General features: G+C 44.2%; 3 protein-coding genes across 9 annotated transcripts in view; 2 read left to right on the top strand and 1 right to left on the bottom strand.

Moving 5' to 3' along the window:
* Positions 1-392: 392 nt before the first annotated feature.
* Positions 393-4,828, bottom strand: ATP5MC1 (ATP synthase membrane subunit c locus 1). 2 transcript variants are annotated; one of them, XM_044999615.1, is made up of 5 exons: positions 4,674-4,828; positions 3,557-3,605; positions 2,548-2,625; positions 1,955-2,130; positions 393-621 (listed from the first exon to the last, which is right to left on the bottom strand). In XM_044999615.1, the coding sequence occupies exons 1-5, from the start codon at positions 4,811-4,813 to the stop codon at positions 507-509; spliced, it is 558 nt and encodes a 185-aa protein (XP_044855550.1). In that variant the 5' UTR covers positions 4,814-4,828; the 3' UTR covers positions 393-506. The 2 variants fall into 2 exon arrangements, with proteins under 2 accessions (XP_044855550.1, XP_044855549.1); XM_044999614.1 differs by having other exon boundaries at positions 4,592-4,761.
* Positions 4,829-7,681: 2,853 nt separating this feature from the next.
* CALCOCO2 (calcium binding and coiled-coil domain 2) lies at positions 7,682-28,423 on the top strand. 3 transcript variants are annotated; one of them, XM_044999612.1, is made up of 14 exons: positions 7,682-7,782; positions 14,608-14,796; positions 15,477-15,579; positions 16,244-16,377; positions 19,010-19,135; positions 19,218-19,376; positions 20,378-20,505; positions 21,032-21,122; positions 22,310-22,432; positions 23,260-23,304; positions 24,556-24,651; positions 25,864-26,005; positions 26,694-26,722; positions 27,219-28,423. In XM_044999612.1, the coding sequence occupies exons 2-14, from the start codon at positions 14,617-14,619 to the stop codon at positions 27,387-27,389; spliced, it is 1,527 nt and encodes a 508-aa protein (XP_044855547.1). In that variant the 5' UTR covers positions 7,682-7,782; positions 14,608-14,616; the 3' UTR covers positions 27,390-28,423. The 3 variants fall into 3 exon arrangements, with proteins under 3 accessions (XP_044855547.1, XP_044855546.1, XP_044855548.1); XM_044999611.1 differs by having other exon boundaries at positions 23,260-23,346; XM_044999613.1 differs by lacking the exon at positions 23,260-23,304.
* A 9,124-nt stretch (positions 28,424-37,547) lies between these two features.
* The window catches only part of TTLL6 (tubulin tyrosine ligase like 6), a 24,960-nt gene continuing 1,559 nt past the window's right edge, over positions 37,548-60,948 (top strand). The window contains exons 1-16 of one of the 4 annotated variants that reach the window (XM_044999151.1): positions 37,548-37,654; positions 44,449-44,679; positions 45,670-45,707; positions 46,646-46,764; positions 46,880-47,010; positions 47,459-47,615; positions 49,383-49,526; positions 50,061-50,146; positions 51,462-51,687; positions 52,450-52,631; positions 53,890-54,078; positions 54,483-54,639; positions 55,403-55,705; positions 58,618-58,984; positions 59,300-59,513; positions 60,556-60,653. In XM_044999151.1, the coding sequence (XP_044855086.1) occupies positions 37,593-37,654; positions 44,449-44,679; positions 45,670-45,707; positions 46,646-46,764; positions 46,880-47,010; positions 47,459-47,615; positions 49,383-49,526; positions 50,061-50,146; positions 51,462-51,687; positions 52,450-52,631; positions 53,890-54,078; positions 54,483-54,639; positions 55,403-55,705; positions 58,618-58,984; positions 59,300-59,513; positions 60,556-60,580 (2,631 nt within the window). In that variant the 5' untranslated portion in view covers positions 37,548-37,592 and the 3' untranslated portion in view covers positions 60,581-60,653. Of the gene's footprint in view, positions 37,655-44,448; positions 44,680-45,666; positions 45,743-46,645; positions 46,765-46,879; positions 47,011-47,458; positions 47,616-49,382; positions 49,527-50,060; positions 50,147-51,461; positions 51,688-52,449; positions 52,632-53,889; positions 54,079-54,482; positions 54,640-55,402; positions 55,706-58,617; positions 58,985-59,299; positions 59,514-60,555; positions 60,654-60,948 lie in introns of those variants that run through there. The other 3 variants (XM_044999153.1, XM_044999154.1, XM_044999152.1) reach the window with 3 other exon arrangements.

The raw sequence follows: 60,948 nt of genomic DNA, 5'->3' as shown, positions 1-60,948 counted from the left end.
GAGAAAATGGTGCTGTCTCATATCAGCTTAAGCAGCTATCTGCTTTAATATGGCAACATCTGCTCTATCTTTTGAGATCTTCGCAGATTTGTGCAAGACCATTGTATTTGTGAATGTGATCAGCTCCAGTGGCCCTATTATTATGGTAGTATAAAGCTGCAGACTCAAGTCATTTAGTGGCAACCAGCCAACTTTACTCATCTTGCCACTTTATTTACAATAGCTACCTTCTCCCACAGCCTCCCATTCTTTCTCTTTTGAGTCATCTTTAAAAAAAATCTTACAAGGTTACTTTCTTTTATCAGTATACTATGGAAGATGAATCCTTAAGGACACCCCAGGCCTCAGCACTGGGCCATAATGAGTGTGAGAAAGGAGGAGTCTGAAACTAGTTTATTAGGAGAAAAGCTTGTTTAATTATAAATCTGGAACGCTCTGGTGAAGGAGGCAGACTCAACCCGGAGAGGACACAGAGTGATGGAAGCTATGGGTCGGCCCAGAGGCGATCACATAGCAAACAGGATGAGGAACGCCACCATCAAACAGAAGAGTCCCATGGCCTCGGATAGGGCAAAGCCCAGGATGGCGTAGGAGAAGAGCTGCTGCTTGAGAGAGGGATTCCTGTAAGGGACACATTAAAAAACAGATTCCTGTGTCAGAAAAGCCAACAACAAATCTATTCCACAAGCCACTGGATTCAGTGGTAAGGTTATGCCTCCTGAAGACAAGATCCCACAGAATAGTGGATACAGATGAATGTGGATATGGCACTGGGAGGCTCAGAACACACACATGCATTAAGTTGGAGCAAATACATTAGTGAGAGAAAGCCAAAGTAGTTCAAGGTATTTCCCTGGCTTCTTTAGCATGTCAGTGTGCAATCCACTGAGCCCCTGAAGGTTGGTCTCCAATGAATTATTTGATCAGGCAGCAATCCCTTACCAAGCATTAATGGGATTACACCCTCTGTGTGATGGTAGACAGCTGTGAAGTTCTATCGAGTTGTTGTAAGCATGTCGAAAGAGTGAGGAAGTGATTGACATTCTTTACATAGGCGCCAACTTTCCCCATCACTGGTGGGTGCTCGCGCCCTCCCACCCCTACCCTTTCCCCACCCCATTCCAACCCCAGCCCCTATTGGACCCTTTCCCCAAATCCCTGTCCTGGCCCCACCTCTTCCCCAGCTCGGGGAAGAGGTGCTGGGAGCTAGGGGGAAAAAGTGGGCACGCAGCACGTTCAGGGGAGAAGACAGAGGTGAGCTGGGTGGGGAGCTGCCAGTGGGTGTTGAGCACCCACCAATTTTTCCCTGTGGGTGCTCCAGGAGTTGGCGCCCAAGATTCTTTACATCTTGTCTTAAACTATGTAGTGTAGCTGTTTAGCAGTGTAAATAAATCACTTTCTACCCCAGAGGTGCCTTCATTTCACTGGTGGGCAAAGTGGTTCCTTAGCACGTATTAATTGGGAATTAAATTTGTAAAGCCTGTGGGATGTGTGTGGATAAAAGATGCTACAAAAATGCAAGATCCTCAAATGGTTCCTTGCGGTTTGGAACACTACAGTTCTAAATTCACCTTCTTACTCCCCTCCCACTTTTCTGTTTGCTATGGTCAGTTTCAATGTCCTTTTCCTATCAAATAAGTACAGGCGAGTCTAATCTTATGTGGGGGTGCCGTTCTGCGGTTAGCGCGTAAAGCAAAAACCGCATATAGTCAAAATTACATTGGAGTTAAATGGCGGGCAGAATCGCCCGCACTACAGAAACAGTATTTAAATTGTTATTTTTCTCTTTTTTTTTTGTTTGTTTTTGCCGACCGCGTAAAGCTGAAATCGTGCATGTTAAATGCGCATAAGATGTGACAGACCTGTAACATCTAAGACTGAGTGTTTACAAAAAGGGCCTACACAACTGACTGCTGGAACAGGGAAGTAAAGTTGAAGCCAGTGGCTTGCTTACCTGGCATAGCCGATGATCAAGCTGCCAAACACGGTTCCAATACCTGCTCCTGAACCAGCCACCCCAACTGTGGCAGCACCTGCACCAATGAACTTAGCAGCAGTATCAATATCCCTAGAGGTAGTGCTCGTTTGGAATTCCCGGTGAGCCAGCTGTAGATGGGAAACACCAGAGGGCTGTGGGGAGAAGAAGCCAAATAGTGACATGATTTTAATTGAATGCATTTATTAAGTGTCTATCTACATTTTATGCTCTATTCTAGGTACAGCATGGGCATCCAAACTTTGTCCAGCTGGAAGGCCACTCTAGCATCTTGGTAGGGCAATACTCCAACCCATAGTACAACCTCCAGCCATTCCTTAATGTACAGGACGGACGGACACACCTCGAATCTCTGTACAGCATCACCAGCAATTCAAGCTGGTAACCTGAACGAGGCACTGAAGACAAACAGTATCTTCATTGTCCAAACCCACATACATCTGGCTAGTGATGAATGACAGGGCTACCCATAACAAGGAGGCATTTCATCCCAAGATGTTAAAAATAGAGACCCAATTATAGCAGCGAGGGGCAATTTTCTTTAGCCTTACCTGTACAGTAAGAGTCTCAGGCCTGCTCAGTACAGATATGGAAACCGGCCTTGCCAGAGCCCTGGAACAGCAGCGGAACTGAAGTGAAAGAAAGACATTTGACCCACAATGGGACACCTCCACATTCCTTAGAGCTGAAGTCAGTTTACAGTCATCTGTCGGGGTCTTTGAACAGCTTTTGTCAGGAACAAGAAATTAAGAGTCACCCTCAACTCCACTGAAAATTTGAAAGTACATGTCTCAGGGACTCAAGCTAGTTGACTAACAATAACCTATAATCTAAGGACAAGACACTACTGAAGTATAATAAGTACCACTAAATTTGAGTTTTGAGCCAGTGTTGTACACTTTGAGGGATTTATAATGAGGAAGGAATCCTATCAAGAGTGGAGGTGCCAGTACCCTTAGCCACAATAGGTTAGCACAGGGGTTGGCAACCTTTCAGAAGTGGTGTGCTGAGTCTTCATTTAATCACTCTAATTTAAGGTTTCGCGTGCCAGTAATACATTTTAACCTTTTTAGAAGGTCTCTTTCTATATGTTTATAATGTATAACTAAACTACTGTTGTATGTAAAGTAAATAAGGTTTCAAAATGTTTAAGAAGCTTCATTTAAAATTAAATTAAAATGCAGAGCCCCCCGGACCAGTGGCCAGGACCTGGGCACTGTGAGTGCCACTGAAAATCAGCTCACGTGCCACTTTCAGCACACATGCCATAGGTTGCCTACCCCAGGTTAGCATATCTTCTCAGCCTCTGGATTTGCATAACAATACAACCCTATTGAGACTGAGAAGATATCCACCCTCCCTTCACCAACACCACAGATGACCTTGATTCCCCCAGTCAAGGAGTCTGGACTAAAAGTTATCCACCATAACACATCCCAAGTAGAATGGTGTCTGGGACAGCACTCTGACTACAGCTCTAAACAGAAATGCCTTCATTCTCCATGATAGCTGCATCCCCACCTCCTGGCATTACTCCTCCGCAAACAAATGACTGCTTACCAGAGCTGGAGAAGCAAGGAGAGCCACTGGAGTCTGCATTTTGACTGATCTAGTGAGAAGAAAGCAAAAGCACATTGAAAAGGAACACCACATACCCAAACCCACGTTACTCTTTATAGTAGAATGCTCATCAGATGCTCCCCAGAACTATACGCAAAATTTAGCTGTTGTGCACTATCCTTATCCTGCTTCCTTCCCCTGATTCTCCCTTCAATTACAACTCAGTCTCTCTCTTGGCCAAAGCTTGTTGTAGTTTTACTTGGGGTCCTTCAGACACAGAGTCACAAAAGGGTTTTGCCAATTTTCAATCAAACTAAACTAAAAGAAAAGGCTGGCTTTGAATAGATGCCGACAGAAGGATTAAGTCAGTCCCTCAGAAACAAGAGAGAACCACACAGATGGAGTAGCATGAGTGAGACAGTGACCTCCAATTGTGGAAAGTCACCACGAGGGCCAAGATGGGAAGAATAAACTAAGGGATTGCCTAGATTAGAATAAAGTTCTAAAGCTAGCATATTTAAAAGCTCTAGTGGGCACAGGACAAGTTGTTAGCAGGAAGAGGTGAATTCTGGTGGGGTGGAGCCTAAAACTGCACCTTTACCAGAGAACAAGTTACCGTATAGCTTTCCCTGGCAATGCCAGTTGTAAAACACACCGTTATTGTTAGTCACTACATTTTTTAAATACACTTATTGTCATAATCAGGACACACCCTAACAAGAGGGAGGGTGCAGCAAATCAGTAAAGGGCCCCTTCCTGCCTCCCCCTCCTCAACCACCCCCCTTCCTGCCTCCCCCTCCTCAACCGCCCCCCTCAACTGCCCCCAACTGCCCCCTTCCTGCCTCCCCTCAACTGCCCCACCCCCCTCCTCAACCGCCCCCCTCCCTGCCTCCCCCCCCTCAACTGCCCCATCCCCCCTCAACTCCCCCCAACTGCCCCCTTCCTGCCTCATCCCCCCTCCCCTCTCAACGGCCCAAGCCATGAAGGTCAGCAGAGAAGGCGGCCGCCCTAGCGAGCCAGGCTCGGGCACCTCACCTGCGGCCGGTAACCCCCGCAACTCGAGCTCCGGAGCTGCAGCCCTTTGAGAGAGGAGAGCAAGCCCCGCCCCGCCGCTCACCTTGCCATGTACCCCAGCGTCCTCCACTCCCATTGGCCGCCGCGACGCAACGTGCGCTGCCCTGTTGCCTCATGGGAACAGAACGTGCTCTCTCTATTGGCTCTCCTGGATGAGTCTCCGCCTACCAAAATCCGGGACATTCGGCCTGCGTGACACGGAGACGACGTGATCACATCTCCAGGTTCTGATTGGCTCCTTTGTGGCGTCTCTGGCTTCTGATTGGTTGGCTGCCTGATGGCCTTCCAAAGGACCATAGAGTTGGCCAAGGGGGAGGATAGAGAGTCCCTGTTACTTTGACTCTTTCCCCCTTCAGACCTGGAGATTATTGCAACGTGCGAACTGAAGCTACCTTGGCAGTCACGTGATGAGGCTGTAACTGCTGGGCTGACGGGTTCGAATCCAGACCTGGACAGCTCACGCACAGGGGATCCCAAGGAGTTGTCTGGGGCTGAATTCGAACCCAACCCCCACAGCCACTATCCTGGCCTGGATTTGAATCTGGGATCCTCATCCACCATGTTGGGCTGGATTGGAACCCTAAATCCCCCCTCAAGCTGTTTTGGGCTGGATTCGAGCCTGCCCCTTCACCTCCCAGCAGTTGCCTCATATTTGAACCCAGGGTCTCCAGTGGCCAGTATGGGCTGGATTCAACCCACAGGCTCATGAGCAGTCATTTATAGGAACAGTTTTCCTTTCACAACTCTCAGCCTGGTTTTAAACTTGAGGTCACGGGTTCAAGTTCAATCTGAGTTTGAACCTTTCACTCTTTTATGTTTAAAGGTGATCTGTCTTTTTATGCTTCTTCATGATGCAAAACAAAGGCTGGAAATGTTTAGAATTATTTTATTTTCTACTTTTTTCCCTTAGTAATGTTACGCTTCCCTTTTGTCAGAGGTCTCTGTGGATATATCTACACTGCAGTGTAAGCCCATGGTTAATAGAACTCAAATGAGCAGACCCTGGGTTCGTTAACCTACAACTAGAGCATCTACACTTGTTTGTACCATCAGGTTAGTAATTGTTGAACCCTGGATACTAACCCCGGACTCCAGTCCAGTATCTACACAGCATTATGTGGGCCCAAGACCAATCACTGATATCCAAGACTTTCTAGCACCTTCCCAAAATGTGTCCGCTCTAGATCTTGGTTTGTGGTAGTGCGGTAAAATTTGACTGTCCAAATGACAAAGAAATTCAGCCCATAAATTCTATGATACTTAGATACTTAATTCTATGAAAGTTAGATACTTTTGGCAGACTCCCAGAGCACAAGTCCAGTGGGACTGCATCTACATTGCAAAGTAATAGGCTATCCTGGGTCGCATCTTGACTCAGGGTCAGACCTTCCACCTCTGTCCAGGAAACCTAGGTCCAAGCCCTGGGTTAGTACAATTTGTAGACAGCAGGAGGGTTAGGTCTGAGCCTGAGTTCAACCCCTGGGTTTACACTGCAGCATAAATATACCCTGTGGGTCACTTGGAAATGTAGGCTTGGGGCTTTCTCAACCTTTAGTTAAAGGATGTATGTATGTGATCAGGCCTCAACAAAGAGGGTTTTTCTCCTGTGTGTTTGAGTTAAACAGGTGCTGACAAAATCAAATAAAAATTGAGGTTTAAAACACCAAATATTAATAAAATTATTCCCTTCTCACTTAGTTGGGTTTATTTTCCATGTTATCTGTGATGTCACTATTAATTTTTATTTGTTTGACCTAGGAGCCCTAATTATGGATCGGGATTCCATTGTGCTAGGTGCTGTACAAATACAGAGCAAAAAGACTGTCCCTGCCCCAGAAACCTCATAATCTAATTTATAAGACAAAAGACAACAGATAGATACAGACAGGCAGGTTCATAATTCTACTTGTTATCCAGTGCTTTAGAATGTTTTTAATTCATATTTTCTTTTTACCTCTGGAAGAAGCAAAAATGTCAGAAGCCCATTTTTTTTTCTTTTGTAGGTTGCTTCTAACTGTGTTTTGTTTTAATGGGCTGTTTAAAACACCTTAGTTTTTCTTTGTTTTGTTAACATTTGTAACTCAAACACCTGAGCAAACAGTAGGAAAAAATGCTGTTGTTTAATGCAGCACCCCAGGTCCTAGAATTAAGTCCTCAGCTATTTCTGCATCCTTCTAGGAAACCTACAGGGAAGATAAGCTCAACGTTCCAGATATTTCTGAGGTAAAAAATAGAAACAGAAGTTACATACAATATACAATTTTCAATTAAGTCAAAGTTATGTAATTCATGCATGTATTAAGACGTTAATGGCCTGATTTTTAAAGACCTCTCACATATGTCTAACATGTCTCAGTGACCTTGACCTTTCCCCACATCAGTACACACTGAAGGAGGGAAACAGGGCAGCCACAGAAGAAAAGTAAAATGAGGTGCTGCTCCACCATTCTGGCAGAGTAAAGACACACAGTGAGTTAGGCTTTGGGTTCATCCTAAGGGGAAAATTCAACCACTGAAGATTTTTTCTCGCTGTTCAATACTTTTTCTTGTATTGAGTTAAACAGGTGCTGATAAACAAAAAGCTTAGAGGTTTTAGCCACTGAATAATAATAATAATAATAAAAAAAACAAACCCCACGTCCTCTCTCCATCAGGTTTATTGTCCATTTTATCTGACAGCTGTCTGCCAATCCACAAACTAGCCAGCGGGTGGAGCCATCTGCCTGAGCAACAGGGTGTGTACCACCCTTTCCAGTGCCCAGTTAAATGGTTAAGAGGATTCTCATCTTGTCACTCTTTCCTCCTAACATGAAGGACCCACACAGTCTCCTTGCCATATCCCACTCCAAAGCCGTATCCCAGGGCAAGGAATGCCTCCATGATGTGTTGTTGCAGGAGTGCAGGGTGGGCGAGATCCTGGGCTTGGGAGCTGCACACTTTGGTGTCCCATCCTATCTCTCAGCGGTGGGAGGGTCCCCTCTGGCAGGACTACAAGTCCCAGCATCCTCTTCGAGGGGAGGTGCTCCGCGAAACCAATTCCGGCCGGGGCTGAGGGGCGGGAGCAGACGGTTCCGCCCTTTCCCGGTGGCTCCTCCTCCTCCGTCGCAGCAGGGCCCGAGAGACGGCGAGAGAGAGAGAGACGTGGTCCAGCGGTGAGCGAGTCCGCGGGGCGGCGGTTGCGGGGTGTGTGTGTGTAAGCCCCGCCTCCCCCCGGGGAGAGGATATTGGGGGGCACCGGGGAGCTGTTTGTTCTCTACCTGCGTAGCAGCTGCCCCCTGCTTTCACTTTCGTTTTCCTGCGCGCAGAGCAAGTGGGGCTGGGCTGGAGGGGAGGGCCCCACTCGGGGGCATCCCCCCCCCAGCCCTGGCTGATCTCTCCTCCACCATCAGCTGACTGGGGGGGGCAGTGCCCCACATGGCCTGGCACTGGGGATGACCCCCCCATCGTAGGATCGTCACAAAGTGTCACCTTGGGGCACAATGGTGCGGTTCCGCCCCCCCAATTCCCTCCCCCTTCCTCCCTCTGTACCCCTTGTCCCTACTTACTCCCATCCCCCAAGGCCTCTATGTACGTGGCCAGCAAGGGGAGGTGGGTGGCACAATCCCCTAGTCCTTCCCCCCTCCCTACTAAAAGTGGAAAGAGACAGGTCTTTATGCTTTCTATGGGTCAGATGTCTCTCCCTCCCCGAGAATCCTTTGGACCCTGGACTTTGGCTACAGCATCCTCCGTGGGCCAATAGCTCCAACCTTTTTGAATGGCCTGCCCCCACCCTGAGATTTTCTGGGGCTCTCCCCCCACTGCCCCGATAATCTCTCGAGGAGCCCCATTTGAAATGTTGCAACCTGTGCCACATGATGCGCTGGTGTTGCACGCCAACATGATAGTGCACGGCGGCAAAGGGATGATGTGTCAATAGTCACTGGGTCCACGTAGGGTTGTGATGCCTGAGTTGGTAAGGAGGCAACTCTGCATGTGCCCCACGTGACTGGACATGAGGTTTGGGTGGAAGGGAGCTATGTTATAGTATTGGGGAACAAGAGAGCATGAAAGGGATATATGAAATAAAGGGCTATATAGATAAGGTAACATGGGAGCAGTCTGTTACCTTTATTGGTGTTTCTAAACTATTAAGGAAATAAACTTTAACACTGATAAAGGGAAGTAAGGTTTTTTAACACACATATAATCGGCCTGTGGCACTCACTGCCACAATATACAATTGAGGTCAAGATCTCAGCAGGCTTCACAAGATGATTATCCATTTATATGAATAATGAGAACATCCACTGTAACGTTGGGTAGGAAAAAAAGTGTAAGGGATATAATCCCTTTGCCTTATTAGGGAGAAACTTCCCAAATGGCAGTTTATTTCATAACTGCCCTAAGCAGTGGTTCGTGATCGTGTGTGTGAAGCATCTGCTAAAGGCCATTGTCAGAAGCTAGATGGACCGTTGGTCTGCTCTGATATGGCAGTTTCTATGAGTGATGGAGAAGGAGGTCAGCATTGGAAACCTAGCAGAAAGAAGTGGGTCTTGGGAAGTTGCAGGGCACCCAGGATCAGGGAGCATGTTCCACTCATGTGGGTTGATGTGGAAAAGACATAGAGCTGCTTATGGGAAAAGGAGACTAGAGGTGTGTCAATGCATGTTGTGTTGGCAGAGTGGAGTGTTCACTGGGCCCAGTTACTCATTTCTGTACAGTCCCTCCCCCTTAATATACAGATGGCACATTGGGGCTGAGCTGGGCCAAACCTAGCCGTTCTCTGTTGCTGCAGTACCCATAAGGGCAATAGCTTCAGGGGGTGCCGCTGAATAGAGGAGACACATTCGGCCCCCCTCTGTCCTTGCATTGGCATATATTTGGCTGCATGAGCCAGGGAGTAGTGAAAGGTGTGGGGGTGAAATATACGTGGGATAGAACTATGAATAGCTTTCATGGTCAGAATGAGGGGGTTGAGCATGGTGCTGAAGGAAACCGCAAGCCAGAGGAGAGATTCAAGTGGAAGAAAAGGGGATGACATCGTAAAAACATCAGTCAAGGAAGTAAACATATGATACTCCAGACTTGCAAGGGGAGTCAGTTAGTTTTTTGTCAAGATCCAAATTTCTTTGCCAAGGTCCAGACTCCAGAGAAAATTATTTAAAAAAAAAAAAAAAGGAAAAATATTTTGGGTCCATTCAAAAGCACTCTGGATTTGGCCCAGGGTCTGCCTATTGACCATCCTGCTCCAGAGTGACAAGAGTTGCTGCTAGCTTTGCTGGCAGAGGGTTTATTGTGCTTGAGCTTACTGCTTCTCTCCAGCCAGTGATTCATCTAACTAGGCTCCTTTAGGACTACAGTAATCCTTGAAAATAAGTGGCGGATCATCCCTCAGAGAAGAGGGGAGGGAGAAAGGGGCTGATGTATCTGAATGATGGCGTTGGAGCAAGAGAACAGAGTTGGAGTTCCTGCTCACATGAAGGCCATCATGATTGTACTTACGCAGCTTCCTTCATTCAGAGATCTCAAAGGGCTTTGCAACGCATTTGATCATCAGAGGAGATAGGAGGGTTGTGTTGGATGCTGAATTCCTGGACTTGGATGATTCTTGCTGTTTTTTAACCTTTCTCCTGGATCTGGACTCCCTGATCGAGGCCCTGGCATATTTATTCATTGGTGACACAATGGACCAATTGGTTTAACTTGTTCAGCAATCACCCATGCTAGGTGTAGGGATTTCTTGAAGGGTTCAGTTCTGGGCCTTGTGGAAACAGTCTATCTGCCGCTGTCTAGATACTTGTGATCGCCCTTTATAAGTTTGGATTGATTTCTTCTTGCAGCAGGAAACTGAGCCATAGAGGGATTAAGTGACTTGCCCAAAGTCACACAAGAAGTCTATGCAGAATCAGGAATTGAATCCCAATCTCCTGAGTATCTTGTTTTAGCCACAAGACCAACCTGCTCCCTCTTTTTCTTGAATCCAGTTATTTATTATATAGCTGGTACCTGAGGGCTATATGAATACACCTCTACCCTGATATAAGGCTGCCCTTGGGAGCCAAAAAATCTTACCGCGTTATAGGTGAAACCATGTTATATCGAACTTACTTTGATCTGCCGGAGTGCGCAGCCCCCCCCCCCCCCCCCCGGAGTGCTGCTTTACCGCATTATATCCGAATTCATGTTATATCAGGTCACGTTATATCGGGGTAGAGGTGTATTTTGGAGAGACTCAAACTCTTCTCAAATAACTTTAGTTGCTTAACACCTGTGAGGTGCGAGTGCAGGTCTAACTTTTCTAATCATGGCAATTCAATGACCTCGTCTTGCCTGGTAAGAAGAATTCAGGGTTTCATATAGTTCTAGGAAACAGTGTTCATACACAAGCCTATCTTAGGATCTCTGGTGCTTATATGATAGAATTGAAAATGGCCTCTTCCTAAAGAAGAAAAAAAACAACAGTCCCTCAGAGATGGACTGTAAAAAAGGGAAATCTTTAATTGGTTATTTATTCCTCCCCTGCTGGGTGCATGGTATAATAATATCTTATTAGTTCATTGCACAGTCTGCGTTACAGCAAGCTACTCATTAGCATTCCATAAGATGTGGCTGTCACTGGCCCTTTCATAAGGAGCAGCCCCAGATTGCTCATTTTTTCTTCCCTCTTCTCCCTCTGCTGATGGTTTATGAACAGCTCAAGGAATAAGTGGCGGGATTTGATGTCATTACATTGTCACCTCATCCTTTTTTCCTTTCTTTCATGCTCTTATAATTTCCTCCCTCCCCATGTCTATTTTCCTCCTCTCCTTCTTTTTTATCCTTAATTCATTATTGTTCTATTGATTGAAATGAGTTGACAAACAGTCTTGCATCGGTGAAGCACTGGAACAACGCATGCAGACAGCTGGCAGGCTTAGAAGCTAGAACAGGGGGGAACTGGGATTCATCAGTCTTCCAAATTCTGTCACCGACTTTCTGTTTGATCTTGGGCAAGTCACTTAAACTCTCTGTGTCTCAGTTTTCCCCATCTGTAAAATGAGGATGATAATACTCTCGTAGAAGGGTTGTGAAGTTTGCATGGCACTTTGTTGGAAGATGCAAGAGAAAGGCAAAGTATTGCTAGTCATAAAATGAACGCAGAGCCCTGTATGTTCTTTGATTGCGGAATTTGCCAGAACCTCAGCTTTCATTTTTTTTAAAATTTAAGTTTGATCTGTAATGGCTATAACAACCTCTAAAACATGAAACAAATGTAAAGCAATGCCTGTCTGAGTCTGTAAAAAGTCTGAAATAATTGGGTTTGTGAGTGACCCAGCCATCTCACTCAGGGCCCTATGGCTTCTGCTATTGGGGCAGCTGCTGAATTTAGCATTTTTGCTGCTGAATTCTTTATTTGGCTGCAGCCAGACACTGGTCACATGTAACCTTTGCACCATCTTGGGCTCGGACCGAATTCTGACCTAGCACAGTGGCTGTTAAAAGTCCCATGGCATAGCCCAGAAAGAGCCAGGGTCCCTGCCCCTAGCCTGGCTAACTCCTCCCTGTCCCAAGGAAACATTTTCCAAGGGTCAAGTGGTTTTGAGCTAGTTCTGTGTGCAGAACAGTTGCTATGTTTGCCCACGTAGTCCTTGCTCTCTTAACATCTGAACCATCGCTTTGTAATGTGCCTTGAGGCATATTGAACATGAAAGATACCAGATACAAGAAGATCCCACTCTAAATGTAGTGCTTATTTGGGGGCTGGGGTGATGAATGTCATTTAAACATGGAGTCGGTAGCTGTCAGCCTTTGTACCTTGATTAGGAAGGCTGGGAAATAATGGAGATAAAGTAATTATCTACCCACAGCATTTTGTTGTATGCTGTGGATGTGATTGGGCAGAGGTGATAGCTGCACCACCTTTTGCTGAATAAGTTCTCAGCTGGAGTACTATTGAATTCACCCCTGTACTAGGAGACCTGTGAGAACCCATGGGCCTAGAACCAGGCCTGCAGGGTCCAAAGTAGGTACGGCTTCCTCACTGCCACCTGGTTAGGGTGTCACCAAAAGGAACTGAGAGGCTAAGCCCTGCAGGAAGTCCCACCCTAAGGGGCATGAGCGACAGCCCTCCATGGTTCCCTGATTGGCTGAAACTCCCCATATGAGCTAGGAAGCCATGGCTGGGAGTTGTCTGAGCAATGCAGACTCTGGTGTGCTTTTGCCCCAACTTTGCTTGCTGTGATCCCTGGTTCCCGACCCTGATTTACTGTCTCTGGCTTAAGACCATTCTTGACCCTAGTGAAAGACCCTGGCCTGGCCTGACTCCGATTCTCACCTCACGCTCTCGGTTTTGTAATGGACTTTGACCTTGCAGTTTTAACCTGACTTGTATTGATCTCTGACCTTTGGCCCTGATAGTGAGCAGCTCACTGTGCCCACAGGTGCCCAAGTCCCAACCCTGACAATACCCGAGTGACAATAAGGACCAATAGTGTCCCCCTTTCTCTCTATGGCTGGCTGAGATATTACAGCTTTTCTTTTCTGAATGCGGCCCCAAGAACAGCCGTCTTTACCCTTGCCACCTTCAGGCTATGCATCTGCCATCTGTTCCATCTAGAACTGCCCCACGAGGCCACCGGGAAGTATTGGCTGGCACAAAATGCAGCTGGCCACCTTCTAAGTGATCACAGAAAACCAGTGTTCTGATCTAAGGTCACTTCCACATGGAACTCCTGGTGCCGGTGTTGACACAGACTGTGATGACACAGTCCCAGACCTTCTGGGGATTTTATCTGAGGTCATCTCTTACCCTATATACTATAGCTGCAGTTAAGATCAGCTGGGAGGCTCCTGCTTTCTAATCCTGGAATTGGGTTTTCCGGGACTTGCAGCAGGATTTTCTTGGCAAGAAATCCCTCCCCTTGGCAATCTGCCAGACACAGAGGCTGGCTGCCTCTAGTGCGTGATGGTAATGCATATATTTAGTTTTCTGAGCGTTTCCTGACTCTGTTCTTGGTAGTTTGGATACTGTTTTATTAACAGTTGCGGGGTCAGTAGTTTTGTACTATCTCTTGCAGGTAACCTTGTGTAATTTATTTTTTGAACTTGTAACAGCACAATTAAAAGGTTCCTAAATAAAGAAACAGGTGAGAGTTCTTATACTATTGATTAATGCTGCTGCTATGCAACATATGTGTTTTAATACTGAGAACCATGTGGCAATTTTACTATAGTGGTTGCTAGTAGCAAATGCTATATCCTTAGGGTTCGGACCCTTAAGAGCGAACTACTGCCACTTAGGGAGCAAGGATCATGTTGCCTGGGATGAGTGCACAATGAATAGGCTTGGAACCATTAGATTTCTATTGGTAAATGTTGGCAAATGTCGATTTCACTGTACACAAGCACACAAACCCACCAAAAATATTTCCATCAATAATATTTGAAATTTACAAATAGGCGAGGCAGGAAAAATGTTTTTTGGGAACTTCTTGCAGTTTGATTTAAGGATATTTGTTTTGTATATTTTGATATGCGATGCTGACAATTTTGTTTAACAGTTATAAAGCTTTAACTTTTTGACTCTCGATGTTTCCTGCCCATAATTTCCTGCAACTGTGAAAATTTAGATCGCTGATAATAAAAAAGGCTTAAAAATAAACCGATATTCTCTGTTAAACTTATAAATAAATAAATAAATAAATAAATAAATAAAAATGGATTTCTGCCAAGCCTAACAATGAGGTATCAGTCTCCCTTTTGAGCCACAAAGCTGAGGATGACACAAAATGTGTTGGATTTTGATGCTAAAGCGTTACAGTAGAATTGCTAATGAAAAAAATAGGAAGGCTGTTGGATTTGCTTCTTATTGGCATGAGTGCGTGTCTTGCATTTCTCATGCTGACCGGCCTTGGGTGCTAAGAATGCTCTGGATGAGGTCCCAGGATTCTCTTGTGTCCCAGCACCACAGGCTGCAAGGTTTTGTCTTACCCTTCGCTTTTGTTCTTGTCCTCTCATAGAGCCCCATCATGGACGAGACCTTAGATGAACCTCCCACTTCTGCTGTCTTCTTGGACAACTGCCACTTCTCCCAGGTTATCTTTAATAACGTGGAGAAGTTTTATGTCCCCGGAGGAGACGTAACCTGCTATTATACCCTCACGCAGCACATCACTCCTCGCAGAAAGGACTGGGTGGGCATTTTCCGGGTAAGCGTGTGCTCCGAACCATTAGCCACCATGTATTGTAAGTGGCCGCTCACAAGAGGAATGGCTTGATGTGGACATTTCCAGTTATTTCACGCTTGATCTCTAAGCGGGAGTTTGAGACTTTGGAAGAACAGAGTAGCAGCTCTTTTTCGGTGGCTAACTTGTATATTGTTGTGTCTGTACTGCATGAAGAGATGTGGGACCTGAATCTTTGCTGCGCTTTCTTGCACTTGGGAGCAGGAATGGAGTAGGGGAGGTTAACGTAGCATTGAGCCACTGTTGCACTTCCTGTATTCTGGGATTGCACACGGGCTAGCCTGAAATTAGAGCTGTTTCAGGGCTAATCTGACTTGTGCCCTGTTTCCTAGGGCCAGTGAGGAATAGGCGTGGTATAGTGCATTGTGCCCCCATCTGCCCTCAACGGTCTTCCTTCTCCAGAGTGCCTCTCATTCCACACCTCTCCCTTCCCTCTTGCTCCAAGGAAGGAGTAAGCAGGCAAATAGTCCTGGTTATTCCTATTTGCATGGACCCAAGAGCTGGGTAGCTGGTATAGGAGTGTAAAGGGGGTTCTTACGGCAGTGCGGGCATACAGGCCAAGTTGCAATATCGGTGTCTGTGAACGGCCACAGGATAAACGTAAATAAGCTGTATGATACCGTATGATTGTCTCGCTGTTGCAGGTGGGATGGAAAACAACCCGGGAATATTACACCTTCATGTGGGCTCCTTTCCCGAGTGACCTCAGCGGTGATTCTGTCGTGCAGCAGCAAATTCAGTTTCGAGGTCAGTTGGGAAGGGATGGGCAGCTCACAGTGTGCACTCACATGCACCATCATGTACCAAATTGCTCTAAACGCCAGTAATAAGTGTTACCACCTGACGCTGTACAACTGTTGAATAGGAATATTGTCCCATACTTGGGTAAACGTCATTCAAGGAGCTGTGGCTATAAGGTCATCTCAAAATAATAGTCCCCAAGTTTTTCTTAAAGGGTCCTTCTCCCGAATGTACTATCAGTCAAGTTCAGCCTGGTGAGAGTGTCCCCTCCTGCTAACATGGAGACACGTCCATATGGCACATGCGGTCCTGCGGCCTCTTCTTCCGCTGCTATCAGTGTAGCAAAAGCCCCTGGTGAGAATCCCCCTTCCAGGTACTACGTTGAGCTGTGTTTTACCATCCGTGTTCTTCTGGTGATAAGGAGTCACTGACCTGCTCCTTGAGGAGTCATTTACATCAGTGCAAAGTGTCAGTGTTTTACACTCACTTTGCACTGCTATAGATGAAGGCACAAGGAGTGGGTCAGTGAGTACCTGGCCCCATAATGTGGATGCTGCTTTGTATTCTGTGGTCTTGGGTCTGTTAGATCTGGGCTTTCTCTGCTGTACAGTTGACAAGAGGCCTGAGTAATTAAAAACACCCTACGGTGGGGATTTTTGTTCCTTTTAAGCCTACTACCTGCCGAAAGATGACGAATATTACCAGTTCTGTTACGTTGACGAGGAGGGGGTGGTCCGTGGAGCCAGCGTACCTTTCCAGTTCCGGGCAGAGACCGAGGATGATATCCTGGTGGTTACTACACAGGTATGTTCCCTGTCTCTTCCTGCTTTCTCATGCCTTTATCTTCTGTTCAAACTCCCTTTACCTAACACAACATGGTCCAGTGACTGCGGCACTGAACTGGGACTCACATTTGTCAAGCGCACCAGTGTGCTGCGTGTTAACTTCCCCATGCGATCCTGGCTGGTGTGCACTAAATGTTCTGCAGTGCACTTTGATGTAGTCCGGTTCTCACCACTGCACGCGAGCAGGGTCTGCATGGGGAAGTCAGAGCACAACACATTGGTGTGCTCTGAACGTCACATCCCCATGGTGCAGACTCTGGGGTCAAAGTCGGAGGGCTGGATGAAATGGCCTGCGGAATGTACATTTAACAACCCGGGTCTAATCCAAGTTATTGGGCTCAGCACATGGGTGAATTTAATGGCCGGTGATATATGGGCGATCAGTAGATGATGTACAAATCCCTTCTGGCATTTGAGAAGTCTATTAAATGAAATCTATGAAATATTGTAACAATAATGTACACTCTATAACACCTCTTACTCAAGAATCTCACACACTTTGCAAATGTTCATTCATTAGCCCTTGCAGCCTCTTTCTGAGGTAAGCAAATATTATCCCCATTTTATAGACGGGTAAACTGAGCCACAAAGCAGTAAAGAAACTTATCTAAAGACTCAGAGCAACTCACTGACAGAGCTAGAAATAGAACCCCAAAGTCCTGGTTCCCAGTCTCTTGCTCAGAAGACCAGACCTCACTTCCTCCCTAGCTTAATGGAACTTAGGGTGGACAGCTTAGGACGAATCTTTTCTGCTTGCCAAGCAGGAGGTAGAAACTGGCATTTTATTTGTCTCCAGGAGCGGGGAATCTCCTTGTCAGTGTAACAGTTTGAGGACTGTTGTTGTTTTACAGACTGAGATCTGGAACTTAAACAGAAGAACAAGTTTTTCCCTCCCCTCCTGCTGTCAGGCTGAGCAAAATTATCCTGTTAAGGGCTCTTTGCAGAAATTGGCCATGGAGTCCGTTAAAAAGTTTGGTGTTGGGAGGAGGGTCAGACCGCCAACTTAGATTGTCAGCTCTTTGTGGCAGGGGCCGTTGCTTTGTTCTGTGTTTGTGCAGCACCTCGCACAGTGGGGTCGTGGCCGATAATTGGGGTTCCTCGGTGGTGTGAAAGAACTATTGTCAGATTCAGTTTTCCACTGGACTTAAGGAGACTTTTCTTAAAAGAGGCAATGTCGTATAGCTAGAGTAGAGGACTAGAAATCAAGACTGCTGGGTTATGTCCCCAGGTGTACCACAGACTGTGCTATTTGGACAAATTCCTTTATCGCTCTGTGCCTCAGTTTACCCCTTTGTAAATTGAGGACAGATACACTTTGTAAATCCCTTTGAGTAGGACAGATACACTTTGTAAATCCCTTTGAGTCCCTCGATGAAGGTGCTGTGTAAGTGGAAAGTGTTTTTTGTCTGGGCTACGTGGTGGGGTGTTGTACGTGGCCTGTAGCTATCTGTGGCTCCTTCAGCTGCTGCTCCCTGCAGCTCTGTCAGGGAGCCTTGAGCCTGGGTGTGTATCTGGTGCAGTTCACCACCTTCCCTGACACCTGCCCCTTCTGCAGTGAGAGGGAGACCCTGGCGCACATCTAGATCGAATGCGCCAGGTTGCAGTCCCCTTTCCGGCTCCTCCGGAACCTTCTCCTTAAGTTCTGGCTGCACTTTCCTGCATCTCTTGATCTTTGCACACCTCATCTGTGGCCCCGCAAAGTCGCAAGACCTCCTGGTCAACCTCCTCCTGGCACTGGCCAGGGTGACCGTCCACTATACCAGCAGGAGGAAGCTGGACAGGGAGGTGTTCTGTGACTGGGGGGCCTAATTTTGATCCTCCTCTAAGTCATGTCTCTGGGCAGAGTTCCTCTGGGCTGCGTCCACTGGCTCCCTGGACGCCTTCAAGGGGTAGTGGGCGCTATCCAGGGTTCTCTGCTCAGTGTCCCCCTCTGGAGCCCTGCTTTTGACCATGTGACCCTCACTCCTGTCTGGTTTTTCATTTGTTGTCTCACATAATCTCTTGACACCTGGGTTCAGTGGCTCCTTCCCTTAGGCTGGGGGAGGTGGAGGTTTAAAGGTCTCCCAGAGCCTCAATCTCCAAGAGCCTCAGTAGGTGCTGCTCCCTGCAACCCCAGAAGTAGAAATTGGACCATTCCTGTATTAACAGGGTGGGGGGTGGAAGCGCAGCTGTGGCAGCAGGTAATGCTGTGCCAGGAAATGATCCAGGGTGCGTTTGGGTAGCCAGCAGGTGCTTGTTTGAATCGAGGACTCAACTGGCCGCCTGAAGTTAATGGTTGTGCAGATCCGTCAGTTCATGGGCCTAATCCTACAAGAGGCAGAAGAACCTCTGCTCCCACTGATGTCACGGGGAATTGAGGGCATTGAGCACCTTAGAGGTTCAGGCCTAGTGTGTGCAGTATTTTGGAGCTTGATTTTGAGCTCTGGTTGGACAAGCTCTCGCAGCACCGGGAGAGGCTGAAAGGGAAGTCCAGTCTCCTTGGTGTCAGTGAAGAGGTAGGGAAGAATACACTGTGGTTTTCTGCAGGGCTCACGTTCCTTTCCTCATCACTGCACTGCATTCTTATTGAACAAGTCTGTGTTGTTTGCCAGGGAGAAGTGGAGGAGATTGAGCAACAAAACAAGGATTTACTTAAGGAAAACAAGGAACTGAAGGAAAGCTGCCTGTGTCTCCAGAAACAGAACCTGGGTCTGCAGGAGGAGCTCCGGCTGGCACAGGTACAGACAAGGGATAATACAGTAATTCAGAGGCCTTGTGGCTGACAGCTCAGGCTTATACATGCCCATTATGTGCTTCCAGGAGAAGATGAAGGAGCTAGAGGGAGAAGTCTGTTTCTTGCAGACTGGGAACTTGGAGCTGCGGAGAGCTCAGGAGCTACAGGCCGGAGAGATGAGCTCTGCCCAGATGAATTTGGCTTCAATTAGGGAACAGAACATAAAACTTGGAAAGGAAAATCAGGTAAAAGTCCAGATGAGCTGGAAACGGGTGACATGGAGGAAGGGAAAAGGGGGAGACCAAAGAAAGTGGAGAGGGGAGAATAAGATAGAGTCAAGGTCTTAGCCTCAGAGAAATGTGAGCAACTGTATCTCCCATTGTAACCAATGGGGGGTTGGTAAATGCTTCTCAGGGTTAGTCCCAAAGGGCAAAGAGAAGAGAAAATCTCCCCCCCACTTCTTTCCCTCCTCCCATCCCCTTTGAGCTCTGTGGAACAATCTTGCTGCAGCCCCAGCGCCTTGTGCTTGGGAATGGAACTGACGAGCTTCTTTCTGCAATTAGACAGGTTCTGAATGGAACGGGGCTCCTGGGCTCTGCAAAGTTGGAAACCCTGGACCTTCCCAATTCGGGGGGGACCCTCAGTGCAACAGAGAATCTCCACTTCCATTTAAAAAGCAAAACAAAAAGGGTTTCAAGGCCCTTTCCTGACAAAAAGCCTTGAAAATACAAACCAATTGCTTGGGTGGAAAGGACCGAGCAGCTGGGCTTCATTTCTGTAGCAGGAGCCTGGTGAGGGCCAAAGATTTGGATAGAGAGAGAGATCTGACGCGCATCTCGTGTGCAACAAGTCAGTTGTGCGTGTATCTCCAAAAAACAATCTCTCCAACCCTCTCCCAAATCCTGAGGCTGACCCAGTGCAGAGTAGAGTGGTAATGATGGACTCGAGTTGGTTATGTTTGGGGAAGGGGAAGTGCTCAAAAATGATTTCATAGGCCTGTCCCAAAACCCCAAAGACCAGCTCTGGATCTGATCTGCCTGCTACTGCTCCTTCCTTCTCCTCCTTTGGCCAAGGCCCCAGTTTAAGCAAAACTGGAGTTGAATACATGAGAGAAAAGAGAAAGGAGGGAGAAAATCTTGTTCCCTTCTGGAGGGTTGTCTGGCATTGTTGCATTCAAAGATACAATGGGGAGCAAAAATGATGGCCATTTCTGTGGTTTGACTCCCATTTACCTTCCTGCACTCAGGAGCTGCAGAAAGGACTGGAGTCTCTGAGGAGCAGCTGTGAGAAATTGGAGCTGGAAGGAAATTTCCTGAAAGAGGAGAACAAGCGGCTGACGGAGCAGAATGGCTGCAGAGAGAGAGAGCTGCAGCAGTGAGTGTTTACACGATACGTTTGCAAATGGGAGTTCCTGGAAGCGCAGCGGTTTGGGTTTCCTCTTCTGTTTCGTGCTGATGAAAGCCAGCGACTGTATGCACAGAATGAACCCTGCGAGTGAGAGTATAAGGAGCCCCTTGGGGTTTTGAGCTAGGTTTGGCATTCACAGGCCCTCAGGCAAACGTAAGTGTGAGGGTGACTGAGCAAAACTGACTCTTGGAATGAGTCCACAGATTATAGGCTCTCAGCCGTCTGCGTCAGCTGAGGGGAAAGCAACCCACAGGGCTGTGAAACAGATCCAGGATTCACAGGATCTCTGGTAACTTCATGCAAAAGTTTGAGCAAAGCAGCAGGGCTTTGGTATCTAGGGTTACTCCATTTGAACCTGAAGACCAGATAAGCTTTTGATTAGGTTGAGAAACGAAGGCCGCGGGTGTGGTTTACCAAGAGCTGGCGCTGAGGGGGAATTTGCGGGGGGCCCACATGCAGCTGAAAATGTTACAAATTGGTTTCCTCTGAGCAGATTCAAAGAACACAACCAAGAAGTGTCATCTGAAAAGGAACAGCTAGAAAGCAGATTGAAAACTACCCTGGATCACATGGACCAGCTGCAGGTAGGCAAGGCGCAGTCTGTCTCTGCTTCTGCAATCTGTGCAGTACTCTGTGTCTGTCTGGCTGGGAATGGAGCTGCCTGTACCAAATTAGGATGGTATCTGAGTTGTTCCTAGTGATTCCATGGGCTCCTTAGGAAAATGTGAACCTACAACATGACAACCTGAGCTCCAGGAAGTTCCTGACAAGTGCTGTATTTGGGAAGGAGGAAGCTTAAGTGAATCTTTGCAGATTTTTCATCTCATACCCCAAAATACCTACCCTGTGCACCCGTGTTAGGTTCATCATAAAGACTTTGTACTCCTCTATCTCCTCCTATCTGAGGATCTCAAAGGGATTTATGAATGTGGAAGGGTTTATTCTCACAAGAGCCCTATGAGGTAGGTAAGTGGTAAAGCTGGCCGGAAAACAACAACTCCATTTCATGAAACAGAGAGGTTTCAAAAAATGTGTTGTTCTGCATCAGAAGGAAAAGAAGAGACTGACTCTCTGTATCCTGGTAGTTAGGCTGGGGACCTGGGAGACCCAGGGCAGTGTCTGAACTACTGGATTATGGAGCCTCTACCCACCAGGCTACATAGCTTTCCCACCCTCCTGACCAGAAATGCCACCCTGGTCCCGATGAACCTTTCCAACAAAAATGTTACCAAATCGATATGATTCCTCTGAAACATCCCAATTTCACTTAAATGGCATTTGATGGAAAACCGTTGCATCAAAAAAAAATTGATCTGCTCTAAGATTACTAGCCCTATTTTACAAATGAGGAAACAAAGATGGAGAGACTTGACTAAGGCCATGCACAAAATCAGTGTCAGAGCCAGGAGTAGCACCTTGTTCTCTTGTCTCCCAGCCAAAGGATCATCGTTCTTGTCTCCAGATTGGTGCTTGTCCAAAAGTTTCATTGGGTTCCAAAAATGTTTCCCTGGAATTGGTTTCCAGACATCTGTTCCACAACTGAATCAGGTCAACATTTCAGGTTATTTATCACTAGTGTGTAGTTCTGCAAATCACCCCCAAAAGCCACATGAATGGGGCGGGGTTTGGAATTAGGATCTATGGCTTAGTAAAACTTTGCCAAGCTACTTTCATTCTGGACATTCCTGCTGCATTATCAATTGCCTGCGCTTCTTTCTGTCCTGTATAAACCGTTGGGCCATCGCTTTCATCCACTCTTGTTTCACCTCAGTCACAGGTGTTGAATCAAGAGAAGGAAATGGAAAACCTGGTTCGGATGGACCATGACAAGACTGAGCAGCTGGAGCATTTGAAGGAGGAGAATCGTCAGTTACGCGTTACTTTGACTGAACAGGTACAGCCTTCTCTAATAACGTTGAGGCTTGAGGGAGCTGGGTTGGAGGGATATAGAGCAGCCCATAGCGGGTGAGCAGATGGAGGTGATCTTATGGAAGCTCCAGGGGAATTAGGTGATGGCGGGGAAGGGATTGCCCCTGTTATAGCAGGTGGTGCTGTTACACATAGTTTTCTCTTCCAGGTGCTCTTTTTTAGCATGCAAACCAGTTTTTAGTCTTGGGGGGGAGACACTTCTATGGTTGGTTGTTGTGATTCAGTTCCTTTGGAAGAGCAGTTGCAAGCAGCAAGAGAATTTGATCCCTGCCTTAATCTCTAACTAGTGTCAATTCTTCGGTCAGATTTGCTCTGTGGGAGCCAGGGATTTGTGTTTGGCTGAGATTTCTGAAAGAGAGAGGATTGCCTGTGTTCTGTTAGTGACCACCCATGTCCCAGGACTGGTGTGTACATGTAAATAAAACAAGGTATACTAGGAATATACCCAGACTCTGCATCGCTGATTTCTGCTCCAGTGGGAAGCTGGTTTACAAAGCCCTGTACATCTGCTACTGCTTGATGGAGGGGTAACAATACCCTTAACTCTTCTCTATTGTTCCTTATTTATCTATAGTATCTTAGTTTAGCAAAGCCATTTAATAGGGTCTAAATTACAGAAGAAAGCCAGAAACAGTGGGAAGCATCCGTTTTCGGTGGGGGATGAGTTGATGGGCACTGGGCGCTTCCCATTTCCTTCTCCAACCTCCCTTCTCTTTTGGCGTTCCTTTTGTTATTTATATGCGGCTCCCGCTCACTGATGCGTATGGTGCTGAAATTTGTGGTCCTATGCAGAAAGAGCAGGAAGTGAAGCTGGAACAGTGTCTGGAGGATCTGAAGGTGACAGAGGCCAGCATGGCTCTTCATCTGCAACATAAGCAGGTGTCATGTCTTTCTTTGGGTGGATGTGGGGGATGGTCTCCAAAGAGCAGAGTGAAAAGTGAAGGGATGAAATCTGTGGTTGTACAGAGGACAGGGTGTTGCTGGGATTCAGGGAGGGCCACTGAAAGGAATGTAAAGTCAATGGGAATACAGCAGAATGGAACATTGCATCACTTTTTTATCATGAAGGGAATATAGCTGGCAGGTTAGAGAAGTCACATCAAAGAAACAGACCTTGCACTTGGTGAGGAAGGGGGCGAGGTTTGCGATGGTCTTTAGTCCTGGGGGAGTTTGCCGCACAAGCTCCAACTAGCCCCGAGAAAGCTCTTGTTCCTGCACACGCAAACTGTTACTCTTGTCGTTACCATTGTGCTTGAGGAGCAAACTTGTTGACCGTGATCTTGAGCTCGGAGCTTGAGCAATCTTTTAGATACCCATGGCTCAGGTCATTGAGCACCCTGAAGATGAGAACCAAGACCTCAGACTTGATTTGCTGTTCTATGGGAAGCCAGTGTAGGGAGCTGAGGGTAGGTTTCATGTATTCCCAGTAGGGTTGCCAGTTTTGGTTGGACGTACTCCTGGAGATTCCATCACATGACATAATCTTTAATTAAAGATTAATCTTTAATTCCTGGAGACTCCAGGACAATCCTGGAAGTTTGGCAATCTTAGTTCACAGTAGCCAGTGTTGCTGAGGAGATGTGCTGTGGTGTTCTCTACCAGCTGAAGTTTCCTAAGTGCTGAAGGCTTCATGCCCAGGTATGCTGCATTTAGATAATCCAGCCTGAGCGGTAACAAAGGCATGAATAGCCAAGGCCAGGTCACTGTTTGCCAAGATGATGGAGACTTCTAGACAACCAGAGAGGAGTCCTGGGTGCAGGCCAGCTGTGGAGTTTAATCGATAACCGAAACTGATAAGATTAACCGATAAGCATCAAACTTTTTTTTACATCCCTACTCACAGTATCACCATGTATGTAATGAGGGAAGTACAGACCATGAGTGGTTTATTTTGGAAGCGGTAGTGACTTAGGTTGGTTAGATATGACATGGTCAGACTCTCGTTGAAGGTCAAGGTTGATTTATTAAACACACACACACACGCGCACGCATAAGAAACAAATGATATCTGAGCAATTCCTGATACTCTCACAGCTTTTCGTTTGGTGATTCCCCATCACTGATGAATCTAATGCTTTTTCTTAACAGCATCAAAACCACAATCTAGCAAAGGAACTCGAGGAGAAGAACCATTTGTTTCAGATTCTTCAGCGGAAAAAAGATGAAATTGAGGAGAAAAATCTGGTGAGAAACTCACACCCGCACTACCAACCTCACAGCGCAGAGAGGTCTTCGTTAGTAGTGGTACTGAACGCAGTTCAGAGTTAGGCAACGTGGTCGGACGAAAAGCTGTAAGAGATTTTGCTGAGACTTATTAAGGAGCTCATAAAAATGAACCATTATTATGAAATAGAGACTCATGAGCAAATATTTAAAAAGGGCTGTCTGACAAGGAAATTGTGGAAGAAAGCTTTACTAAAATGCAATCAGACGACATGGTGGGTTTTTTCAGATGCTCTCAGCACTGGCCTAAGAATTCAGTGGCCCTACCCAGTATTTGCAAACAAACCACACAAAGTCTTTTCACTGAGTTATTAGCTAAAGAATAGTTCCCAGTTTCTGTTCAGAGCTTTGCCACTAACTGAATGACCTTAGGCTGGTCATAGATTTTAAGGGCAGAAGGGGTTATTTGGATCATCAGTGTCCAGTTCTGGGCACCTCACTTTAAGAAAGATGTGGACAAATTGGAGAGAGTCCAGAGGAGAGCAGAGGTTGAGAAAACCTGACCTATGAGGGAAAGGTTAAAAAAAACAAAAAACACCTGGTCATGTTTAGTCTTGAGAAAAGTCTATGGGGAGACCTGATAAGTCTTCAAATAGGTTAAGGACTGTTATAAAGTGGACCGTGATCAATTTTTCTCCAGGTCCACTGGCGGTAGGACAAGAAGTTAAGGGCTTAATCTGTAGCAGGGGAGATTTAGGTTAGATACTGGGGGGAAAACTTTCTCATTATAAGGCTAGTTAGGCTCTGAAATAGGCTTCCAAGCGAGGTTGTGGGATCCCCGTCATTGGAAGTTTTTAAGAACAGGTTGGACAGACACCAGTCAGGGATTGTCTAGGTTTACTTGGTCCTGCCACAGCTCAGGGGCCTGGACTTGAATACTTCTCAAGGTCGTTTCCAGCCCAAAATGTCTATGATTCGATGATCATCAGGTCTGACATCCTGTGTTACACAGGCCATCAAATAGGTATTTTCACCTCTCTTTGCCTGTTTTCCCCCCATCTGTAAAATGGGGATAAGCCTGACCTACTGAAAAGAATTTGTGAAGTGCTTTGAGATTCTCAGGTGAGAGGAACTATATCAGCGCAGATGGCCATGACTAACAATAAATGACTTCTCTTGGAAATGGCCCCCTGAGCTCCTGGAACTTCATTCTGCTCTTCTGTCCCTTTGCAGAGACTAAAGCAAGAGAACAACGAGCTGCTGATGCGCCTCTCTGAGAGCCCAGATTATTCTGCCCAGGTTGCAGTCCCATCGGCGCAAGTTCCGACTCGGTCTCCAGAAAGTGCAGACCTTTTGTTTGGGAACCCGTACTATCGTGAGTTACTTGGCATTCTGTGCAGAGGCTCCCAGGGACCACGTGGGATGGGTCCGATCTAATCACAATCCTGACAGCTCCCGAGCAGGAGAACCCTAATCAAGGAACTGGGCTAGAATCAGAGATGCATTAAGAATGAATAGAGTTAGGAGCTACCAAAATTCCAGCCCCCACCCCCTGAAGATCCTTTCTTCAGTCCTCCTACCTCTTCTTGGCCAGTGAGAGACAGAAGGTGAAACTCTACTTCCTTCCCATAGCTCCTGAGAAGATGGAATCTGTCCATTCAATCTTTGTTGGCAGGAGGGACATCCCCCTACACACGTGGTGGTTGGGGTCTCAGCAGGTTGTCATCCCTCTTGATTTGGAGGCATGTAGAAAAGAAGCTCTCAACAGCATGTTTGTACTGCCTCCCATGTTTTCAGAAGATGCCCTGGCAGCGCCAAAACTCTGTCAGGTCTGAGAGTTGACTTAAGTGATTAGCACTGTGCTTTCTTTCTGCCAAGAAAGAGAGCCAGTTTACCCAGTCGCAAGGCAGCCAGTTGAGCATTCCAGAGTCTTAAATACGGAGGTTCCTTCCAGATTCAGAGCTAGAGCTGGTGCTTCAAGAAGAATCAAGAATAACAGGTCAACACATCATCAGGTTTACTTTTGGCTATGGTTAAGACTTGCATTTTCTGTTCTTTTGCAGAATCCCTAGAAACATATGGTGTGAACGTGGTGAGTAAAGTGGCTGGTGGATTTTGCTTAGTGGTCTGAAGGCGGGAGTTTAATTGAGCTCTATGGCCAGTTTCCTCTATAAGCTTTTAGTTCTGGTCAAGGCAGTGGGTTCTACCTTCCCAGATAGCGGAATGGAGCCCTGGATATTTCAGAATAAGCTGGGGGAATTAATGATGATTGTGCTAAGCAGGAGCGAGGGAACTTTGCTAGAACTCAATTGCAGCCCTGGGCAACATCAGCATGGAAGCCAGAATGAGCAGAATTCAGCTGCCAGATGCTGTATTTCATAATGGAGAAATGGACACAAACTGGGTAGGATAGAAAGCAAAAGCAGTTCTGAGAAGCTCTTGGGCTCACAGAGTCAGTCACTGAGGCATGGGGACATTTATTAGAACCTAGAGCGGCCTGTCCTGTAACTGATTATTTCTAACCTCCCTTCCTCCTTTTATTGCTAGTGCAGATATCTATACATCATTGTTTTGTATTCACCTTTCAGCCCTCTGTGAAGAACTGTCCCCTGTGTCGTGAGGTCTTCTCTGATGACATTGGGCCACATCAGTACGAGGACCACGTGCGAAGCCACATTCTGGATTGCCCGTACTGTGACGAGACCTTTGAGGATAAGCAGGTGTATGATGATCATGTGTACTGCCACAGCCTGGAATAATTCTTCAGTCTGCTTTGTGCTGTCTAGCAGGTGTATAGCTCCTCTTTCAGGTGCGGTAGCACAGACTTGATCATAACCAATACTGTAAGAATATAGATCCTAGAAAAAATCACCCCAGCAAGGCTGGACTCAGCACCAGTACTGTAGTGCCGACCCAGCTGTTCCATGTGATGTGACCCATCATCAAGTTGGGTCAGATACCAACCAGTACTATTGAAATAATTCATCCTTGTCAGCTGTGTCCTTTGTCTTCAGTCAAGTATGGGCACTCTTCAACAGCTCAGTCCCTGTAACCAGTTGTTCAGACCGAATGCGATACCAGTACTTCAGAACAAAGGCTGTCACTATGATCTGTTGTTCCGATCTAGCCAAGTACTGATATTGTAGAACAGCTGTTCTCAATTGTCTGCGTTTTGCAGAAACATCTCTGTTACAATTGTTATATTCCGTAGAGCAGAGCTGAGACCACTAACCCTAAGGCCAAAAACAGTGTATACTGCCCTTGAGCTCAAAGTCCCAACTCTTATTCATGGTTACAGGACTGCAGATCTAACTTCATAATAAAATTGAGTCCTTCCTTCACCCTTTATCCCAAGCCAGTGAAAGCTTTACATATCTCAGGAATGAGTTTAACCAGCTATGTGCATCCTCTAAGGAAACTGATGCGGGGGAGCCTGGATTTGCTTGCCTGACGCTTCTTGATTCCAGGCCAAAAGGAGCCTCTTCGGAGTGCAGAATGCTGAGGTTCAAACCTATCAAGTTCCTGGGATGATTGCACTGCTTTTGCACAAGTTTTAAATTCTTTTTGTTGCAATTTACAGCAAACATTCTTTCCTCTATGCAAACCCAAGAGTAAAGTTTATTATACAACAGAGTTACACTGTGCATTAATTTAGTGATGAATATCTAAATCTATAGGTGTCAAGTATCAGAGGGGTAGCCGTGTTAGTCTGGATCTGTAAAAGCAGCAAAGAATCCTGTGGCACCTTATAGACTAACAGACGTTTTGCAGCATGAGCTTTCGTGGGTGAATACCCACTTCATTGGATGCAAGTACTTGCATCCGACGAAGTGGGTATTCACCCACGAAAGCTCATGCTGCAAAACGTCTGTTAGTCTATAAGGTGCCACAGGATTCTTTGCTGCTTTTATAAATCTGTAGGGAATCCTAATAGGTTTTCATAATAGCCTGGTTCAAATGAAATTAAGAATAATGGATATTTTAAAATGCTGCTTTAATATCTTCAGTGCTAAAGGCTTAAATAAACTTGTATCGATCAACCTTTGAAAACTTTGGACTTCTGTCTTCAATTATGTAATAAGGCTTTTATTTTATTTTTTTAACTATTAGCAGGCACTATACAAAACCGTGTAACAGAGAAATGGAAAAGGTGAATAAACAATAGCAAACAGAAACTACACCTGGAGAAAACGTCTGATTATTTTTGTAACAAATAAGACAGGTGGAGATTCTACCATCCCATCCCGAGTGACAGATGTCCTCGGGGAGTTGTCTTGCAGGTCCTTATTCCTCTCTAAGGCCCAAGTCCATTTATGCACATCCCTAACTTTTAGCACTCCACGCTGAAGTCAACTGCATTGCTTGCACTTACTGTAAAACAAGGGGCTTGTCCTCACACAGCCTAGCACCAAAATAACTAAATTGGTTGCAAATCACACTTTGTGCTATTTCAGTGCAAATCTCTGCACGGACACTCTCTTCTAGGACCCTTTTATTCCAAAGTAAGTGCCCCCCCCCACGGCCTTTTCCCAGCCTCTTCACTCTGCCCCCAGCATTGCTACTGAATCCCCTTGACTCTACAGCCCTTATCACCATCCAGAATCCTTATTATTTATTTTCCGGTAGCATCTAGGAGCCCTAGTTGTGGACCAGGGACCCACTCTGCAAGGTGCTGTACAAACACACAGCATTTTCCCTGACATGTCCAGTCACCTTCCGTGTTCCTCACACTCATCCCTTGCTGCCCAGTTTGCCTCCATGCTGGCATAAATAATCACCATCCCCAGAATTGGATAAATATTTCCTCATAAGAGGAACATGCATCGGTTTCATACCCAGGGCATTTAGTTAGTAAGATGGATCAGGACTGACACAATCATGTCACTTTGCACAATCACTTACACTCACTGCCTCAGTTTCCCCATCTGTAGCATGGGGATACTGACACTTTCGTACCTATCACCCAAGACTGTGTTGCATAGCCCTGAAGAGGGAGAGCATTGTATTTGTGCTCAGTATTATGATAAGGTTTGCAGGTTTGTTTTCTCTGTAGGTGAGACCATAGAGCTGTTTTCCTCACCTCAGCTTTGAGTTAATGAGTCACTGATGTTCAGAGGTTTGTTTGAAGTACAGGAGGAACAATTCAGTTTCATTGTCTATTCCCCCTCCTTTTATCATCATTGGGTTTAAGTTTGACTTGAAGGTTTTTGTGGTGGTGACATCATGCAATCCTCTGAGGACATTTGTCTATAATTAGGGCATTGGATGATTTGCTACATCATTACTGTTTTTCCTCCACTTGTTGCCTCTCCTCATACGTTTAGACTATAAATACTTTTAGGCAGGGATTGTCTTTTTTTTTAATTATGTGTGTCTGGTGTCTAGCACCCTGATTCCCTGATCCATTGACAGATGCCTGAGTTTCACTATCAAAGTTGGCCTTTATTTCATCCATGGGTTTCCATGAGTTCTCTCTTGGCCAGATCCTCAGCTCATGTAAATCAGTGTAGCTCCATTTACACCAGCTAAAGATCTGACCCTCTGTGTTTAACTTAAATGGCACAGAAAATCTTGGAAAAAGGAAAGATTCCTGTTGTTAGCTGACTCCTTAATATGGGCTCCAAACAAAGCAGATTGAAAAAAAGGAATTTTTATCCTGTGGGAAACAGTATTTTGACATTTTGTTTTCATCTCCAATTGGCACAAAAATTGCAATACTGAGACTCCTTGCACAATGAAAAGTTCTGAAATTTTTTATTTTGAAATGTCAATGTATTGCATTCTGACATGATCAAAATGAAATCTCAAGACTCCCCAAATGAAATGGTTCATTTCAATTGTCCCCTACAGAAAATGTCACCAAACTTGTTCTTTTCCCACAGAAGCCCCATTTTCCAGTGAGAAACCATTTTTTCCCACCAGCCCTAGTACCAAGTTATTTTTTGCTTCCCAGGAAACCCTCCGTTTTTACAGACACATGGCTATGATACAGACAGCTATAGATGTTATTAAAATCCTGATATCAACACGTGCTCCTGTTAGACACAATTACCACACCTCTTTCCCCACCTACACTTAGGGTGACCAGATGTCCCGAAATTATAGGGACAGTCCTGATTTTTGGGTCTTTTTCTTATATATGGTCCTATAACCCCACCTCCTGTCTTGATTTTTCACATTTGCTGTCTGGTCACCATACCTACACTGTGGTTAAAACCTGCTTTAGAATCCGAGTTCACAAACCCAAACCATGGTTATTTGAGGTTAGATCCATGGCAGGAGTCCGTCTTATGCCCTTTATGCTGTCAATGCCATGAACTGTGCTCCTAGTTCGCCGTTCCCTCCCTTTTACATTGGTTGCTGTCACCATCATCTTCTTGTGTGCTCCTGTCCTTTCTGCAGGTCTCATCACATAACAGCGCCTGCACCATTCCAATAGCATGCAGAGACAGTGCATGCCCAGCAGGGGGGGTTAGACAGCAGGAAGTCTCATGATGGAGCTAGTAGGAATTTTGCTGCAGTAGTGGCACAGGTTCAGCCCTGCCCCTGCACAGAGCACAGTAAGGTGCAGCATGCATCTTCTCTGTCCTGGGGTAATTTGGCCCCTGCACAGATTAGGGCATCCATTTGCTGACCTGTAATGTACAGCACCATTTATATCACCAGTGAATGGGGCCCAAGGAATCCTCTCTGATACACTGGTGTAAATTAAGGGTAACTCCACTGGCATATACAGTAACTCCTCACTTAACGTTGTCGTTATGTTCCTGAAAAATGCTACTGTAAGTGAAACGATGTTAAGCGAATCCAGTATGCCCATAAACATTCATGTAAATGGGGAGGTGTGGGGAGGGAGTACGTTCCAGGGAAATTTTTTTCACTGGACTAAAAATATATACAGCATCAGTTTTAAATAATTTTAAACAGTTTAACACTGTACTCACCAATGATGATTGTGAAGCTTGGTTGAGGCAGGGGCGTAGCGGGGTTGGGGCACAGGGGCTTTCCCCACTCCGCCAGCCCGGCGCTCCTTGTGGGGAGCGGGGTTGGGGCGCAGGGGCTTGCCCCCTTCCGCCCACCTGGTGCTCCTGCTGGGGAACGGGCTCGGGGGCTTGCCTGCTCCCCGGCTGGAATGCTGGGCAGGCAGAGCAGGGTGAGACAACAGCCTTATAACAGAACATTGCGCAACTTTAAACGAGTATGTTCTCTAATAGATCAGCAACCTAACAACAAAACAATGTTAACCGGGATGACTTTAAATGAGGAATTACTGTATGTACTTTCTAATTTTGGAGGTGCTCCCCTATTACATTGATAGGTGTTGAGTAAGAACCTACAGAGAGCAACCCCAAAAAGGCATAGGAGGAGTTTTCTGCCTGTGGCAAAGTTTCCATCCCAACACGGCCTCTTAGTTGGCTGTGGAAACTTTTGTCTCAGTTTCCTGCACCATCCTTAGGCCTGCTCCAGGCATAAGACTGTCCTAGCCCTCAGCCAGATTACTTTACAGAGTCCTTTACTAAAGTCCTAAAGGAATGTATACAAAAACCAAATCTTCGGTCCAGCTGGGTTTATCTAGTAGCCACCTCTCCACAGGTGCTGACATTACACTACCATAATAGTTTCTTCCCTGTACCTGTGCAGAGTTCAGCAGGGTACTTTTATGTCCAACTTTGGTTATATCCAAGAATGGAAAAGGTGTTTATTTGAAATTTGGCTAAAGGGGAGGACTTGGCATTTGCGGGTCAGATCCACAGTGGGTGTAATTCTGGGCAGCTCTATTCATCTCAATGAAGCTACGTCAATGTACTTCAGCTGAGGATTTGTGGGGCCACTGATCTGTTCAGGGTAGCAACTCCTGTAAGCCAAGCAAGCCACCCAAATGAATGCAGCAATCACCACAGGAACCTAGTGTCAGTATCCCCACCAGATCTCTCTTCTGCCCCCAAAACAATCTCTCTTTGCCCTATGAATGAAATAAAAGTATCCCTCTGTCAATTCACATGCTCCACAAATTGTGAAACCAACAAGAACAACAAAAAATGGTACATAAAATAAAATAAAACCAGCTTTTGGCACTTAAAACCTAAACACAGCCGCATCTGGAAAAATAAGACGACATCCTTTTGTCCACACTCCCAATGGGCTATGAAATCCTGGGCATTAGCAAACTGGCCAGGTTTCCACCCTGCCCTCTGTATTTGCTCTTTTAAAGTTGTTCCTCCTATCTGAATATACAAATCGATTCAGTTTTAACACATATTAAGGGGGCCTAGCTGCAACACTGATGAGTAATATGCTATACTGTGAGCTCACTGGAGCAGGGACCATTCCTTCCTGGATGTGTGGAAAGAACCTTGCGTGTTGTAGATGTGGCCATAAATTATTAAATAATTGTAACAAACATTGATTATTAATAATCAGGGGTCAAATCAGGGATGAGTGATTGAGCTCTGCTTATGTCCCACTGGTCACATCCCCTTCTCTATTGACTCCTCCCCTTTCACCTTCTTTTGTCTGTACGCCTCCACTTCCCCCTTTTCCCTCCCCTGGAGGGTGTGTCGCTCTCTGTCTTTTCTTCCGTCTTCCCATTCCCCAAATCACTGACCGTAGCTAGGAAGAAACAGTGACACTTCTTGGAGGAAGCAGTGATGCACACAGGGATGTGGGTGGTTTGTGAGAGTAAGGGAGTGAGGCAGGCGGGGAAAGTATGCCAAAACTTTTCTGCACAGCCCTATTCCAGTGCCTGCAGTTCCCTTCTGGGCATGTCTGTTCAGCCAGGGGAGGTCCCTGCTTCACTGGGAGTTTTCTCCGTCATTTGATTTCTTTTTGCCCTACTCTTTGACTTTCTCCTCTTTCCCAGGCCGTTCTCTCCTCTCCTCCCTTGGGCTCTTGTTGTCCTGTTCAGACACACCAGAAATGTATCTGTCGTATTTTCAGACAGCTCATTCCATGGTGGAACATTTCCCAACTTGCATACAAAAAGAAACTTTGCTCAAAAGTAAAGGGTGCATATGCAGTGATTGTTGTCACAAACACTCAGGAGCCAGGAAATAAAACAGTTAAGTCATTAAATGCTAAACTCCATCAACAGCAGCAACATGCTACCAACCCTAGCTGTGAACACAGAAAGTATCACACGCTCAGTGATCTCAATTCTTTCAAGAGGGGTCAGAGTTCTTCCTTTGTCAAGATACTCTTGGTGCAGGAGAGAGGGAAGGGACCATGAGACAGCTAGTTGCAGCTTTCCTGATTGTCAAACCCACCTTAGTCCTGATATAAGTTAGAGCAGCCTAAGGGCTGCTGTGATTTATGGCTGTGGTTAAGGTTCTCTAAGGGATCTTACCATATGCTAGCAGAGAATTGCTGTAGAGGAACAGAACCCTGCACCATCTGCTCCGCCACAACATACCACTATGTTTGAGTGGGGAGGAGAAAAAATTTAAGAGCCAATTGGGCTTTATGCAAATTGGGAATTCAAATCCGCTGGAAGAATTCTCAGATGGCCAGCTGCAGCCATATTACATCCCCTTTATGCTGCTTAAGCCATGTAGCGAGGATGGAAATGGGGCTGTGGAATCTGGCCCAAATTTCTTATTAAGCAATACACTATATTATCTGCATTAAAGGAGGGAAACCTGTTTTGTGATTATTCTACCTTGGTCACAAAGCAAACATGTTTCTCTAGAAGCACAATACATTTTTCATAATTTCTATTTCAACAATACTAGCAGACAGTATTAAAAAGAATCAAGGTAGCAGTTCAGGCCAATCTGGTAGATGGCGCAATTTGTATAGATATAACCTATGTTTGGTAAACTCATGTTAATGACTTATATGGAGTTGGTTTGCTTGTTGAGCATCTTATAAATATGTGCAATTCATAATTTATTTCCTGGCTTTTGAGGGTTTGTGTCAAAGGTAGTTGCATGTGGACATCCTACACGGTTGGGGAAACACACACACACCTGTATTCACCACTGACTTGCACTTTCAGTCATTAATTACTCCTATGCAAATTGGATGTTAAATACTACAAAATCAGAATGGTAGCATTTTATTACACTTGCTTCGCACAAGTGTAGGTTACGATGTAAAGTGTAGGAGAATGGAAATCAGACTCTCTCTGTCAAATTTTCAGAAAGGCCCAAGAGACCTAAGAGGGAAGCTGTATGAATAACTGATTTTTTGGTTTGCCGGGAGTTCCGGAAAGAAAGTAGTTTGGAGTCACCCCAAATCAATTTTTTTTCAGAATTTCTAGCAAATTGAAAAGTTTTTAAAAAAATGTTTTGGGTCAAAGAAAATATTTTTTTAAGCTCAAACCAAAATGTTTCATTTCAATTTTGAGCTCTTTTCATTTTTTTTAAATTTTAAAATCAAATGGAAGGAAATTTCAAAACAAACAGTTGTTTTGAATTAAAAAATCAAAATGTTTTCAGAATTTTTGTAGTTTTTTTTCCAACTGAAACAATTTGGCAAAATCAATATAATGTTTGGGTCGATCTGAATCTGCATTTTTTTAATTGAAAAACGTTTCAGAAAAAAATATTTCACCCAGCTCTATTTAGTAGCCCAAGAGCCATTTTCAAAAGTGACTTAGAGCCAGATTTCTGAAGTATTTAGGTGCCTAAAAATGCAGATAGACACCAAGTGAGATTTTCAAATACACCTAAACAGATTAGGTGCTGTTTTTGACAATCTTGCTAGGCACTCATCTACATATTTAGGCACCTAAATACCTTTGTAAATCTGCTCCTTAGGAGTCTACATCCTGTGACTTTGCCTCCTAAGTCACCTTTGAAAATTTTACCCTCTGTGTGCATAGTTATCTATTATTATTCTGCATATGGTGAAAAACATTAACATGTCACTTTTTAAACATAGAAATGCTCCTGCCACAAGAAATGTAAATAGACAAATGCAGGCAAACAATGGGGAGAAAGGAAAGCAACATATCAGGAAGTGATTGAGTGGTTATGCTAGCCATTCAGCTTGTCAGTTCCATTTTAAGACACAGCAAGAGAGATGGTAATTTCTTCACAGTTTTGTATAATATACATCCTCATGCTTAAAGCTACATGATCATCAGAATGTTTATTTCAGGGCTCATTTCTATTCTGTTTATGGTAGCTATGTTAGAGATGTACCCATATTTTACCTGCCATTTTTCACAATTTGGGCAAAATGTTGGGTATTGTTATTCCAAAAGCCACTGGGCATTGGACGTTAAAGGTTCAGAAACTGTTACAGAAATTAAATAAATCCTAATGTGCCTATGTAGAATTTGGAAAATAAATGAATAAATGCAGATTCTTACTGCTAATGCCTTTTTTTCCCATATTGTTTTCGAAGTACAGATCCCCTTTTTGTTGTACGTCTTTGCATCACGGTGGAGGTCCCAGCTGACACTGAGAACCCGCTCCAATTAAAGTCAACCAGATCCTGTTTCTCCGTTACCCCGCAGCTTATATTGTCATGTACATCAATGCAAAGTGGGCGTAAATGCCACCAGATCAGAATGGCAGCATTGTACACTCACTTTGCATTGGTATGAACGATGACATGAGGTGCAGGTATGGCAGAATCAGACCCTGAAAGTCTGGTCAATGGCAGCAGGAATGAGTCCCAAATGAAATCAGTTGTTTTCACCAACCAGTTGTTGGGCTCCTCCATTATACTAACAGAGCTGGTTTCTCATTTGTTCCAAACAGCATAATTGAAGCAGAATGGTGCCTAGGCCTGGGACATTAGGAGCACTGTTGGCCCTGTCATAAATCACAGGTTGTCAAGGATTTTAATGGAAGCCCTCTGAGTGCTGTAAATTTGTGCAGTTTTGCCTGCATTCCTTCCCTCATTTCCATCACAATATCACTCCAGTGGGACTGCAGCCCTGCAGCATGTGCCAGGCAGCCTAGATTGGTAGGGCACAGGGGAAGAAGGAGAAAAAAAAGAGAGAGAGAAGGGGCGGGGGATTCAGAACAGTTGGTATTGCAGAAGCATCTGCTGGGTGGCCAGTTATAGAGTCACCTGGTCCCATAGTGGGGGAAGGGCAATTCATCCAGGGGATTGGAGACCAGGGATAATGTAACCATGGAGGCTGCGGGAATAAAGACAGATGTGCTGCAGTTTACACTCCGCTCTCTCAGTCTGCAAAGCAGTAAATCTTAGGCAAACACAAGGCCTCCTCCTTAGCGATGGAGTTTCTGATCCGAGTTGGTTTGACAGAGTTACTGTATTTGTACTACACATCCTATCTCCTGCTGTTCATCAGAGGAGGCTTTTCTTTTCAAGTGGGATCCTTTTACCACGTTATCCCCCCATAGCCAACCCCAGCTATCGTCAGTGGAAATGTAGGGCTGTATCCTGGTCCCAGTGACAAAGTTACCCTTGGCTTCCACATGACCAGGATTTAGCCTTTTAGGGATCGTATTTTCACACAATTGCCACTCTGGTGTGGAGACTCCAAAACACAGTGAAATCCTTAGCAACGCAGACCCTAATCTGCAGAACCTGCTGTGAAACGCAGCTCATTCTTTGCCCTTTCCCTCTCAGGATCTCAAAACACATTACAAATATTGATGAATTAGGCCTCACAATTCTGCCTTTCCTCCCTCCTCCCCATGGACATAGAATATTATCCTCACTGAAGGACATAAATCCACACCCTGTAGAGGTCAAGCATAGGAGTTTATTACACACAGCGCTGGTGGAGTGTCACCTTGCTTATTAGGCTCAGAGACACTGTCAATCAATTGACCCTGGCTCCACGGAGCTCCTGGAAGTGGCAGCATGTCCTTGCGGCCCCTAAGCGCAGGGGTGGTCAAGGGGCTCCACATGCTGCCCCTGCGCTGAGCGCTGGCTCCACAGCTCCCATTGGCCGGGAACCGCAGCCAATGGGAGTTGCGGGGGTGGTGCCTGTAGGCACAGGCAGCGCACAGATCCTCCTGGCCTCTCCACCCAGGGACATGCTGGCCGCTTCCAGGAGCCACCTTAGCCCTGCTGTGCCGTGTACCAGGAGCTGCCTGATGTAAGCGCTGCCTGGCCAGAGCTCGCACCCCGAACCCCCTCCCGCACCCCAACCCTCTGCCCCAGCTCGGAACCCCCACACACACCCAAACTCCCTCCTGGAGCCCGCATCCCCTCTCTCCTCACCCCAGCCCTGAACCCCCTCCTGCACCCCAAATCCCTCATACCCAGGGCCGGCTCCAGCTTTTTTGCCAAGCGGCGGGAAAAAAAAAAAAAGATAAAGCCCCGCTCGGCGGCACTTCGGCGGCAGCTCAGCCGCGCCGCTTACTTCTTCAGCGGCAGGTCCTTCGCTCCGAGAAGGACTGAGGGACCCACCGCCGAAGACCTGGACGTGCCGCACCTTTCCATTGGCCGCCCCAAGCACCTGCTTCCTTTGCTGGTGCCTGGAGCCGGCCCTGCTCCTACCCGGCCCCACTCCAGAGCCCACACCCCCTCCCATACCCCAACCCCCTGCCCCAGCCGGGTGAAAGTGAGTGAGGGTGGGAGGAGCTGGGGGGGAGTAAGTGGAGGGTCGGGCCTCAGAAAGGGCAGGGGCGGGACAATGGTGTTCGGTTTTGTGCCATGAGAAAGTTGGCAACCCTATCGCAGTGACACACTTGGTGCACTGACGTGTTTAGGGCAGTGTTGTCATGTGATATGTTTGATGCAGTGATGTCACGGTGACACATTTAGCGCTGTGATGTGGCAGTGACATGTTTGGCCTGGTGATGTCACGGTGACACATTTAGTGCTGCTGATGTCATGGTGAAACGTTTAGTGCCGCGACGCCATGTCAGGCTAAGGCAGTGGTTTAGAAATGGGTGGTGGGAGGGATCCAGTCACGAGGGGTCTCGTTCCCTGTGTCTGGACCCCCTTCTCTCTAGGCAGAACCTCAGTTGCTGTCCCCCAAATCTCCTGAGAGGAGGAGGAGAGCGACTTATGTATATTCAAATCAACCACTGCCTTCACAGCTCTGATTGGCTGCAGTCTGGAGGTTCAAAGCGAGGCCCCTCCCCTGCCTCCACACCCGAGGTAGGGCGGTTGGTGGTGACAGTTTGTCTCGAGCTTTTTTTTTTTTTTTTTTTTTTTTGAGGGAGGGAGTGGGACAAGTGAGAGAAAGGGGAGTCGCCAAGAACCTCAACTGCGCATGGGCAGGACGGCACGCGCCCTCACACTCGGGAGCGCGAGGCCAGAGCGTCCTAACATTGCCGTGACAACCCTCTTCTCACCCAATCAGAAACCTGGCTGACGCTTGGACCAATGGGAGTGAAGTATGTAATGATCGAAAGGTCCGGGGGAGTGGAGAGGCGGGGCCGTCGGGATGTATTTCAACCAATAAGAAGGCGGGAGGCAGTAATCAGGGTAGGCGCGGGGAGGGTGCAGGTTGGTTGAGAGCGTTACGGGGTGAGGCGGAGAGCTGGGGAATAAAACGGGGAGTGAGGAGGAGAGGAAGGGAGCAGGGTCAGGTAAGAGCGGGGAGCCCCCCATTATCCTCCAGTGCCCACAGCCCCCCCACCTCAGCGTCCCTCCGGCCCTAGCCCCAGTACAGAGCCCCCCTAGTCTCTTCAGTGCACACAGCCCCCACCTCCGCAATCCTCTGCCCCATCCTTCCCAGGGCACAGCCCCCACCTCCAGTGCAGAGCTCCCTGCAGACCCCCCAGGGCAGGACTCCCCCCATTTCCCCCTGTGCAGAGTCCACCCCAGTGCACAGCCCCCACCTCAGCGTCCTTCCGGCCTTAGCCCCAGTGCACAGCAGCCCCCCACTATTCTCCCCGGTGCACACAGCCCCCCGGGCACAGCCCCCACCTCAGCGTCCCTCCATCCCTATTCCCATTGCAGAGCCCCCCCATTCTCCCCAGTGCACAGCCCCCACCTCAGCGTCCCTCCGGCCCTAGCCCCAGTGCAGGGCTCCCCCCACATTTTCCCCTGTGCAGATTCCTCTATATTTCCCCCTGTGCAGAGCCTACACTGATGCAGAGCTCTCCCATTGCCCCCCCGCCAGTACTGGAGCAGGGTTGGAGGGACCCCACAGGCCCATCCTGCTGCAAGAGTGAGGAGTGACAGGAAGCAATCCCTTACTTTTTCTTCTTTTCCCCTCTTTTGGGAATAGTACGTCATTGCTTTCCCTTGGCTGCCAGATTTGAATTGTCCCCTTACCAATTCCTCTGACTGGTGACCTCTGGTGGACCGTGTTGTCAGGACAGGGGTGGAGGAAGGAGAGCAAAGGTTGTAATATGGTGGGCACTGCAGACAGTAGGGACATTATAAATATTCTACTAAACCTCCTTGTCTCCCCTAGAAAGGGTGGCGGTGTATGCAGCACAGTATCTGACTATGTCTGGCCTTTGCTCTATCCATTTGTTGTCTGGGACTGCTTGCTGAGGGCCACATAAGTGTTCAGAAATGGCGAAGGCCGATGTGTCTTTGTTCGTGAACGTCTTACTGGGTGTCACTTTTCTTTCCTTGAGCCCAGTGCCTGTTGTTTATACTCAGTCACTCACTCACGCTCTCTGTCTCTAGTCCCACCTTCTTTACCCAACAATATTTCCCCTTCCCATTCTTCACACTCCTCTCCTGGGGAGATGTGCATATAGATATCAGACAGAGGGTAAACAAGGACATATATTGTACAATAATTTATCCATGTTGGGCAGTGACTGATAGTGAAATCTGTGTAGATAATACAAGATTACCTAGGGTGTTGGTGAAACACCCCCACTGTCTGATTACTCAGAAGTGAACTAAAGGCCATTTATAAATTACATTACTCATAATTAAATTTCTAAAAGTAAGTTTGCAAGTTGCTGCTTGAAGAATCTGTAGCTGCAGTTTAATCTACTCTCCACCAAGCAGGTGGCTCTTCTGCATGAGCAATGCAGAATTAAAAAATTGGGATACCAGGAGAAAATATGTAAATATGTGCCAATAATAATCATCCTGAATTATGTGTATATGTTCAGATACTGCAGAGATGAGTGTGGCATGTGGACTCTGTCAAAAGCCCACTGAAAGAAATAGAAGGGCTCCAATTGACTACAGTAGTCTTTGGATTGGAGTAAAAAAGGCTTGAATATAAAATGTTTGTAAAATAGTTTGATTCAATCAGTTATACTATATATACATAAGACAAAAAGACTATATGTTACAAATACAATAACATTTTCTGACACATTTTAAATTCAGTGGCCCTGCATCCCTACTCCTTTTCACTTTGTGTCATCATTTGCACCTATGCAAAAGGTGTGAAATGAATGTATAATTCTAGCAAATCATTCACTCACTGGTGGTAGCATCTTTCATCCACTTTGCGCAGATGTGAATGACTACACAAGATTCAAAGCAGTGGAGAATCACGCTCAGTCTCTTCAATTATCTTCAATTATCTTCCAAGAGTTCAATGTTGTGTATTTGTCCTGCAAACATTGATGTCCTGCAAACATTGATGTCATCACGAGCCCTCAAAACAGAGTATGATTAGTAATGGTTTTAGAAATCTTTCCTTTACAACTTAAGCTGGAGGACCGAATTCAACCCTGTTGTAATACCAGGGACTTCAAGGCTGTCCTGCACTAGGGGTTTTGCCAGAATTTGCCAATTGTTAGTACTGGTTTAACTGCACCAGTGGTAGCTGTAGTAAAAGTGCTAGAGTTAGACATGACTTCTATGGCTATGTCTTATGACCCTGTTCGAGTCTTAAATACATGACATAAAAATACCAGTGGCCCCTGGTCTGCACTAATACTGCCATTTGTTATGCAATGGTGCTCAACCAGATGTAGTACCAGTGAGAATTTTTTGACAGAAAAGTGTGATGAAGACAAGGCTCAAGGGAATTACAGCAGGGATGAATTTGTCCCTGTAACACACACAGCTAATGTCAACTGAAAAGAATTTACCATATATCAAATTTAATAATGCTTTTAATCTAAGGTGTTGCCAGTAACACAGGAATTATATATAAATTCCTCACCTGTGTTACTGGCAACACTTTAGATTATAAAAATTAAAAGAATATTTACATCTAATTTATTCTTCACTGTTTGTTTACTTTTTGCATTTATTTTGCAGTCAATTTCATTTTTTGGTTTATTTGTTCAGTAGCATATTGCTGCAATATCTGCAAACTTTGCAGAGGAATATTTGTTTATTTTTTTGTTATGTTGTTTATATTAAAAGCCTGTTTCCATTGGAATTTTTGGGGGAATGATTGAATCTTAGTTTCTCTTTTGTGAAAGATTGCTAATTATTGAATTGTGGCTTTGCTTATGGGTCAGATCATGTGGTTAATCTTCCAGGATTGGGGCTTATAATATGCTTTGTTTTGCCAAAAAAGCTACTGCATTTATATGACCCCCCCAAAAAATAAAATAAAAATAAAAAATTCAAAAGGACTGTACTGATCTAGGATCAATAAGATACATTTTACACTTTAATTTGAAAAGCTCTATTTTTTTTAAATATGAGACAATACAAAAAAAGTATTCAGGGTTCTCTAACTTGACAGAAGCCATAATGATCTATAGTGGAAAGCCAGATCTAGCCAGTTATACTGAAACACACAAATGTATTGAAAATAATGGGCCTAATTCTGATCTCACTTACATGGGGCTGCCCATAAATAACACAGCATATTAGTGGGTTGGTGGTCCTTAATTTTGCATGACAGAGTGTTTGTTGCAGTGTTACAAGGGGATGGGTGGGTTTTGGAAATCACCAAAATATGTATTACATAATTTATGGACAGCCCCCATCAGTTTATTCCAATGTAGCTCCATTGAATTCAGTGGAGTAACTCCTGATGTACATCAATGTGAGTTTAGAATCAGGCCCTCCATGTATATGTGAGGCATTGGCATATTTCATTCTTTCATCAATTGGGATTTGTGTTTGTTATTTTGTCTGTCTGTGACTTCCTTACCCCAGAAACAACTACTAGATAAAAACTGTAACATGCTATTTCTTCTCCATGCTGTGGCCAGAGCTGGGGAAAACCCAATGTTCATTCTGGGCACAGGAGCTAGAAATCCAGGTCAAATTTTGTAAAGAGATTAAGGTTAACATTTAAAGAGATGCTATCAAATTAAAAGTGAAACATGTTTTTTTAACTATAGATTTGGTTGTGCTACTAATAGTATTTAGATGATTAAATCTGAGCACTTTAAATATACATATAAATGTAATCATTCATCTGCTGTCTGCACTTAATCCCTGTATTATAGGCAGGCTGGTAGTACAACATATTATTAAGGTTGCTCAACATTTCCCATTATAAGACTCTGTTCTCAGTTGCTTATAACTTTGCCAAACTTTAACCATTTGGGCTGAAATTTTCCATCCTGGGTATCTGCCTCAGGCTGAATTTAAAAAAAAAATTCAGCCAATACTGTACAGGCATTTCCAAGAATGAGGCTAATTAAAAAAATGTTGTTTTGCCCATGTTAAAAAATCCTGGCAATCTTTTCAAACATATCTGAAACCCACTGGCAACGTGTTCCATTTCCCTTTAGCATTGGTTCACATAGAGGATGACAGTTTTTTGTTAGCTCGAATGGCAAATATCCGTGTGGTGATAATCCATATGGATGTCAATATGCTGCTACATGATGGAAATTGTTTTTTCAGTTTGTTTTTGTAAAAACCTCAAAAATTACATTAAAGGAACATTATTAAAGTTGCAAAGTCAAGTGCTCAAAGTTAGGCTATGTCCTAATTCACCTCCCTTGTGTGTATGCATTACAATAAAGTCTTTAATTACATGATCATATTCTATTTTTTCCACAGGTCCCCTGCTTCATTCAGTTCTTTGTATGTAATAATGGAAATAGCTTGGTCAATTTAGCTTTTTCTTTCTGATTGGTTTCACTTTCTGGTTCTCAAAAGTTAGCACAGTATTTACTACTCAGGTGGTAAATACTGCAAGGAAATTTTTAAGTGCAAACAAAAATTATGTTTTAAATAAAAAGAGTGAGAACATTTTTGTGACTATGAAGTTTTATAGAGTTTGTTTTCTGAAGTACTTGCTATTTATACTTTAAGAGAAAGGAATCCTTACCTCCTGGAGCATTCTATAAATTCAACCCCGTGCTGGAAGGGCAGGGTACAATCCGTAGATATATGAGAAAGATTAACAATCTTGATATAGAAGTTAATCTCCCTTTACTTTGCCAAAGATTTCCGTTTGCAGCAGAACCTGATCTGTTAGACTAGGGTTTCACCTGTAGATTTGATAGATGCTGATTCATCTCATTGCTCTGATCATGTGTTAGCACTGAGCTGGCATTGAATTCTCAAGTCTAAGCAGGACTGAACCTTTAGGAAGAGAGAAAGAACAAGATGTTAAGGGAGCACTAACTCTAATGAGACAAAAGCTATTAATCCTTCCGTTGTAGTTTCTTGCAGTAACACTAAGGACCCGCACCAAGACAGCTTCCTGATGTTCTATTAGCATAATACCACAGATAGCAGGAGTTTAGAAATATTCATCAGCATCAAAAAAAGCTATTTCCCTGTGCAGAGATGTCATTCAGATGGGACTCACTATTGATAAAAGCAGATACATATATAGGTACATACATATAGGTACAAATATTCTTTCTGATCCTGTACGAATGGGGAGAAAGGCATGGAGGGTGGACTCGTGAGGAGGGGATGAACATCTCTCTTCCTAACTTGGGAATATGTGGGGAGTTATACATTACTCTGTTTTATCAGCTGTATCTGAGGAAGCAGCTGGATTCACAAAAAGGTTGATGGAACTGTTGCTCATTCCTGTACTCCGTTCATTTTTCTTCTGGTCTGTTGTGGATGTTTCCACAGGATGAAGGCATCAGCTATGCTGCAAAAATATGGATCCTTTGAAGAAGTGGAGCAGGAGACAGAAGAGTCAGATGAGAAAGATATAACTGAACTAAACTTTTTACCAAGAGAACTAGAAAGAGAAGATAATGCCTTGGACACCATAGACCAGGATACAGTGGGGTGTGAAGAGAAGAAAAGAAGAATTCAAGATCCTAACATATCCATGAAAAAGAAAAGAAAGAGAAAGAGGTTAGAAATAACTATTGATAGGGCTGTAAAAGTCCTGAAGAGGACAGAATATGTTCCTAGTAGAGCTACTGAAAATAGAGGAGGATAATGGGGGGAAGAGATGTTGGAGAACAGGGTGTTCAGACTGATGCTATGCAGAAGGGGAGGAACACAGGATTTTTGTAGTGAGAGGGATAGGTAAGTGTTGTGTTGGAGTGGAGGGGAAATGAAGGTGTTCTGGTGTTCAGAAAAAGTGATGATTTTAAGTTCTGTAGGCTGTCAGCTACTTAATGTAGGGACGGCCTTTTCTTGAATGTTTAGAAAGAACCTAAGAGGTAATAGTTACTACCATAATAAATAATAGTAGTAATAGTTATACACTAGTGTTCATGGAAAGAACATAGTTCAGTAGAACTCTCATTCTGATGTGAAATGGGATATGCTAGTAAGTGTTGCAGTGCAGAATAGCCCAGGAGAAGAAGAACGTGTACAATCTGTGAGCATAAATATTTTCTGTTAATCCCCATTCACCTTTTGATCACTTGGCCTTTGGCTCATGACTTTGGGGAATCCCATTCATAGGCTGATTCCTAAATAATGAATCTTGTTGAGTAACTGCCATATCTTTTTCTCACACTGTAACAGAGAGAGTGCTCTTCCTATAAACTTAGTCACATTGGTTCCATAACTACTGGTTTTCTGGTATTTTGGTATTCTAATATTATTTTATATTTTATCTTTACAGGCATTTCTGTAGTGCTCATCACTGAATTCTCTTTCTAGATGCTTAGTTATTTGGTTTGTCTCCAGCAAATAATTTTCTAAGTGACCACTGAGCAAAAAAACAGTGATCAGTCCTGGTGAATAGCCTATTAGATGAACATTTAGATAGTGCTTTACATACATTTATCAAAATACAACTGTAAAGTTCCCAGGGCTTCCCGGTAAAGCGTAAACTGGTCCTTGTCTGTATGCCTCTGTCTTTCTGCTTTTTTAATTTTTTTCCAGATGACCTGTAATAAGTCTGACCAACTGCAAGTATGAGAGTGGTGAGTATTTTTCTCATCGTTCCCAAATGTACAAGGTAAGCCAAAGAATTGTGATCCAGTTGATTTATGTAAAGAGGGGTACATTTTAATTTGCTCTTAAGAAAAAGAGCTCAGTTTAGAATGAAATTTATTTTGTCATGTGACTTGTTAACTGAATTTTAGTGCTTATGAACATGCCCAAATGAAAGCCTCATTTAGAAACCTCATGCAGTCTGGGCAAGCATTGTTCAAGATTCCCCTACTAGTGAAACTAATTCCTGACCCGCATTCCTGTTATTCCACACATTTGGCACCACATAGCTCTCCCAGGGTATCTCATTACTGACCCACAGTATCCCCTGGTATTTTATTACTTACCTTTCCCAAGCATAGTCAGCTAATGATGCTCAATCGTCTAAAGGGACTAGTTTGTGATCATCAAATATGTTTCCCTCATCATGACTGAAGTTAGGCAAGAATTCATATCCATGAACGTTTGCCAGTGCAAGATTTGAATTCTTGTCATGGATTTGGAACACGGGGAACCAGTTCAAATGGCTCCATTCCACATAAAATGAATCATTTAATTTTTTTATTTCAAGAAGTTCTGCTTTACACCATTAGAAAGACCAATGCAAAAACAATGCAAGCTTACTCCATCTCGCAATTTTTGCTAGCTAGTGTGAAGTTTCTAGCAGCATACTGGAGAGGTCAACTTATTCAATAGTCACCAGTGACTGTCCAATTTGTCAGACAAAATGGATGATTTTTGGGCAGCATATCCATAGAGATTAGAGGACTGGAAGTTGCCACTCAAAGTGGAATAGGAGTCTATAAAGATGGCTGAGTTGAGTAGTATAACTGAACCATGATTCTATATCTCCTTCTGAGTCCAAACAGAATTTTCTAAAGTCTAAATTTCTAGTATGATTGAAACTGTTTCTTTTCTTACGATGCAGTGCGTCGGGCTGCTCAGCAGTATGGCTTACGGGAAGCAGGGGAGAATGATGAGTGGAACCTCTATTGGACAGACTATTCAGTCTCACTGGATCGGGTAATGGAAATGAAAAGTTACCAGGTACTCATCTCTGTGAGGTGGAGAGGATATTAAATTATTACTTTTTTCCCCAGCAAATGACCTAGAGACCAGGAAGATGCTTATTATTATGCCTTTTCTCTGGACTTCTTTCCAGAAAATCAACCACTTCCCTGGGATGAGTGAAATCTGTAGGAAGGATTTGCTGGCCAGGAACATGAGCAGGATGCTAAAGCTCTTTCCAAAAGAATTTAACTTCTTTCCCAGGACCTGGTGTCTTCCTGCTGAGTGAGTCTTCCTTAGAACGTTCATCGGCGATGCAAACCCCTTGGCAGTGAATGGAATAAAATTCCTTTTATTTTTCTGGATGAAGTCCATTGCTGTATTACTCAATGGGATGAGGTATCTTCCCTTGTTGGAAGAGGAGATGATTTCTACATCATATTAAAAGTCTCTCTTCTCTAAAAATCAAAAAAGGGATCATTCCCATAAGACTGTGTGATTCACTCCAAATTTGCATTTACTGGAAATAAAGATTTACTGAGAGCTAGAGCACAGGTTGTATTCCAGGCCTTGGAGGGACAGATTTTTTATTTTGTGATCACTGGTTCTGTAGACATTTGCATTTGTCTGCCAAAACATTTCTAGCATTGGTAAGCTGTGAGACATCAAACCTCAGAATCATGTAATTCTGATCTATCTTTCTTTCTTTCCTTCCTTCTTTCTTTCCCTATAGCTACGGAGATTTGCAGACCTATAGCAGATCAAGGAAACATAAGACATACATCTGTAAGCCCGACTCCGGCTGTCAAGGGAGAGGCATCTTCATCACCAGATCTGTGAAAGACATAAAACCTGGAGAGGATATGATCTGCCAGCTCTACATCTCAAGGGTAATCTCCCTATTCCACATACCAAGATTACTTTTCTGTCATTAAGCCAGAGTTTAATTCAGCTCAGCCTTGCTTGCCTGTGATCAGCTGGTCATAAACAGCAGTCACTGCCTTTTGAATACATGCCCAAATCATTTTTGAATAAGCTTTTTATATAAACTAATTCACCTTTGCTGGGTGAACCTAACTGGATGAGAGCAATCTCCTTGCTGTAGAGTGAGTTAGCTCTCAAAGATACACAATATTTTTGTAGGCCCAACTGGAGGAGAGAGTGAAGGGATTGTTTGTACCCAGCCACACAAATCTATCTTACTCAAGAATCTTTTGGTTGACATCTTGGCATTACCTTCTCTTCATAGCGAACATCCACATTCAAGCCTCCAGGATCTCCTGTGTCTTTGGGACACCTATAATCAGGGCCGGCTCCAGGCACCAGCGAAGGAAGTAGGTTCTTGGGGCGGCCAATGGAAAGGGGCGGCATGTCCAGGTCTTTGGCGGCAATTCAGCGGCGGTTCCCTCAGTCCCTCTCTTCCTCTTTGAGCTGCTGCCAAAGAGGAAGAGAGGGTGCGAAGGACCCGCCACCGAATTGCCGCCGAAGTGCCGCCGATCGGCTTTATCTTTTCTTTCTTTTTTTTTTCCCTGCTTCGCTGCTTGGGGTGGCAAAAAAGCTGGAGCCAGTGCTGCCTATAATGTTAATACCAGAACCTAAGTTTTTACTCTGGTTTGTTCTTTCATTTTGAATATGTTTCATTATTATTCTTTATTACTGATTTTTAAGAGAGATAAAGCATGGTCTGGGGAGCTGGGATTCAGAACTGCTGGGTTTTATATCTGCTCTTGCATTGACTCACTGTGTGGCTTTCAGCAAAACACTGTTCCAGGTCTGTTTCCTCACCTTTAAAATTGGGGGGAAGCCTATCTACCTCATAGGGTCTATGTGATGATTAATGAGTTTGTTCAATGCTCAGAACATGTAAAGAACTCTATGATGGATTAGTTTCATTATTATTATAGTGTTGCGGCTGTCCTCAGTACCATAGAATACATTATTGTTCTTATCTTCCCTAATTTCCCAATATTTGAATAACTATAAGAAACATCATTTATAAGAGGAAGGTACTCTAGCAAGAATTGATTATATCCAGGATACTGGGTTACATGTAAATTGTTGTTTGCATTATAGTAGAACTCAGGACCACAAACAGAATTAGGGCCCATTTTACTGGATGCTATATAACCATATTAAGAACACCTAGATCTATTAAAAGCAGCAAAGAGTCCTGTGGCACCTTATAGACTAACAGACGTATTGGAGCATGAGCTTTCGTGGGTGAATAACCACTTCGTCGGATGCATGATCTATTAAGTGTCCATGACTAGTTCTAATCATGTGATCTTATTAAAATGATGATGCTCTGCGTAAGGTTTGCAATTACCCTTATTTGGATGGAATGTCTTAACCTAGATAGTTTCCCAATTTCTAAAATGGAGATAGATAAGGAAGTATTGTTATCTCCCAAAGGATGCTGTAAGGCTTAATTACTGAATTAATTACTGAATATCTGCCCAGCACTTTGAAGAAGGAAGGTGATGTATATATGCTAAGTATTGTTATAAGGTTTGCATGTCTTGGTTTTGTTTTTTCAGCTTGTAGGTGTGACTGTATAGCTATTTTCATCACCTCAGCCTTGAGTTAATGAGTTACTAATGTTCCTCTTGTACTTCAAACAAATTATAAGCAACTCATGTTCGTCTTCTTTTTCCCAGCCTTTTATTATTGATCGTTTTAAGTTTGATCTGAGGATTTACGTGCTGGTGACATCATGTGACCCTCTGAGGATATTTGTCTATAATGAGGGCCTTGCACGTTTTGCTACATCAGCCTACTCTGATCCCTCACACAGTAATCTGGTGAGTAAAGAACCCTGTTAGCATAAATTAACACCATTCAAATTCATAACAACAGGAACTAGCTGTTGAAATGTAGTGGTACAGAGAAACAATAATGCTTTGGACTGCTACAATACCTTTAACCTGAGAATCTGCACGCCCTTCACAAACAATAATAATTAAGCATCACTTCATCAAAGTGACATGGGTAAGGTTATAGATGAATCATCTCAACCACCACTGAAATGCAGCCACCTCTGTGGTAGAACATAGCTAGAGTTTAACAGCACACAGTAACACTACATAATAGTTTCTGGGCAGTTAGGGGCTGATCCTGCCAACAATTACATACCACAATGACTTTACTCATGTGAGCGGTCCTATTTAATGACCGTAAGACTGTGTTGGGCTCATTAGAGTGATGAGATAAGTACTGATATTAAATGTCTTGCACTTAAGATTTTTTCTGCATTAAGTAGTGTGACCAGGTATCATGTACAGGGAGAGTGAAGGCAGATGTCTCTCTCACCCTATAACCCACTCGTTTATTTGCAGGATGATATCTGCATGCACTTGACTAATTATTCCATTAACAAGCACAGTACTAATTTTGTCCGAGATGAAGATTCTGGAAGTAAGAGGTAAGAGGGTGAGAACATTAATCACAGCCAAGTGATGCTAGTCTGTTCTCATTAATCTTCATATGCATTTCCACACTTTTTCATATATGTTTAGGAAATATTTCCTTTCCATGCAGCCAGTGAACAGTGTATTTTGTGTCATTAGTTATATAAAATCATTTAAAGAAGGTCAGATGAGTAACAGTGAGAGGCCAGAAGCGGGAGAGAAAAAAGTGAACTATCCTTCAAATTGAAAATACCAATGCATTTGTTGCAACTGGTGCTTCTGGATTACATCACTCTGTTTATTGTCCTTGGTGGTTACGTTGGGCTATCTAATGTAGATAAATCTATATATAATGATCAGTCAGGGTTTTTTTCCTCTTGCCCCCATTCTTCTCCCAGTCTTCCTCTACTTTTCTTTTCTTCTAAACCATGTTTCTAGCTGTTTCTACATAGTACCCTGTCCATTGCACTAGGACTTCAGTGGTATCAGTTTCTTCTTAGCAGTATTGCTCTTTGCCAATAGCAGCAGGAACTCCAGCAGTGCCAGTGTTTCTTCTGCAGTGCTCTGTTGGTGCCAGAAAGGCTCCAGTAGAATGAATTGACTTGGAGCAATGCCTTGGTCACTGTCCAATAGTGTATGTCTTCTTTCCATTTCCTATCCTAAAGCCTTGTCTACTCATGAAAGTTGTACTGCTCTAACTAAACCAATATAGTTAAAGCAGTACAGCCCCCCTCGTATGGACGCAGTTATATTGGTATAGAGATGCTTTATGCTGGTATAGCTATTCACATACATAAAGGGGAATAATTATACTAGTATAAGGCACCTTTGTACCAGTATAACTGTGTCCACACTAGGGCTTATATTAGTATAACTATATCATTAAACCACCCCCCAACTGACGTAGCTATACTAATACAATTTTCAAGCATAGAACTGTCCTAAGAGCAAGAGGTTAATTAGAACAGTGGTTCTTCTTTTTCATACAGGGAATCCTTTCCTGTATATCTGGGATCCTCTCCCTATTAGCAATATGGTAAAGGCAGGCAGGACACACTTTACTGACATTCATAGTATGCTTGGTTGAGAACCTACGTATTAGTGTGTCTCCCATCCTCAGTGTCTGAGAAGCTCTTACATTGATCTATGCAAGAGTTTGACTAACAATTTGTTCTGTTAATCCTTATTTTATTTCTGCGGGTATGTGGAACTCCATGAGGCCCAAATTTCTATGCTTAACTTAAGCAGCATGGAAACATACAGAAAAATGCTTACTGTGAACTGATTTGCCATTAATATGGGCTACCAACTTACTTTTTTTCTTCATAGGAAGCTCTCCACCTTTAATAAGTACATGCAGAAACATGGCTATGATACCGACCAGATGTGGCTGGATATAGAAGATGTTATTATTAAAACCCTGATATCAGCACATCCTATTATCAAACATAACTATCACACTTGCTTCCCCAACCACACTGTGGGTAGCGCTTGCTTTGAAGTATTAGGATTTGATATTCTGTTGGATCACAAACTCAAACCTTGGTTGCTTGAGGTAAGAACCACAGCAAAAGTCTCTTAGATCTCATAACATATCCATACCATGAACTGGTATCTTTTTTCACCCTTCCCTGACTGTGGGGCCAAATTCAGCCAAATGAGTTGCTATCACCAGCCTCTTCCTTAACACCAATTTTTGCCTTTTTTGTTTCTCTCCTAACAAAAGTCCATCCTGTAGCCTCTCCTACATTATTCCATCAGCTTTCTAAGCTGATGTGTGACCAGCAGAGGGGGTGAGACTACAGATAAGCTAATAACAGTCATTCCCACAGACAGTCACATTGATCTGTAGCCTTGAAATTTAAATCTGTTCCTGCATGTGGGAATACTAGCTCGTGGGGAAAGCCTTACCCTTCAGTTCTTTGAACAAAGAAATCTTCTAGGGTTATCTATTAACCTCAATGGGAGCTGCACCTGCTAATACCAGAGCCTGAATTTGGTCCTCACAGCATATCAAATTAATATAAGTTACTGATCTTGCACTGAATACTAAATTGGTTCAAGCTACATCACTTTGCCACTTGCACCTGTTTTCTACCAAATCTATCCCACCCATTATGTCATTTCTGAATTTGGCCCATGGAATCCTACTATACACCTGTATCATACATTGAAGTCTGGCAAGGATCCTTGCCAATGCTAGATTCTGACTGGAATCCCCAATAATCTAGATTTCAGACTTGTTTAATGTCCTGAGTTGTAATTTCCATTGGATCTCAACTGCAGCAAATAGATGACATTCTTGTTGTTGTTTCAGGTGAATCACTCTCCAAGCTTCACCACTGACTCCTGGTTAGACAAAGAAGTGAAGGACCAGCTGCTGTATGACACTTTGGTTCTGATAAATTTAGGGGCCTGTGACAAGAGAAAAATCCTAGAAGAAGAGAAACGGCGAGGAAAGGAGAGACTCCTGAAGCAATGCCATTCTCGAGAGACCAGGTGTGTTCTCATACAGCTTCATCTAATTTCCTCAGATTATGTGAGCCATAATTTTAAAGTGACCTGCAAAGTATGTTTTTTAATTAGTTTATGTCCTTTTTTTCCCCGCTTCTTTATGGTGTATACAGATGGCCTGCACAGATATTTTTAAAGGTTTTTTCTTTCCTGTTTTTTTAACCTTAAAAATACCAGGAATGTAAAGTCTGGTCTTTCCTGGCTTTGTTGGTGTGCAACTGGAATTTGTAAGGGCTGTTTATTATAAGCTCTTCACAACTGAATTGAAAAAGTGAGGGTGCTGAATGTTTAACAAAGTCTTCCTTTATTCAAAATGTTAATTAACATTTCATTGAACAATTCGTTTAAAGTAACAAAAATAACCTGACCGAAAATTCCTTCCCCTCTCGATAGCTCATCTTTCACTTTCTTGGCTGTTGTGATGGCATCATTTCACTAGTTCTTTAGTCATCATAGAGTCTTCCAGCTTAGACAGTTCCCCTATTTTTAATGTAAAAAACAAGCAAAAAATAAAATAAAATTTCAGGCCCTCGTTAACAACCATAGGGAAACCAGAAAGACAAGCTCATTTTTTTTCCTTTGCAGATAATCTTTAAATTTATGTTATAAGTTATGTAGGAAGGTAAATGAGAACTGTTCTACATTTCACCAAAACTAAGACGACAGGATTAGGGATGCAATTACAATGTGAAATGAAAATAACTCCTGCTCTGGAGATTTCTCCGAGGGCTTTGCTACACTTAAAATGTTGCAACTGCGCTGCTGTAGCGCTTCAGTGAAGATGAAAGGAAGGCTTCTCCTGTCGGCATAGGTACACCACCTCCCAGAGAGGTGGTAGCTATGGGCTTGTCTACATTACGGGCTGGATCAATGGGCAGCGATTGATCCAGCGGGGGTCGATTTATCACATCTAGTCTAGACGCGATAAATCGACCGCTGAGCGCTCTCCCGTCGACTCCGGTACTCCACCAGGGCGAGAGGCGCAGGCGGAGTCGACGGGATAGCGTCAGTCATCGACTTACCACAGTGAAGACACCGCGATAAGTAGATCTAAATACTCCCCCACCCAAGTGTAGACCAGGCCTATGTCAACGGGAGAAGCCCTCCCATCGACTGGGAGTCAGGTCGGTATAACTGCATTGCTCAGGGATGTGAACAATGTAGTTATAGCAACATAAGTTCCTAGTACCAAGTCTGGATCCCACATGATTTTTTTATGGTCATACCTGATTTTTTTTTCCAGGGCTGAGGAGTATAGGAACTGCCAGGCCACTTGGTTGAAACAAGCTGAGAAATATGAGGAGAAAAACATAGGTGGTTTTCGCAGAATTTACCCCAAATCTGATTTGGACAAATATGATAAGTTTTTCCAGCACAACAATTCACTCTTTCAGGAGACTGCAGCTTCCAGGGCACGAGAAGAACATGCTAGGTAAGGAGGATTTCCAGCTCAGTTTTTATTAGGTAGGGTGGAAGATGCATTCTGAATTTGTGTTAAATAATAATATCCATCACTTACATGGCACTTTACATTAACTGATGGTTCTTTGAGATGGCCCTGTCAGATAGGTAAATGAGTATTATTAATCCTAATCTGACAGGTGGTGAAATGGACACACAAAGGTTAAGTGACTTGCTCACAAATCTATGTCAAAGCCAGGATTAGAATTCAAGAGTTCCTGAGTTCAGCACGGAGCTCAATACTCTGAATCATGTTGCCTCTAGATCTGACCAGACTTGTTCCATATAAGGCAGAATTTGTAGCCAAGATCCAGTCAGTGGGACTCGTATCATCAGAACTACTTTAGACTTGTCAGGACCCATTTGTATCTACAGGCAGCAGCTACAGGAGCTGCGAATGAAGCATGAGCAAAAAACAGCCCATTTGCGAGAGAAGAAGATAGAGCTGCTGGGGGAGTCTGGATCTGAGAAGATAAAGACTTTCAAACAGAAGTTAGTGAGCAGGGCAGCTACAGCACAAGGATTAAGACAGGTATGATTTAGGGGGAAGATTCAGTTGATTTTTCACTAATTCTCCTGCTTCTTGGGGCATGGGGAATAGAAGCCTGAAGGTCAGAAATAGAACATCCACAAGAAAACTAATGAGATGGGATAATAATGGTGATGGGCAAATTATATATAAAAAGACTCCACTGGTGTTCACAAACTTTCAATTTTCTCCACCCAAGCAGGTGAGGGACCCCAGGCTAACCATCTACAGTCTTTTCATGTAGGCAGATATGTGCATCCTATAGGCAAATATCATCACCTAGATCTGGTTGTCACCTTTTGTCAGACATCAGAAGTGTTTTCTAAAAACACTGCTGAAGACAAGATAATTGGTGCTCAATTCTCCCCTGTCTCTGAGTTCAGCCCGATACTGAGGTGGTTCACCAGGGGTGTGGTTACAGCATCAATTAGTGCGGCCTGTGTGTTTCTCTAACTTTATTTCTGGCATAAAATCTCTAAGGACTTTATGCCAGTAGAGGATTGGTGCAGTGGAGCTCTGCTGTGCCACACCATCAAAATGTTTCCTCCTTCCCTCAGCAGTCCCCTTATACCAGATTGGTGAGGGGTCATGTGGCACTGGATATGCCTCCCCTTGGCTTATTCCAAGGGGAATTCTCCACTGGCCATTTACAGTCAGAATATGGCCCTTTTATGCTGTTTGCGCCAGAGAAACTGTCCCTGGGTCTTCTGGCAACAGTGTTGCTTTTTATTCATATGAGATTTAATTAATATTTTTCCATTCTCAGCATTATCTTTGTTCAGTGTCAGGACCTAGCGCTCCTCTCCTGCTTCACAGTTTCTCAGGTGAAAAAGAAACAAAAAAAGAATTGGTTAACGGGGAATCAAGCATCCCACCAAAAGAGCACCCCAACACTCATGAGTATTCAAATGCACCTGAAAAACAAGTGGTACAGCACTGCAGCTCCATGCCAAACTTGACAGTGCAGAACTCAACTAGTGCCCCGGACCAGTACAACTCCAACCGTGACCTGAGGGACCGCACAGTACATGGTCATCACTCTGCAGCAGATATGGACATCAGATTAATAGTAAGTAGCAGAACACTTGTAAGTATGTATTTGTAGTAGTTTGCCTGTATTTCTAACTCCAGTCCATTCAAACATCCATCTCAGACTGGAAATGACACTTAATGTGGGCCCCAGACCAGTCTACAAACTGTCTATTGCCTACTTTGCTTCAGGCTCACTGAAGAGGTTAATGTGAGCATGTGCTCAACTCAATTACTATTAACAGGGGAGAAGGACTGCCAAAACAGAGAAAGAACAGATTGAAGAATATTTAGGTAAATTAGATAAATTCAAGTCATCCGATCCTGATGAAAATCATCATATGGTACTTAAGGAACAAGTTTAAGCAATATCAGAACTGTTAGCAATTATCTTTGAGAAATCACAGAGGATGGATGAGATCCCAGAGGACTGGAGCAGGGCAAACATAGCACCTACCTTTAAAAAGGGAACAAAGAGGACCCGGGAAATTATAGACTAGTCAGCCTAACTTTGATACCTGAAAGATACTGGAACAAATGATTGAACATTCAATTTGCAAGCACCTAGAGGATAATGGGGGTATAAGGAATAGAGTCAGCATGAATTTGTCAAGAACAAATCATGCCAAACCAACCTCATTTGCTTTGACAGAGTTACTGGCATACTGGATAAGGGAAAAGCAGTAGACATGATATATCTTAATTTTAGTAAGGCTTTTGACATGGTGACATCCAACAGTCTCATAAGCAAACTAGGGAAATGTGGTCCAGATTAAATTACTAAATGGTGGGTGCACAACTGGTTGAAAGACTGTATTCAGAGAGTAGATATCAATGGTTTTCTGTCAAACTGGGAGGTTGTTATCTAGTGGGGCCCTGCAGGAGTTAGTCTTGGGTTCAGTACTGTTCAATATTTTCATTAATAACTTGGATAATGGAGTAAAGATTATGCTTATAAAATCTGCAGATGATAATAAGATGAGAGGGGTTGCCAGCACTTTAGGGGACAAGATTAGAATTTAAAATGACCTTGATAAATTGGAGAAATGGTCTGAAATCAACAAGATGAAATTCAATAAAGTGAAAAGTACTATACTTAGAAAGGAAAAATCAAATGCAGAACTACAAAATGGAGAATAACTGGCTAGGTGGTAGTACTGCAGAAAAGGAGGTAGGGGTTCTAGTGGATCACAAATTGAATACGAGCCAACAATATGATGCAGTTGAGAAAAAGGATGATATCACTATGGGGTGTTTTAACTGGAGTGTTGTATGTAAAACATGAGAAGTAATTGTTCCACTCTAGCTGGCATTGGTGAACCTTCAACTGAAGTAGTATGTCCAATTCTGGGCACCATACTTTGAGAAAGATGTGGACAAATTGGAGAGACTCCTGAGGAGAGCAACAAAAATCATAAAAGGTTTAGAAAGCCTGACCTATGAGGAAAAGTTAAAAAACCTGGGCTTATTTAGCCTTGAGAAAAGAAGACTGAGGAGGAATCTGATAACAGTCTTCAAATATGTTAAGGGCTGTTATAAAGAGGATGGTGATCAACTGTTTTCCAAGTCTGCTTTCGCTAGGACAAGTAGTAATGGGCTTAATCTGTAGCAAGGTGGATTTAAATTAGATATTAGAAAAAACTTTCTAACTATAAAGAGAGCTAAGTTCTTGAATAGGCTTCCAAAGAGGGTTATGGAATGCCCATCACTGGAGGTTTTAAAGAACTGGTTGGGCAAACATCTGTCTGAGGTGGTTTAAATTTACTTGGTCTTGCCTCAGTGCAGGGGGCTGGATTTGATGACCTCTCGAGGTCCCTTCCAGCCCCGCATTTCTATGATTCTGTTATTCTACAAAGGGTATAATTCTAATGGAAACTACTCCATTATATTAAACAACAGGATCAATATACTGCCCATTCTGATTACACAGTAGCTACAAAATCAGTCCTTGTCAGCAATGATCAGATAAGTCAGATGTCAGAGCAGGACAAAAAAATGTGGTGGTAGTGTCCAAGCCAGATCCTCCCACAATCCCAGAATAACTAAGTGTTGCTACTAAAATCAGCAGCAGTGAAATGGTTAATGTTGACATGTAAATTATCATAATTAGAGTACAAAGTCAGCACCCCATTGAGGTTAATGGGATAGTTTACAGCTTACACATTTTTCTTCCCAAAGTATATTCAACTGTCATTCTGCACCTGCTGAGATGGTAGTTGAATCATTCCTTGGTGCTGTCAAGGTGGCCGACATATAGTTTCATGAGCAAGGGAGCACCCCACTGAGGTTAATAGCATAGTTTACAGCTTACTCATTTTTCTGTTTTTTCTGAAGATTCATTCAGACAACACTACATTATATAAGCTGGAAGTTATCTCCTCAATCATAAGAGTTAAAATTTTAGACCTTGAATCTCTGTTTCTCCAAACCTATGTTTCACAAAGGAATGGAAGTGGGTGCAAACATGACTTTAAGGCAGTACACTCCCCAGAACCCTGGAACAGCTGTTAGCCTGCCTAGCCTCCACCATAAATATAGCGGCCTCCAGGATTGTCCAACCTATGCTCTGGCCACAGCAGCCCCATATGGGCCCTGTGACAGGTGATCATATCTGGAGAGCAATATGCTAAGACTGTTCCTTCCCTCCTCTAGTGTACCCACTTCACTGCCTCTCTCCTGTAGAGACAGCTCTGCACTGGCCTGGAAACCCCATAAACTGGTGTATTTCTCTGAGGTTGTTTCTTCCCCTTTTGTAGCTCCTAAACTCCACTACAGTCATGTAAAGGGGGCATTAGTATAAAAGAGAATCAGGCCTTTCATTTTTTAAAATAATAAATTTCAAATCCAGTAGAAACTGCTGGGGCTACTAGAAAAATTTTGGTCCTAGTTACCACCAGCCTCAGTCTGACTCCTGCCCCTCACTAACTTGATCTTTCTGATTTTCCCCTCCAGCTCCAAACACCAGTGGATTGTTCCAAAGTATCAGATAATCCAATTCATTCTTCTTCAAAACCTTTCCCAACATTGGCTCAACCTCGGACTGCAGTCACAACAGCAACTGACGTGGTTTACTGTGAAAGCATAGTCACTCAGAATTTGGTGCCATTTGGATACCAGAGAGAGCAACTCCCGCCCCATGTCAGGGAGAACTTGACCTCATACTCAAAAGTCCATAGACCACACAAAAACTTGATAGAGCCTGAAATAGAAAAGAAACCTATCTTGGTGTCAGAATTCTTCAGCAAACCCAATTTCACACCGGGAGAGAAGGCCATAATATTCCCTTTTCGCCACCACCCTCATCTCATCAGTAGAACACGTGAGTGTCATCTTCATGGAACACATTTGTATTGTATCATCTAAGTGCCCAGTGCCTCTCTGTGGAAACATAGGGTGATAGCCCCAGTGTGCCTCAAATGTACATGATTATTACAACACGAGAGGAAATCTTAGCATACCCACAAGTCTTTGTATAAGAATACAGTAGATCTGCCCCTATAGTATTCTTACACTCTGTCCCTCTATCTCTTCTCCCTTTGTATCTCAGATTCAGATACATAGACATGGACTCTAGGAAAACAGGTCTGGGGTGCGTATTGATTGCAGAATATAAATTGGACTTTTGTTTACACAGAAAGTGCTTTCCACTCCAGGAGAATCCATCTGAGTAGCAGAAACTCCACAGACAAGAGACAAACGCAACTTCAGAGTGCTCAAAGAGTTTTCCAAAAAACAAATTGTCACCAGTTCAGCCTTCAGGACCTTTTGGTGATCTCCGCCCCAGGTCAAGTGGACCCGCGACCTAGGAAAAACAATACCCTAACTTCAGGGGATATTCCGATGGGCAGGTAATGGGTAGAATCACTCTGCTATAATATTGTAGAAGCCAGTAGCATTCTGGTCTGCTTCAGGGAATACTTTGCAGTTAATGGACATTGATCGGTGAGGGGTAAATTGCAGTATGAAATTGTGCTCTATAAGTGGACCTGGTCAGCTTTTATATGTGAGATCAGGTTACTGCAGGAAATCATGTTAGTCACATGACTCAGTCAGTGATATTCTTTCCTCTGAATAATCATTGTATTTGTCTCTCAGCTTGATGCTCAGGTGTTCTGTGCTTAATGGTACTGGGTAAAATTTTCAAAGTGCCTAAGTGCCATTTTAAAAGGTGACTTAGGTACTCAAGAGCTGAAATTTCATGGAAAGACTAAGGCCCAGGACCTTGAAGGTATATAGGCACCTAACTCCCAGTTAAATCAATTTAAAAATCAGTGGGAGCTAGGTGTTTAAATAGCTTTGAAGATCTGAGCTTTAAGTGCCAAAGTCACTTTTGAAAATTGGAATTAGTCTCCTAACTCACTTAGGGACAGATTTTTAAAGGAATTTAGATGCCTCAATATGCAGATAGACACCTAGTGGGATTTAAAAAAACACCTAGGATCTTTAGGAAAATCCCTCTAGGCACCTATGGACATCTTTAAGTGACTATATACCTCTAAAAATCTGGCTGTGAGGCACTTCTGAAAATTTTACCCAGCATCTTTTGATAATATGTAACACCAAAGCCTGGAACACATGGGCTCAATTAAAATCCCCTAACACTTTCTGTAACACCAGAGGGTGCTAGATCCAGTCTCCTTTCATGCTGGGTCATTACATTCTGCCTTCCTAGATTCCTGCTGTAGTTTCAACTGGATAAATTCTTCTTCACTTCCCTACCTAAAGATTATTGGATAGTGTTGCTACTGTAGAAAGCTTGCTGCATTTCATTGTGGGGTGACTAATGACTATATGTTTAGCGCTTTGGGATCCTTCAGAATGAAATAGGTGTAATCTACTAATATTGTGATTGTTGGCGTTGGTCAATTTCTGTTATAAATTTGCGTATAGGAATAGCAATGAACTCCTGCAGTGATCTGGGACAGGGAGGCAGAACACAGAAGGTACATTCCAGAGAGAGAAAGGGCAGATTCGAGGTTGCTACAGCAGTGAGTATAGCCCACAGCATAATTTACAGTAACCTCCCCAGGGCTGTCTATGGATTGTGCAACAGAATCCTTCACAGCACTGAGTGTTACACTACTCCACCTTTCTCGGAGGGCTTTGAGGGGGTATATAGGGCCTCAGATATTAGCCTGATATAGCCCCTGTACCCGAACAATTCTCCCAACACTTGTGGCTTCTTTCGGGGCCCTGTACACTGCTGGAGAGGTGAATAGTGGCCAGAGTGGGGGGCAGAATCGGTCCCTAACTGGCATTATGCAGTGTGGTATCTGACTCAAA

Source organism: Mauremys mutica, chromosome 25, assembly GCF_020497125.1.
Source record: "Mauremys mutica isolate MM-2020 ecotype Southern chromosome 25, ASM2049712v1, whole genome shotgun sequence".
In the NCBI taxonomy this organism is placed as follows: Eukaryota; Metazoa; Chordata; order Testudines; family Geoemydidae; genus Mauremys; species Mauremys mutica.
This window is presented reverse-complemented; position numbering and strand designations above follow the sequence as displayed.

Coding starts and splice junctions, on each gene's coding strand:
- ATP5MC1 (XM_044999614.1), bottom strand. CDS start 4,746: ATGAGGCAACAGGGCAGCGCACGTTGCGTCGCGGCGGCCAATGGGAGT. Junction 3,606..4,591: donor GCGGGGGTTACCGGCCGCAG/GTGAGGTGCCCG, acceptor TCTTCTCACTAG/ATCAGTCAAAATGCAGACTC. Junction 2,131..2,547: donor CTGAGACTCTTACTGTACAG/GTAAGGCTAAAG, acceptor TTCTCCCCACAG/CCCTCTGGTGTTTCCCATCT.
- CALCOCO2 (XM_044999611.1), top strand. CDS start 14,617: ATGGACGAGACCTTAGATGAACCTCCCACTTCTGCTGTCTTCTTGGAC. Junction 19,136..19,217: donor AGGAGCTCCGGCTGGCACAG/GTACAGACAAGG, acceptor ATGTGCTTCCAG/GAGAAGATGAAGGAGCTAGA. Junction 22,433..23,259: donor GCGTTACTTTGACTGAACAG/GTACAGCCTTCT, acceptor GGTCCTATGCAG/AAAGAGCAGGAAGTGAAGCT.